Here is a 72,089-nt window from a genome sequence, read left to right on the forward strand (position 1 = left end):
ACTTATAATAATTTCGCTTCAAAAAGACTTAGTTAAAATTCGTGTTTGTGGACTTGTAAAAATTTCGTTTAAAAAGACTTAGTTAAAATTCGTGTTTGTGGACTTGTAAAAATTTCGCTTTAAAAAGACATATTAAATTCAGTGTTGTACGGACTTAGAAAAAAATCACTTTAAAGGGACTTAGTAAAATTTAATGTGTGCATTGACTTTAAAAGTTTACCTCTCAAGGAAATAGTTAAATTTCGCCTGTAAATTTATTTATAGAATAACTTTTGAACTTTATAAGTATTCTTGATTTGTGAATACTTTAGACAGTTTGAACAATTATTAACGACAATAGTGAACTTTATTGTGTACTAACTTTATAAACTATTGAAAATAAGGATGCAGTCATTAATTCGCGTGCAAGAAGATCGGTTAGAAAATTTAATAAGGACAGAAAGAAATTTTAAAAAATCAAGGTTGGAGTCAGTAGAAACATTATGGAACGAATTTAAGTCCGATCATCGCGAAATTGTAAAGAACGCTACTAAAGATATAAAAAAGGAAATTTCATATTTTGCTGAAGATTTTTACGAACAATTTGAAGAATTTTACACTACCTACAAGTCATTATTAAAAAATAAACTCGAACAAGTTAAGTCTACAAATGAGGCTGATAATGTTAGTGTTTCTATGTCAACTACGGGATCGTGTTCAATGCAGAGTGATGTTCATTTACCATTAATTAAACTACCCTCCTTTAATGGAAAATATAACGAATGGCAATCTTTTCATGATTTATTCGAAAGTTTAATTCACAACAATAAAAAGTTAAAGAATGTACAAAAACTTCATTATTTAAAAGGTTGTTTGAATGGCGAACCCGAAACCTTACTACGCAATTTAACAATTACTGATGCGAACTATGAGGAGGCGTGGATACTTTTGAAAAAGAGATACGATAATAAAAGATTTAATTGTAATGCTATTTTAAAGACACTATTTTCCATTAAACAAATGAGTCATGAATCGGCTAATGGAGTAAAATTTATTCTTGATACTACGTTAAGCTGCCTTAAACAGTTAAAGAATTTGGGCGTTGACATAACATCTTGGGATGCGATTTTAGTATATCTAGTAATTTCTAAATTAGATACCGAATCACATAAACAGTGGGAAATACAAATGAGTAATATTGACTCAAATGAAATACCAAAATGGAGTCAACTTGCTGAGTTTTTAGAAGCTAGATTTCGTGCGCTAGAAATGATTGAGCCAATAAAGTCTAAAATAACACAAAATGCACAGAAGTCAAGATCATTTCACGCATCAGTTCTTGATCAAAATAAAACAAAATATAAGGATCCCGTTTGTGCACTATGTGAAGAGAATCACAATCTTTTCGCATGTAAGAAGTTCGGTAGCAAGCAGCCAAAAGAGAGACAAGACTTTGTTCAACCGAAAGGACTATGTTTTAACTGCTTAGCACCGAATCATTCAGTAAAAAATTGTAGACTGTCAAAGAGCTGTCAAAAATGTGGCAGACGTCATCACACACTTTTGCACTATAACAAAGAAACAATACAAGGGTTTTTAAGTACTACTGAAAATTTATATCAAAATTCTGACAATATTGAATCTGAAAACCTTTCACAACAATCAACTTCTTTGGGAATCGAGACGAAAATTGTATCTAATTTTGCAAACGAGAATCATCAACCCAATGAAGTTCTATTAGCAACTGCACTTTTGAAAAGTAGAGCACGGAACGGCTGTGAACACTATATAAGAGCACTATTAGATCAAGGTTCACAGGCGTCCTTCATCACAGAAGCTACATCGCAACTGCTTGGACTAAAGCGCTCACCAGTGAATGGTTGGGTGTCAGGTCTGGGGCCTGGTGAAACGAGAGTGAAATACATGGTTTCTCTACATGTAGAATCACGCCAGAATCCAGAAAATTCAATTCAAGTAGATGCATATGTACTGCGATCATTTTCATGGTTACTTCCGTCGAGAGATGTAACATCACCTAATAGCTTAGGAGTCGAAGATCTTTTCCTAGCAGATCCGGGCTACGCAACATCTAGCAAAATTGATCTGTTATTGGGAGCTGAAGCTTACAGTGAAATCTTAAGTGAAGGCTTAATCAAGTATCCAAGAGGCAATTTGATCGCGCAAAATACGATTTTTGGATGGATACTATCAGGAAGAGTATCAAAAAACACAAGTACAAAAGAAAGAAGAGTTATTAATATGCACCTTCAAATCAGAGAAGACGATCTTTTGAAACAATTTTGGGAACTTGAAACAGAACCTAATAATATTTTAAAAAAAAGGCTTACTAAGGAAGAAATTAAATGTGAGGAGTTATATCAATCAACAACTACGAGAGATTACGATGGGCGGTACGTGGTCAGACTGCCGTTCAAAAAAGTAAAGCCGGATTGTGAAGAAGGGCAATTTAAAGAGTTGGCCTTAAAGAGATTCTATTCAACCGAAAGAAGACTATTGAGAAATAAAAAGCACTATGATGAATACCAGAAAGTTCTTGAAGAATATATTTCTTTGAATCACATGAAGGCAATAGACAGTCATCTAGAAATTGAAGATTCTACAGCAGTTTATCTTCCCCATCATGCAGTAATCAGGGAAGATAAAGACACCACTAAATTGAGAGTAGTTTTTGACGGATCTCAAAAGGGAGTAAATAATATCTCATTAAACGATAGTCTGATGATTGGTCCAAAATTGCAACAAGACTTAAGGCATTTGTTGATGAGGTGGCGATGTGGAGCAATTGCTATAGTAGCTGACATCGTTAAAATGTATCGTCAAGTTAGAGTACATGAAGAAGATACAAAATATCAGCGTATACTTTGGAGAGCTCATACTAATCAACCAGTGCAACACTTCAAATTACTTACACTAACTTTTGGTACAGCTTGTGTGCCTTATCTCGCAGTTAAAAGTTTACAACAAGTTGCTAAAGATGAAGGACATAATTATAAAATTGCCGCAGAAAAAGTTTCGACAGATTTTTACGTTGACGATCTCATGACTACATGTAGATCGGAAGAAGAAGCTAAATTAATGTACAAGGAAATGAACGAACTATTGCAGAGGGCTGGATTTCAACTTCAGAAATGGAGTAGTAATTGTGAGGTTTTCTTACAATATCTAAATAAAGAGAATACTAATTTGGATCAATCAATTCATATGAAGGCAAATGATACTTTAAAGGTTTTGGGAATAAGCTGGAATCGCACTACAGATCAATTTGAATATACGGTTAACTTAGGAGCCGTTAAGGATGTTATAACAAAGAGAAACGTAATTTCTGATATTGCCAGGCTATACGACCCCATGGGATGGATAGCGCCTGTTATAGTAAAAGCCAAAATTTATATTCAAAAATTGTGGCGAGCAAATTTAGAATGGGACGATTGAAGAACTGTTAGAGGAATGGTTATGTTTTAGATCAAATTTATCTAACCTAACAAACATAAAAATTCCGAGATGGATGCACCTGTCTGAGAACACTCACCGAGAATTGCATGCATTTGCTGATGCATCCAGATCAGCTTATGCGGCGGTTGTTTATTGTCGATCGATAAACGCTGAAGGTAAAGTTCACGTGAGCTTAGTAACCGCTAAAACTAAAGTGTCTCCAATAGAAAAGGAGGTAACTATTCCAAGATTGGAGCTCTGTGGTGCAGTTTTAGCTGCAAAACTAATATACGAGGTATCTCAAATTTTGAACATACCGAAAAAAGATGTATACGCATGGACCGACTCAGCTGTTGTGTTAGCATGGTTAAAAGGATTACCTAATCGCTGGACGACTTTTGTGAGCAACAGAGTCTCGGAAATCATTAACATAATTGAATATGATCGGTGGGGCCATGTAGCGACGGATATGAATCCAGCTGACTGCGCATTAAGAGGCCTACAATCGACAGAATTATCATGTCATCAGCTCTGGTGGAACGGGCCCCGGGTTAAATCTGATAAATCAGATTTTTCTACACATGAAGAAGAGCGGGTTATTAAAGCTTATACTACAGTAAAAGAATCTGAAACTAAATTTCTATGGACTAGATTTTCATCATTGTCTAAAATGCTTCGAATTTTATCACGTTGCAAGAGATTTTTAACCTTAACTAGATTACAAGCAGAAGAAAAAATTAAATTTCCAAAATTTATAACTACAGACGAATTAGAGAACATATTACTAATTTGCATAAGGCAAGCTCAAGAAATAGGATTTTGTGAGGATGTTAAGGAAATCAAAAATCGGGGATGCGTGCGTAAAAAAAGTGTTCTTCACACTCTTCATCCTTTCTTCGATAAAGATGGGCTTTTAAGAGTAGGAGGACGAATTAAGTTCGCAAACGCACGCTATGGCACTAGACATCCATTGATTATGCCAGTACCCAGTTACCCAGTATACCCAGTTAATTGTTAGGGATGCTCATGAGAAAACATTGCATGGTGGTCCTCAGGTCATGCTTAATATATTGCGTGAGAGATACTGGATCATACGAGGCAGAGATCAAGTAAAGAAGTGCTATAGAGAATGCGTTACGTGCTTGAGATATTCGAAAATAAATAAAACACCTTTAATGGGACAGTTACCTGAGGTAAGACTTAAACCAAGTAAAGCCTTTAAATCTACAGGTGTTGATTATGCAGGTCCAATTAATGTAAGAGTGTCACCTGGTAGAGGAACAAGGTCTTATAAAGGGTACATCGCACTATTCATCTGCATGGTAACTCGTGCGATACATCTAGAAGTAGTATCTGAATTGTCAGCTAAAGGTTTTATAGCTGCCTTTAGAAGATTTGTGTCCAGACGCGGCAGGTGCCAGGATTTATTCAGTGATAATGGCACCAATTTCGTCGGCGCTGATAAAATCCTAAGTGAGATGTTTAATGCAGCTAAATCTGAGTTGCCTAATGAAATAGCTACAATACTTAATAACGAAGGAACCAAATGGCACTTTAATCCTCCACACTCTCCCAATTTCGGTGGTATTTGGGAAGCTGGGGTGCGTTCTGTAAAGACGCATTTGAGAAAAGTCGTTGGTGACAGCACTTTGACTTATGAGGAATTATCCACGGTACTAGCGCAGATTGAAGCATGCTTAAATTCGCGTCCAATTTCTCAACTCAGTGATAATCCTGATGATCTTCTACCATTAACTCCAGGGCATTTTCTTGTGGGCGAGCCACTTATCACAATACCAGATAGAGACCACACAGATGATCACATTACTGGCATTGAAAGATGGCGGCTGATACAAAAGATGGTGAATGACTTTTGGAAAAGATGGTCTAGAGAATATTTAGTACTTCTTAACCAAAGATACAAATGGACCACAAATAGAACCGAACCAGAAATAAATGATATTGTCATTGTTAAGGAAGACAATGTTCCTCCAGCTAAGTGGATATTAGGGAAAATTATACAGAAGCATACTGGCAAGGATAACATTACAAGAGTTGTAACTATCAAATGTAAAAATAATTTTCTAAAAAGACCTGTTAGCAAACTTTGTTTTTTACCTAAATCTTGTTCGCATGAGAAAAAATAATTTAGAGGGTGGGCGGTTGCCCCTATATTTCTTAATGTTACAACATGTTATTGTTACCTAATATGAACTTAAGTTTTTTTTTTGTTACTTAGCCAAATCTGTTTGTTATTGTTTCTACTAGTGAAGAACTGTATTTTTTTTATTGTCTATTATATTGCTTACGTTTGTATTTTGGTATAAGTTTTAATATATTTCTTGTTAATTTTGTTATTTATTGTTTATTGGAAGGACAAGTCCTTGATGGGCGGAATGTCGAAATTCTAGGTGTTTTCATTTAAATTCGTTATGTTATTTGTAGTTTATATAATCATCAATAGATGGCGCTGTACGTACTTAAATCGCGCTATCTTTTTGTTTCTTACAAATGATAAGGTATTTAGTTTCTTTATGTAATGAATATTGTGTCTTGTGTTGAGTAATAAAGTATATGTGCAGTGCAAAGTGTTTTGAATTGGAGCCCTACGGATCAGGTAATAGTGTATAGTGTCGAACACCGGATGATAGGGCGGCAAGCGAAGGACACTATGATTGTGTTGTGCTAATAATCTATCGATATTATAATTTTTTTAAATTTTCTTCGTTCGTTTTTATTAGTTCGTACAAGTACGGTTTGTACATTGTTGAATCAAACGAAATTCCTTTTTCAGTCAGCCAGGCTTGCATGTCGCTTTTCTTGGAATTTGAATTTGGGGCCAAATTATAGTGTGTATTATGGTAGGATGCATTGTCTACTACCACGATGGATCTCGGTGGTAGGTTTGGTATTAATTGTGAAGTTAACCATTTGGAATAATTTTCATAATTCATGTCGTCGTGATAGTCGCCCGCTATGGCTCCGGATTTAAACATTAATAAACCATTTGGTATAAAACCGGCTTCAGACCCTGCATGTACTATAAGTACCCGTTGGTTGACCTTTGGATATCGGTTTTTTTTAAACCTTTTTTTGAACCGTCCGTCCATGCCTTGGAACTTGTGTGCGATGCGTGGACACATGATTCGTCAGTATAAACTATGGGCCTTCCTTCATGTCTGTACTTTTGTATTGCTTCTAAATATTTGATTCGCTGTAATCTTATGCAGGTTTTCTCAATGAGAACTTTTCTATTATTTTCTGTTGCTTTCCATTTAAAGCCTAGATCCTTTAAGATGCGTCGAAGACTCCGTTCAGATCCTTGATAATTTATATCCGATCGCAGTTTTGTCAAAAGTTTCGTAACTGTTGGGATTTCATTATTTGTTAAATGAAAATTATGAATGCATCTTTTGATAACTCCTTGGTCGAAATTGTCTATACCAGTTACAGGTTTCAATCTAGCATGCTTTTTCCAGGCAAAACAAAATTTCTTTATTGACATTTTAATTGTTTTTTTTTTTTGCGAAAAATCTAATTTGTGATTATCAGCAGTTAATAGTAATTAATATTATGTAAAATCAAACTCTTCTTCCGTTGATAAAGCGCTATAGGTAGAATAATTATCACTAGGTGAATTAAATTGATTTTCCCCTGCGTTTGATGATTGTTCGTGTGATAAATGTGGGCGTGTCGGTGGTGTTTGGTTTGCAAAATGTTGAGTTTGATAGCCTGTGTAGCTCTGGTAGTTGCTAGGCTGATAGAAGGAATATAGACTATAGAGTGGGTAGCCTTAAAATGCCGGTTGAAGTAAGTCTGTTAAAGTTTGGAGAACACGACTTTGAAAAATAAGTGTCTTGTTCTCATCCAATTTTTCCAGAGACGGTAGAATTCCCTTAAAAAAAGACAAGTACCTATTTTCCGGTTCCTTTATAATGTTAATAATTTCATCTTCAAACTCGTTTGCCTTTCTTTTTCGCGCCTTCTGCTGGTATCGTCTTGGAGATTTTTTAGATCTTGCTTGATTCTCTTTTCCAAGTGGTGCTTGCATTTCCGTTTCATTAATGCTATCTGTTGTCTCATTTTGTACATTTTTTTAAGAAATCATAACTGCTTGTACAGATGGTATTCTTTGGTAGATTTTGCTCCTGTTCCAGATCGCTTTTCGTCTTTAAGTTTCTTTACGTACTTTTTAAAGGTATCGCTGATCGCTCTCCATTTTTTTTAATACAGGGTGGGCCATGAATTAGTTTACATTTGAAAAAATCGTATAAAAAAACCATTTAACATATTTTAGAAATCGTTTATTTACGAGAAAGCTAATTTGTTGTAATTTATTTTTTAAAAATTATTTCGTCTAAATGACCATCGTTTCGGTTTTTGCACTCATCTAAGCGAGTCCTGAAGTTTTCAAATACTCTTCTGCAAAGAGACCGCGAGATCGCCGACATCTCTTCGATGATTTTTTCTTTAAGTTGACGCAGTGTATTCGGTTTATCAATGTAGACACGACTCTTTAAATAACCCCATAAAAAGAAGTCTGCTGGGGATAGATCTGGACTACTGGGTGGCCATGGGATGTCACCACGTCTGGATATCAGCTTTTCCGGAAACATGGCTTTGACCACCGGCAAGGACTCGTTCGATGTGTGACACGTGGCTCCATCTTGTTGAAACCACGTGTCACGATTATAGCCAGCAAATTCCAGTAGCATCGGTGCTAAGAACTCCCGTAACATTTTCACATACTCGGCAGAATTAACAGTAACTGAACGGCCTCGAGAATCTTCAAAAAAGTAAGGTCCGATGATTCCTTTTGCTGAAATTGCAGCCCATACAGTTACCTTAGGAGAGTGAAGTGGCCTCTCATGTTTAGCTTTAGGATTTTCGCTGCTCCAATAACTGCAATTGTGTTTGTTTACCATTTAGGTGGAAATGGGCTTCGTCAGAGAATAAAATGTTGTCAAAATTACTGAATCGAGTAACAATGTTTCGGCATATGACTTACGCAAATTTAAATCATTAGGCTTCAGTTCTTGCACTAGCTGGATGTTATATGGATGTAATTTCAAATCTAATTTCAAAATACGGCGTAATGATGTGCGGGATAATCCTAATTCAGCCGAACGTTTGCGTGTCGATAAACCTGGATCACGTCGAACAGAAGCGGAAACTTGCTGCACGTTCTCTTCGCTCCGAGAAGTCCGCGGGCCGCCGGTTTGTTTCACATTTAGTGTAGATCCCGTCTCTTCGAACTTCTTCACCCATTTCTTTATTAAAGGAGCACTTGGACACTGACTTAAGTCGTGTAAACCATATTCAACGCGAAATAAGCGTCTCACAGTAATGAGCGAAAAGTTGTTTAAATAAAACTGTTTCACACAGTAAGCGCGTTGCGGCCCCGTGAAGCGATCCATTGCGACTAAATTTCCAAGAAGCGAGCTAGTACCCCTGCCCGCGCCCGCGCCCCGCGCGGCAATAGTTTGCGCGGTAAGTTACATTTAAATGTTAACGAATTCTTGGCCCACTCTGTATAAATACATGCTTTATTTTCCGTGCATATATCATGGCTATGAGATTTTCCTTTAAGAGGACTACAGGAGCTAATTGCCCTTGAGAATCGCGCGCACACACTTACACAAACGACAAAAACGGCATGCCCCCTCGCGCACTAAGCTAAGCGAGGCGGCGAGGTTACGCCTGAATATTCCAATTGATGGCGCCGAACCGCCGCGTGCCGTATCGATCGAAAGCGAAGCAAAGTCAATTCTATCAATTCCATCAATCATAGATTTCTTAAAAATAGACAGGACAACAGAATTATTTTAATTTCTTTAGTGTCATTTAAAAAATTATGATAAAATTAAACTGAATTAATTAAACTTAAATTATTTTCATTTATATTTTATGTACAAAAAACAGGTAATTTAAACATTTTTTTCTTTAATTTTTTCTGTATCTCAAATAGTTGTTATACTAAATATTAAATCGTACCTATTTTTAAATTTTATAAGTTTGCTAATGGATTTATTAAATAAAATTGGAACTGTTCGTAATTTGTACACTGACAAAAAGCGTAGTGTTTGTTCGTTTTACTAATATCGGTTCACAAAGAACAAAAAATTATGTTAAAAAAAATCAGCATCAAAAAGTTACTATAAAAATAATATCGTCAAGTCGGTTTAATTGAATTATTGGTTAACTCGGTCAATCACAATGGGTTAAGTTATAAATCTCATAAAAATAGTTAGTTTTTAGAATTATTTGTATTGTTTTTGACTGATATTTGAAATAAAACTGATTCAATTAAATTCAAATATTTTTATTTATTTTCTGTATAGCAAAAAAATAAATAAATTTCGTTTCAATTCTTTTATTAAAATCTTTTTTTAAATTATTCGTTCGTCGTCGTTCGTTATTAAAATATCTTGGATACTTGCAATCAATATTTCACCCACTTTCACTGAAGCTACGCGCTGAAATTTTTCAATTGATACTATTTCCAATCTATAAAAAATATTGAATTACGTAAATTGTTAAATTAAGTACATTCAGTTTGGACTTGTAGTAAAAAATTTACACGTCTCCTGTGGGGCATTGGAACACTGCTTGAAGATCATAGACTGCTACTAAAATATTTTTGTTGTTCTTATCTTTGTCTTTTTCAATACGAGACAAATTCTTTTCATTGAGATGTAATTCATAATCTTGTTTCTTAGATTCCTTCTCTTCATCTGTGATATTTTTATAGGCTTCGCATATATCGCATAAATCCTTTTTAGGAGTAAAAAACGAAATGTTAAAATCTTGTGTGAAAATACGATAAAATGTAATATAAGTTCCATAGGGGACGTTTTGGGATTTACATTTTTCCACGTAATCTCTATGAAGATCTGTGACGGCTTTGCTACCATCAATATAATTTCTTCTTGAATTAGCCCGGATGTAATGTGACTATATCTTCGGTATAGACTCGATAAACAATTTGATGCCATTTTTAATGCTTTCGTCCACTTTACAGTGGTTTGAATGTGTACCTCGGTTATCTTTCATGGAAGAAATATTAGTGTTGCTATTTTTCTTTTTCAAAGCAGTATCTATGGGTCGATTATTAATCCCCAAAGTGTTTTTGAAGAACAATTTACACACTCTTATTTTTTTTGTATTTGGATTAGGATCGATTTGTAACAATAGAACCAGGGGAGCTGGAAAAAGAAAAAGAGAGGAGCTTATTCACAGGTCGTATGTGACAAAACGAAGCTGGCTCTCGTTCGCTGGAACGACAATAAGCCTGTCACCCTGATAAGTTCATTTGTTGGATGCACACCTGTGCATAAAATAAAGAGATATTGTAAGGTAGAAAAGCGAAAGTTAGATGTTGACTGTCCTCAAACAGTAAGGGAGTACAATAAACATATGGGGGGTGTAGACCTGGGTGATATGTTAGTATCTCTTTATAAAATACCATTCAAGTTTAGAAGATGGTATATAGGTATATTTTGCCAGTTGTTAGATATGAGTATAAATAATTCATGGAATATATATAAAAAAATACTAACGACAGAAAAAAAATGTCTTTGAAAATATTTCGGCAAGATCTATATCTAAATTTAACAAAAAAGAACCGGTCTGTACGTTCTCACTCTATCGTTGAAAATTCAACAATAAAGAATCCTAAGTTACACAGGCCCATTAGCCCCATACGTTTCGACAATATTTGTCACTTTCCTAATACAAAAGAAGACATGGGGAGGTGCAAATATTGCCTAAAAATACTACTGTGTACTGCATGAAATGTAATATAAGACTCTGTTTTGTTACCGGAAAAAATCTCGTAATTGTTTTCTCAATTTTATTACAAAATAATACAAAGTCTTTTTTGAAATGCTTTTGAAATGTTATAAAAGATATTTTGTTATGTCTTTGTTTTGTTTTTTATATAAATAAAAATATTTCGTAAACCGCACTACCTGTTTGAATGTGTACCCTAATTTGATTATGTTCATCACAGTAAACATTACAATTTAGTGGTATTTCTCGACAGATTTAGCAATGTTCACTCTGATGAACATTGGTTTCCTGGAAACCTGAAGGTCGCAACATTTTTTTTTTTTTCTGGATTCCTTCTACCCTAAACTTATAAATATACATAAATTTTACATATATATAACACATTGAACCTCTACCAAATTAAGGGCTAACCTCGGAACAGTATCAGATAAACGTGGTGAGAGATTTCATCAAAATATTATGGCCGTTAGCCATCTTCTTCCATTTGATAAATGTTTCAGGCATAAATGCACTCATTGCAAATTCCGACAAATCATGTACTCATCTGAGGCGCAAATTCTTGCGACAGTTGTCTGTTGAACTTATTAATAATTACTAGAAAAGACAACTTGAAGTCAGAGCAACTCCTAAGGAGGTAAAAAAACGTCTGATGGAAGTACATGAATTAGAAAATCGCGTCCCACCAACCACTGCAAAACGTGGACGTTGTAATAGCTGCCCGCGGAAATGCGATCGCAAAGTACCAACGAAATGCAATAAATGCACAAGATTTGTGTGCAATGATCACTCTAAAATATACTGTCAACAGTGTCACAAGAGTGATTCTGAGAGTTCCTAAAAAATACGAGTATTAGCTATGATCTCAGTACACCAAAGTACAAATGGTTTTTCATTAATAATTATTTTAGTTTAACTTGTTTTTGTTTAATTAGTTAGTAATTCATGTTATTTCTTATAGATATTACAAAATAAACAAAGTACTTTAATAATAAAATAGTTTCATTTACTTAAATATTTCAACATATATTAAAAACAACTCATACTATTTGGGGTCATCTGTGACCCCATGCGAGCAATTATGTAATGTTCTTTGTGCGAGTAATTAAGGTTTAAAATTTGTAAACAAACTGCACTCTATTTCAAGTGAATTATAATGATTTATATGTGCCAATGGATCAAGCAGTTAATATATTATCTGTACCAATGATCATTACAAAGGGTAGTGTTTTACCAATTTAAAGCACTGATTGATGTTTTTGAAAAATGATTATTACTGAGGAAAATATCTCTTTTGAAGTATTCTTGACTGTTAATTATAAGGAACATAATGGTATAAGGCATGTTATGCCTTATATAATTATGTTCTGAGGGCTGTTTTGACTGAAATAAATATTTAGGAGCATGGAACCATTTTTTTTGTTTTAAATGTATATTGCAAGGTAAATTACCTCAAAGTTGCTTTAAAAGTGGTGTAAGGTGTTCCTCGCAGTATTACCAATATAATTAATATAATTTTCATTAATACCTTAGTAGATTAAGATTAAAAGTGAGAATTAAAATAGTGCCATTAGTAGTTTCTATGAGATTACTTTTAAAACTCAATAATCTTGCATAGTTGTGTGTCAGTACTGTCTCACTCTTGTCAGTGACTGGTACTATCAGGAGCAATATATTCATTAGTTCAGCCATTAAATAAGGCAAATTTGTTAGAATTTGATTTAAAAACTTTTCAGTTACCTAATGTCACAAATGAATATTTGTATACAAAATAATATTTGTATATAGAACAATTGTATATAAAATACTGCGGATAACAATTGAATCAATGTTTTTTATTGCATATTATAATAATACCATCTTTGATCTTCTCTAGTCTAGTCTTTATGACGTGTCATTTCAAATATTTGGCTAACTTTATACAAATCCTGGCTCACATTTAGATTAGAAATCCACGAATTTCTGTTTCAAATGTTTACTGTTCGAAAGATTATATTTATTTAAGTATTTCCACAAAATATATGGCTTCGGAAACACAGTTTGATCATCAAACAATTTTGACATTTTTATGGGTGACAATCGGTAACCGCCATTTTGTTTCACACCAAACGAACAAACAAGTGTCAAACGTCAGTCATGTTATAGCCGCGCAGTTGAAAGCATCTTTTTGTACTCCTGTCGATATCTGTATGACTACCATGGCGTCAACGAAGCCCCAAGCCTCGTTTGTCTACCCCATCGTCCCCAGAAGAGTTGACTGTAGTTGGACTCTAGTGAACCTAGTTGTCCCGCCGAACCAACACCTGGTTCGTCCCGGGATATGCCACAGCAGCCGCCGTCTTCTGGTTCCAGTGGACGACGCATAAATTTGTATGAGGACGAGATTCGTTGGCAATGGAACCTTTATGTGATATTTTCTACACTTGGTAAGTTAGTCATGTTTTAATCTTTCGTTTGTCTAAATTCACAGTTTTTAAGCCATAAGTAATAATATAAATTTGCTTTATAACAGTGTAATTTTTTCAGGTGCTCATGAGCAATATATATATATATATATTTATGGCATAGGTGGCAAACGACCAGGAGGCTCACCTGATGGAAAGTGACTACCACCACCCACGGACATCTGCAACACCAGGGGGCTTGCAGGTGCGTTGCCGGCCTTTAAGAAAGGAGTACGCTCTGTTCTTGAAGGTTCCCATGTCGTATCGGTTCGGAAAAACCGCCGGCGAAAGCTGGTTCCACAAAGTAGTTGTGCGAGGCAGAAAATGTCTGAGAAATAGCGCTGTTTGGATTTTCAGACATCAAGGTGGTGCGGGTGAAACTTAGAATTTTGGCGAGATGTCCGAAGGTGAAATTCAGCAGCCGCGATTAATCCGAACAATTCCTCGGAACATTCCCCGTGAAAAATTCGGTAGAAGATGCAGTGTGATCCGACATCTCTACGCAAAGCCAAAGCATCGAGGAGATCGGAAAGGGCTTGATCGTCGATAACTCGGGCCGCTCTACGTTGGATGCGGTCAAATGGAAGGAGCTGGTACTGGGGAGCACCCGCCCAGAGGTGAGAGCAGTACTCCATGTGAGGCCGAATTTGCGCCTTGTAAAGTTATAGGCGATGGGCCGACGTGAAATACTGTCTCGCCTTGCTGAGCACACCCAGCTTTTTTGAAGCCAATTTGGCTTTGCCTTCCAATTGACCGCGGAACTGAACGAGGCTCGAAATATCAACACCAAGTATTCCGGATACTACCTGCAGCGGCTATCGGAATGTTCTCAAATCGTGGAGATACGACAAATTGTGTTTGCGTTGCCAATGCCTTAAAATTTTGTGCACAAATGATTCACCCCGATTTTATTGACGTCGACGGCACTGTTAATTTTCTTGAAATTTTAAATAATTTATTTGACATTTTAAATTCGCGGCACATGAATCAATTACATTTTGAGAAACGTCTTCATTTTAGGAACAAAGAAAAAATTTTTGCATTCCTAGACAAGAACTTGTCCAGTCTGCAAAAAAAACCGGGATTTTGGGACTTCTCGTTTGCATCAAAAGTTTAAAAGCAGTTTATGTTACGACAATCGAAAAAGAAAATAAACTACACTATTTGCCATCAATTAAATTTTCACAAGATCACATAGAACTAACTATTGGTCATATCAGAGTAGTTGTAACAACAATCCCACAGCGCGACAGTTTAAATCAATTTACAAAAAAATCATAACCCATATAGAATTAAAAGATTTTAATAGTGGAAATTGTGTAGCCTTAGAAAATATTGCTATTTTAAATTGTACATCAGCTGTTAGCAGAATTAATATGACCACTTTGACGCCATTTCAGGACAATGATTCTACTGAAAGCAATGGTAATGATTTATTTTGTGAATATGATATTAGTAATATGTCCGAGTTTGCTTCACAGGTAGTAGTAACGTACATAGCAGGATCCGTGGTTCATTATTTAATAAAAAAAATTAAATGTGACACATGTGTATCAGTATTACTGGGACCAGATAATACCGATGAAAATGTTGACTTTATAAAATTGAAAGACAACGGAGGTTTACTTATCCCTTTACAACCGATTTGATACGATAGTGAGACTTGATTTTCAAAAATTCTGGCGCGTACGCAATATCGCTTTTCGAGGTGCAACCGGCATCGATCGATCGTGAGGATATCTCTTTTAAGGAAAAAAGACACTCGGGCCCCTTGCGAACGAGTTTAAACTTGTCAGTCTATCATTACCACTGTGAATCCTTCACAGTGGTAATGATAGACTGCTCTTGATAGAATGATCGGCTGCATTTTTTGGCGCGCAAACTCGCTTGGGTAAGGGTGGTTCTCTGATTTCGTGCAAATCACATGTCCAAGGCGATAACTTAAAAACTAATAACTATAGCAAGCCTTATGTGAAGCCATGTTGTCTCTTATGGAGAATTCTAAGTGTTGCACTAAAAATACAACGTTAAACTCATAAGAATTTCAATTTATAACGTTTTTATTGGTTCAAAAATCACTACCTGCCGTGTCCCAAACACGTTTATTCAAGAACGTCGTCTGATATTTTGGTAACGCGTAATTCTACCTACTAATAATGCCTAAATGATGAAATAATACATAACTACGAGTAAATACCAAAATGTCATTACCTTCAGCATCATTACCTTCATTTACCATCAGCATTTAAAAAGATGGTAATGATCACAATCTGAGGGTAATGATAAAAAATGAGAAATTTCTGTTATTCATGGGTTATTATTATTTATTTGTTCTGATTAATTGTTATTACTTGTTTTTAATTTTTTACCTATATATAGTGAATGTGGCAAATTCTGATAAATGACTAGATTTGACTTTCTAAAAGAGAATGGTAAAATTCCTACTTAGAAATCAATATTTTTAATTTTCATTATGGTTAGATAAGAAATATGACATAAAAAGACTTAACCTTCTAATTTGTATATGTGTATTTATTTGTTCACTGTATCAAAAATGTTTTCAGGTTTGCAATGGCGAAAGAAAAGAAAAAGAAAAGCCGTGAAGAAAAGCTAGCTCAGCAAAGACTTCACAAGAAAGAGAAATATCAGGAAATTAAAAATGATCCAGAAAAATATGCAATTCAGAAAGAAAAGGAAAGATTAAGGTACCTCAAACGCAAAGAGCAGAAAAAACTAAAGAGTATCAAAGATTTAACGCCAAGACAACAAAGACAACAAAGAAAGAAATGGAAGGAGAACCGCCAACGCTACGTAGAAAAGAAAAAACAAGCTAGAGCTGTACAACAAATGCTTGTTGACAATTCTCCCCCAACTAGTGATGAAGAAGATACAAGAAGTGTGAGAAATGAACCCTTAAGAGATAGTGAAGTTGATCCTTTGGAAGGACCATCGTCATCTTTTATAGAAGAAAAGATTCCAAAAAATGGAGAGCAGAAAATGATTGACAAATAATAATAATAATCTTTATTTGAAAATATAAGCATTACAGTATTTACACCAAGTCGCTTATATTTACACTAATTACTAAACATTTTTTTTTTTTTGTTTTAAACATTCTTACTAATTTTAATTAAACATACTACAAAGACAAATGAAATAAAATTTAGTAATAAAAATAAATAAAATTTATAAACAAAATAAGCTTAAATCTATTTAGGAACTACAAAATTATTAATTAAAATTTAGGAATATGTAAATTTGTTTAAATATAGTATAAATAGGATCATAAAATATGTCTACATCTCGATAACGTATAAAGTTATTCAAAAGTTTAACAGCCCTAGCAGTGGGGCTGTTGCTAGCTTGGGCTGAATGCCACATAGGTGGGTAGCAAAACAATCCACGAGTATGTTGCCGTCTTCCAACACCACGCATATATTTGTCGGGAACATATAAATATATTGCTTCGCGTACAGCAGTGCTATCCACCCTATGTACTAAAATTAAATAATAAAATTTTATATGTGCGGAGTCTCGCCTAAGCTGAAGTGAATCTAGACCAACCATACCTGCCACAAACATTGAAGGGTATAGAAAAGGGTAGTATCCATATTTACGTTTAAACAAATATCTACAGAATTTTCTTTGTATTTTTTCTAACATTATGGCATACTTTGCCTCACGCGGACTCCAAACTATTGCATTATATTCTAATTTACTGCGGACATAGGCATTATATAATTTTTCTATTGCTTTGGTATTCTTAAATTGCGATGATATTCTAATAATGAAACCAAGGCATTTATTAGCATCTTTGCATGTTTTAAGTATATGATCATGAAAATTTAATTTCCTATCCATCATAACTCCTAAATCCCTGATTTTTGGTACATTCTCCATCGGTGTGTCAGATAGATTGTATATATTTTTAATAAGTTTATGAGATCGAGAAAAGGTGATAGTTTTACATTTTGAATTATTAAATGATAATTTGTTTCTTATAGTCCAGTCAACTACGGCATCAATATCACGCTGTAGCGCTACACAGTCTTTAGTTTCGGTTACAGATATGTACAATTTCAAATCATCAGCAAACATAAGGCATTTTGCATTAGAGATAACACTTGGCAAATCATTTATCATCATTAAAAATTGCATAGGACCCAAGGTACTACCTTGACTAACCCCTGATCGAGTATAATACTCTTCCGATTTATACCCGTCTAACTTAACAAACTGTTTTCGATTTTTTAAATAGTGAGCCATCAATTTTAAGAGAGAAGTTGAAAATCCGAATAAAGCAAATTTGTTTAAAAGTACATCATTATCTACGAGATCAAAGGCTTTCTTAAAATCAAAGTAGGCGGCATCTACTTGACAGCCAGACTTAACTTTAGTGTTTATATAATCTACAAATTCTGTATGATTAGTCAATGTGGAGCGTCCAGGACGAAACCCATGCTGGCAATCACTCAATTGTCCCTTTATTTGTTTATAAATTATGTTATTAAGAATTGATTCAAATATCTTTCCAAATACACATAGAACAGCGATAGGTCTATAATTTGTTATATCCGTGGACGAGCCCGATTTTGGAATAGGTGTTACTCTAGACACTTTCCACTTGGTAGGATATAAACATTGTTTAATTGAAAGATTATATACATGAAGTAACGGCACTTCCAAAGCTGACAAGCAATCTTTTACTAGAAAGGGAGGTATGTTGTCAGGACCATAAGCAGTTGAAGCTTTTAGTCGCGCTATTGCAAATCTGAGTTCGGCAAGTGTCACTTGTTCGATGGTTACTGTAGATTGGCAACCAAAGCGATTAGCCTCTTCCTCAGCTATCTTAACGTCTAACAGAGGAGAAGTATCATGAAACACAGAACTAAAATATTTAGCAAATGAATCAATGGCTTTCTGCCCTTCTACAGCTTTATTCTTATAAGAATATGTTTTTATCTGCTGTCTAGTTTTACGTTTTTCCTTTACAAATTGCCAAAAGCTTGATGGCTCTTTATTTATATTGTTTTCAACTCTAGATATATAATTCTTAAATTCTATATTTATAAGATACTTGACTTTAGTTCTATAGTATTTAAAAAGTTCTTTATTAAACTCTAAATCATAACACTTATACTTTTTTAGATTTAAATATTTTAATTTTATATAATATATTATTTCTTTGGTATACCATTTTGGATAAGAATATTTATTACTTTTGACTATTGTTCTTGTAGGAACGTGTGTACTAATAACACTATTAAGTTTATTATAGAGTATATCTACGGCTAAGTCTATATTTAAATGCTGTTTTTCAAGTAAGTCGGTCCAGTCAATATTAGCAATATCAAAGTACAAGCTATGCAGATCTGCTTGCCGAAAGTTCCACTCCGTGATTAAATATTCTCCTGGTGTAAGAGATGTTAGACTTTTTGCTGTTCTAGGAAGTGTGATCAGTATCTCTAAGGGCGGATGGTATGCATCCATGGGAACTAGATGTTCCGTATCGGATGATATTTTAATATTATTGTGATCTAGAGTAGTTAGTACTAAATCTAAGATACATCCATACTTATTGCTAATATTATTACATTGTTGTAACTTACTATATTCCATAAAATTATTAAATTGAGATCTAACACTATTATTGCACGAATTTAAATTGAAATCACCAACTATCATAAATGGATATTCAGTATACATATTTATAGCATTTTCTATACATGTTAAAACATCAAGATATTGTTTACTGCTGTAACTGGGTGGTAAGTATACTACACATATCATTAACTTAATATTTTTCCAGGTAATAATAGCAAACAATAATTCTTTATCATCAGTTAAGTTATCTACATTTGTAATTCTTTTCATATTATAACAATTTTTAGCTGCCAATAGAACCCCGCCCCACCCGACGTCGCCGGGCCGGTCTTTCCGTAGGACACAGTATTCAGGTGGAAATAGTTCAGCGTCATTTACAGAGCTATTGAGGAAGGTTTCTGTAAGGATGACAATATCGCTAGCTATTGTTTTCATATTATTATAAAACATATTAGTTTTCGTTCGGAGACCTCTTACATTTTGGTAATATAACAATATTTTTTTAGAACGTGTAAATTTGGTATAAATATTTTTAATATTGTGTTTATTTCCTTTCTTCGGATATTTAAAACTACGTCTGCTATAATAATGATTATGCGAGAAAAAACAGCGGACTTGTATCTTCCATATCTAAAGTTTTAGTTTTAGCAGGCCTCGGTAGTGAATATCCATAATACTTGTAATCAGCCAAAATTTTACATAATATATCATTGAAGACCTGTTTTAAACCCGAATTAGTCAACTTCCCAGTTTTTAACGAGAACATATCAAAAGTAACTGTGGCATTGGAATCATAAAAATATGCATAAGCGTTATTTTTAAGTTCTAGGTATAAAAGGTTATTAAATAATTCTATTTTGTAATTGTATATAGGGGCACCATACACATACATAGGTGTACATATTATTATGTTTGTATTCGAAACACATTGTATAGCTTCCCTCAAATATACAATCAATTCTGCATAATCAGTACTAAATGCCTCAAAATCTGTTTCTCCCAACATTATAATACAGTAGTCAATCATACTATAATTACGTAATTTGTAGTCTAAGTTCTGAAGAAGACGTTTTATGTTACAATTTGGTGAATTGTATTAAGAAAGACAGATACATACGAAAAATTCGATACAATTATGGGAAGCAAATTGGAGTAATGAAAAAAGAAATAGAAAAACATATGAAGGAGAAAGCTGCATTAAAAAAATATTTAGAAAGAACTATTAAAAGGAATGAAAAGTTACGTAAACAAATTCCATCTACGGAGCAAAAAGTTGAAAGTTTGATCTCAAATGTTGACGAGGATAAAAAAAAAGAAGTGAAAAAGAAGCTGTTATTCGGAGAAGTAATGACAAGACAACTGAAAAAAGGATTTGAATCGTTGAAAAAGAAAGACAAAAGGAAGTTTAGTGACATCATTGTTGTAGATAAAGAAAGCTTAAAAAAACACAAACTGCTGTCTGAGACAAACTCGTTTACTGTAAGAAGCAGAAAAGAAGTTGAAACTGAGGACAAGGTGGAAAATGAAAAATACCAAGAAATAATAGACTTTTATGAAGAAGACAGCAACAGTCGAATTGCAGCAGATAAAAAAGAATGGATCAAACGTCACGGTATTACAAAACAAAAACGTTATCTCAATGACAGTTTGTTAAATCTTCATAAAATATATAATGCTACTCACACAAACCAAGTATCGTATTCGACATTTTGTAAAAATCGACCATTTTGGATAGTGTACCCAAAGGAATCAGACCGAAACACATGTATGTGTATAGTACACGTCAATATGGATTTATTGATTAAGTGTCTGAACCAAAGCAAAATTATAAAAGAGACTAACGGATCTTCGTTACTACGAAGTCTTTGTTGCGATGTACGAAAAGAAAATTGTTTGAACAGACGCTGTAACATTTGTAAAAACAAAGTAATTGAGTATGCAGAATTCAAAAATGACAAACCTCTTAAATACTATCAATGGGGGGAAAAAACTGAAAAATACACAGTACACTGACAAGAAAAATCTACAATAAAGACTACAAAAATGGAATTGAACGACTTACCATTGGTTTTGATAAAAAAGCTTGAAGATTCGCTTCCCAAATATTTCCAACACTGTTTAAATATGTTCAGCAATACAAAAATATCAATGACCTGAAAAAATCATTAACATCTAATGAAATTTTGATTCACATGGATTTTTCCGAAAACTATATGACAAAATTTCACGAAGAAGTGCAAAGTCGCCACTTTGGCAGCAGTCCCGAACAAATTAGCCTACATACTTCCGTTGTTTATTATTTGGATCCCGAAACTGGAATACAAAAAACATTCAGCATGTGCACTATGAGTGAATGTACCAGACACGATGCAGAATCTGTAGGGGCACATATTATGCCTATAATAGAACATGCTAAAAGCATTCTATTTGTCGATACGCTGCATTTCCTGACTGACAGCCCTTCAAGCCAGTACCGCAATCGCAAGATTTTCTATCTCATCAGCCAATTGCAGCATTATTATCCGGACTTGAAATCTATAACATGGAATGCGGCCACGGTAAAGGAGCCCCAGACGGGTTCGGTGCTGTCATAAAAAGAACAGCAGATAGCACCGTGCGATTTGGAAGAGACATTGGCACATTAGAAGATTTCTGGAGGGTTATGAAAGAAAAGATAAGAAGCGTAGAAATGCGTTTAGTTACAAGAAAAGATATAAGAAAAAAACAATGCTTTGTGGAAGGTGCAACCTATGACAATATGGTCTATATGGTCTATATAATAAGGTCAAAGAAACATGTAACAGAGTAGAGAGAGCACCCAGATATTACTCGATAGATGAGCAAATGATACCCTTTACTGGTAGATGCAAACTACGCCAAGTAGTCAAAAATAAACCGAGGCCAGTAGGGTTAAAAAACTTTGTTTTAACGACCAGTGAGGGTTTAATGCTGGATTTTGTCATCTATCAAGGGGCTAAAACTATGTTCGGCGACACAACTCTTGGTTTGGGCCCGTCTGTCATTCTCCATCTTTCTCAGAGTATACAACCCGGCAGTTGTGTGTATCATGATAGATATTTTACAACGGTTCCTTTGGCAGAAGAAATGCTCAAGCGAAATCTTCACAGTACTGGTACAATAATGCTGAACCGGATTACTGATCGTTCCTCAATCGATTTTAAAAAGGATATAGAGGTGGCTCGTGGGGAAACGTAGCAGTACGTCTGTAAAAACATTGCAATCGTCAAATGGAAAGACAATAAGTCCGTTTTAATGGCATCTAACTGCATGGGAGTTGGAGAAACTACGTACGTGAAACGTTGGGACAAGAATACTAAGACCTATGTCAACATATCGGCACCAAAAGTTATAGAACTATACAATCAGAAGATGGGGGGGATGTCCTAGATCAACAAATAGAGTATTACAGGACGATCATCAAAACCAGAACATGGACTCTTAAAGTTCTCGTACATTTTATAGATCTCGCTTGTGCAAACGCTTGGAGGCTTTATAAAAACGACTGCACAGCTAATAGTTACCGCCGAAAGGACACGCTGGCCTTACTTGACTTTCGCCTGGATGTAGCAGAATGTTTGAAGTGTCTTCCAGAAACAGGACGCAGAGAAGATGAACCTGAACCACAGCAACGTCAACGTAGTCAGCCCTTAAAGATCTACAAACCTATTGTTGGATTATAAATTAATATTATTAAAGTGTTAATTATAATTATATCTAATAATGCAAAATTAATCTTATGTAAATACTATGTCATTTTATTTTAACATGGTAACACATCCCTATAGTACATCTTGTAAGTTTTGTTTTTCTTATCTGTTGGCACTGCAGTCTCAGAACGTAAAACGCTTATTCGGTAAATAAACAAAGTGATGATATTTAAACCGACATATTCTTGTTTTATTTCTCATAACCTCCTATAGGTTATGAGAAATAAAACGCAGTGTAAAGCGTGTAGAACATAGTAAGTTTATTAAAATAAGAACAATTAAAGTAAAATAGTGAAGTGTATACAAGAAGGTATATAAACACAATACGAATAACGATTCAAGATGGAGAATAACAAAATGAAAAGAAACATAAAGCCGTTTTACGGAGAAAAATATAGTACGTGGAAATTTAGAATCCGTGCATTATTAACGGAATTAAATATTATCCGTGTAATCGACGAAGACCCGAACATTACTGAAGAATGGCAAACAAACAATAGAATTGCAAAAGGTGTGATAATTGAGTATCTGTCGGATTCTTTTCTTGGATTTGTCGGAGAAAATCTATCAGCACGAGAAATAATAAAGAATCTGGACAGGCTCTATGAAAGTAAAAGTATTGCTACTCAGCTAGCTCTACGGAAAAGACTTTTAATGTTAAAATTACAAACTGATGTTCCACTCGTCAAACATTTTACACTTTTTGACGAATTAATTGCGGAGTTATTAGCTGCTGGAGCTAAGCTCGAGGAAAAGCATAAGGTAGCTCACTTATTATTAACTCTTCCTTCTTCGTACGATGGGGTTGTTACAGCTATAGAAACTCTGACAGAAGATAGTCTTACACTAGGATTTGTGAAAACAAGGCTCCTTGACCACGAGGTCAAATTAAGAAACGAGTCAAGTGATACAACCTTAAAAATATTAAATATAGATAGTAAGGCTCACATTTAGAATAGAAAACCACGAATTTCTGTTTCAAATGTTTACTGTTCGAAAGATTATATTTATTTAAGTATTTTCCACAAAATATTAAGTTACGGAATCACGTAGTTTGATCGAAATTAATAATTAAAAATACAATAATTTACCAACAATTTTGACGTTTTTATGGGTGACAATCGGTGACCGCCATTTAGTTTCATACCAATCGAACAAACAAGTGTCAAACATCAGTCATCTTATAGCCGCGCAGTTGAGAGCAGAGCATTTGTACTCCTGTCGATATTTGTATGACTACCATGTCTTCACCGAAGCCCCAAGCCTCGTTGTCTACGCCATCGTCCCCCGAAGAGTTGACTGTAATGCAGTTGGACTCCAGTCGTTCCGCCGAACCAACACCTGGTTCGTCCCGGGATATGCCAGAGCAGCCGTCGTCTTCTGGTTCCAGTGGGCGACGCATAAACTTGTATGCGGACGAGATTCGTTCGCAGTGGAACCTTTACATGATATTTTCAACACTTCGTAAGTTAGTCATTTTAACCTTTCGTTTATCTAAATTCACAGTTAAAATAAAGTGTTTCTAAATTCACAGTTAAAGTAAAGTTAAACTATTTGTGTTTTTATTTTTATTAATTGCATGTTTATTTTTTATGGTCTTTAAATCAAAATCAATCGTCATCAAAATATTCACTATAAGGTACTTGAACTTGGTTTATAACAGTGGAATTTTTTCATATTGTTTCAGGTACTCATGAGCAATGTATTGCTTTCGCTGAGCAGCGAGGCTTACTGCCAACTTCTAAAATGTGTACATACCACAAGCAACCAATGAAATTGAGTGAAACCACGAGTCATGGTCAAGTGGGCAAGTTTTCTTGCCGAAAAGGCAAATGCCGAACCAAATCCTACAGTAGGGCATTGGGAACATGGTTCGAAAACTCAAGGTTGCCACTACCTTTGATATTTCAACTCACATATTTATTTAGTAAGAACTATACTTATGAATTTACACGAAAGGAAACGAAACATTGGAGAGAAACTGTAGTGTCTCAAGCTACGATTGCTGACTGGTACAGCTACTGCCGGGAAGCAATCGTAGTATATTATTTGGAAAATGAAGAAAGTCTTCAGAAAATTGGAGGCCAAGGCAAAATTGTCCAGGTGGATGAGTCCAAATTTGGACGTAGAAAATATAACAGAGGACGGAATGTAGAAGGACATTGGGTTCTGGGCCTCATTGAAGACGGAAGTAATGATCTTCGCTTAGAAGCATGCCCCGGAAACGAGCGTAATGCCGATGTGTTAGTGGGGCTAATCAAGAAACATGTTCAGGAAGGCACCACAATACATACTGGTTTTTGGAAAGGATATGATTGACTTCCTGAACATGGCTACACACATAAAAAAGTAAACCATAGTGACCCCGTCAATAAATTTGTAGCACCAGACGGGGTCCATACACAGAGAATTGAGAGTTACTGGAGAGTAATGAAAAGATTATATGCCAATGAAAATTATAAAGGAAATTTTACGGAATGGCTAATAGAGGTGATGTGGAGGCGAAAAATTAAAATTAATCATTTAGATCCTTTCGAAGAATTAATAAAATGTATAAAATATATATATATATATATAAATAAAAATGTATACTTATAACACTCTTTTATTTTAATGGTATGTAGATCATCCAAATTAGTGACAGAACCGAATTAGTCAACCCCGACCCTGCATGATACTAGTATGCCCTACCCCTAGAGTGTATATAAAAGCGCGGAGGCGCTCTCCCTCCGGAGAGCAGCCCCCTATTATGAAGTGCCTGCAGACTGTTACGCAAGGGCGAAGGGGCTGCAATTCCCGCAGTGCTGGAGACGTTCGAAAGCCAGATTTCTAATTTTTTAGCAAAGTACTATAGTTCAAATGGCTCTATAATATATTTTTCATACATTTTTAGGTTAGAAAACCAAGATTAAAAAAAAATCATATCTCAAAAAATATGTGTTTCCGATGGGGGGGGGGAGTGTACAGGGGGGTTCTCCAGTTATTCTAATGCAATTAGTTTTACTAAAAATTTACTAATAATATGCATTTATAAATTACTGCAATTAAAATATTTATAAGTTCAATCACTATGCCAGTTTCCAGAAATCGGATTTCAGATAATAATACCGCTGATAAAAGAAAGAAAAGAAATCTAATTTGGAAAAAGAAATCTTTACAGGCTAAACATCCCCACTTTTCTGGACATACAGTTTTAGAGCCGCCAATCACCACTATCGATACTCCATTGCAATATTTTTTATATTTTTTTGATGAAGACCTACTAACCCACATAGTTGAAGAAATGCATAAATTCAGCATCCAAAAAGACCCATCTAAAACGTTCTGTATCACCACATACGAATTAAAAAAGTTTTTAGGTATATGTTTGCTTATGAGCATTGCTCCATTGCCTAATATACGGATACTGGGACGGTACTGGGAATCTGAGTTAGGTATACCTTTAGTAAGAGAGACTATGACCGTGAATCATTATGAGAAGATGAGACAGTTCCTGCACTTCCACGAAAATTCCTTACAAGTACCATCATGTCATCCAGGACATGATCGCCTCCATAAAATAAGGCCAATACTCGAAAGTCTAAAAAAGAAATGCCAGAGTATACCTAAGAGGGAGACTTTATCAGTAGACGAAAAGATATGCGCAACTAAAGCTGCAAATTTCTTACTTCAATATCTTCCCAACAAACCACACAAACGGGGATATAAGCTTCTCGTGCTATGTGACGATAGAGGCATGGCATACGACTTCGAGATATACTCTGGAATGGAAAATAATTCTGCCTTGAGATATGCTAATGAGCCTGACTTTTCATAATGTCCCAAGTAGCCAAAAAAAAGCAATATTCTTTTTGAATTAGACCAAATAGGTTAATAGCTTCTTGGCATGATGAGGCAGAATGAACACTTACAAGATTTAAGGAGGCCGGTACCTCGGCCAGCTCATTCCTTTCTGCAATCCTGGCTTGTATTCCTGCTGATGCTGGCTATATTGGAGGACCCAATATTATAAAATTGGCCACGACATTGTCCAATATCCAAATCATCAACTGCCAATTTTTCTGAAATCTGTTAACGACTGTCCTCTCTATCTTTCTACAAATTCTATGAAATCAATGAAACTTTATTTTATTTAACACACAGCGCCAGCTCTTTTATCGAATTACTTAGCTCATTTGTTCTGTGTGGGATACATCTGGAGTGCAGTCGAACATTATTGTGTAGTATTTGACGTCTTTGATGTCTTTTAGAATACTATTTTGAACTGTTTTTGGCAGTCAATTATTTCATTCTAAATTGTCTTTTATAAATATGATACTCGTCCCTTTTTTAAGTGTTCTAATTGAAACTTAAGATTATAAATTATTAAAGTTATTAATTTCGGGATATTTACCATGTTTTTTATTTTTGTTCGGTGGAGCTCGATATTTCGACATTGTCTACGAATGTCTTGTTCACGAGACTGAAGTGTGCGGGTAGATGCTGATAATGTTAGAGGTGTCCGTATCGAACTACCTCCTTTCTTGTACGTTTGCTACGTAAACACCGGTCACCACTACTATTGTCACTAGTTGAATTTATTTTATGTACACTCGACACTCTATCCCGTGTTTTGCAGATGAAAGTCACCGTATCAATTCGCGAATTTTTTATTTTATTTTTATTTTGCGGGGGTTTGCATAATTTTCCATACTCTCGACAGTTGAAACCCATCCTGTCTATTGAAATTACTAAATTTAGTTATTTCAATGGCTTCTCGTACCAGTCGGGGTATGTAGTGGCGTTCTGTCGAGAGTATCTGAGTATTATGAAACTCGATGCAATGGTTCGACCCGGCTGGCAGGAGTTGAATTATGTTTGGCGAGCAGGAAAATTAAGTTCAAGAAGCTACCTTGACTGGGCCGAGGATAGCATGTGATGAGATCGCTAGGAGTTTCGTGGGATCCACGAAAAGAAAGGCAGTTAGTGGACAGATATAATACAGCATCCATAGCAATTCGCAGGATCTTTCTCCATTTTACATTATCTGAGTGAATTACTTAATTTTTTTTTTGAAGGTAGACTGACAATTTTGCTCCTAAACATTTTAATTTTTTTTTTATTGTTTTATTAAGATTTATTACATGAATTAATCTTTTAATAAAACACAAACACCACTCCTTCCAAATCTCAATTTATTTTGCACAGAAGAGCACTTTTAATACTATAAAAAATTACAAACATGGATCAATCACTCCAGATGTCAACAAATTTTGATGAAATTGTCAAAATGTTTGATTCGCGTATGAAGGTTTACGAAGACCGGCTGAAGAAGCTTTCCCCATCTTGCTCAGCTCCTGCAATGGATTTAAAATCGTTGACAAGTGAGTTTCTCGACTTCAAAACCTTTGTATGGAAAACTCTTACACTAATGAAGTCACATGTTGAGATGCTGACCCTTGGTTTGGAACGTCATGAAGCTTACTTAAGAAGAAAGGTTGTCCTTATTCATGGAGTAGCTGAGGAGAAAAATGAGACGCTCAGCAGTGTTATTATGAACATATTATCCAGCCATTTAGAGTTGTCCGACGTTTCTACGAGTGAAATACAAGTTTGCCATCGGCTGGGGGTTCATAAAGGTAAACCTAGGCCTATTTTGGTTAGGTTCAATAACCTTAGTACACGCCAGCTAGTATGGAATTCAAAAACTCTGCTTAAAGGTACCGGTATCACTCTTTCTGAATTCCTTACGAGATCCAAACACCATGTTTTCATGGAAGCAAGAAAAGAATTTGGTGTTAACCGTTGCTGGACATCCGATGGCAAGATTATCATACTGCTTCCTGACAAAACACGTCGCAAAGTGGAAGTTTTGTCTGATCTTCATGCAGTTGCTTTCCAAGTATCCTTCAACTTCGAAATCGCAACCTTTGCCTGACCGGTCCGTAAACAAGAGCGCCGATAAGGAGAAAGAAAAGATCATTGTAAAATCCCCCAGAAAAGTTAGACGTAAGTTGTAACCTCAGTAATATTGTTCACTTTGTTATCTCATGCTTCCAAGTAACTTTTTCATTTGGCCGGGTTACAGCAACTAACTTTTTAAGTTTACAAAACTTTGCGGGGTAGGTACTACAACTTTTATGTAATTGTGCTTTAGTCGGTAAAGTAAATTTGTAATTATGTTTAATAATACTTGTTTGATAAATACCACTAGTCATTGTCATTGTATATGACATTGACATAGAACTCTGTGATGTGACTTTTGACACTTGACAGTGGCAGTGCATTTATAAAGTTTGTCACATAGTTCGCTATATGTTTGGTTGTGATTTTTAGTTTTTATTTGTTTTTTCTTGTTCTTATTTAGATAATTTTTTTTTTATGCAACTATTTGTTATTGTAATTTTGAGTGGTGTGCTAAATGCTAATATATTTTAGCTATGGATTATGCCGATCAACTGGATATTGCTTACTCTTCTTCTAGTGACGAATTTTTTAGTGCTGAAAGCGATGGTACGCCCGACCTTCTGTTAAATGATCAGTTACAAACTATATTTTCTCCTTTTCATAATAATCTCAATATTGTTAATATAAACGCTCAGAGTATCCCTGCACATTTTTCAGATCTTTCAGAGTGCTTCAGTAATAGTCAAGTAGATGCCATCCTAATTTCTGAAACTTTCTTAAAGCCTTCGCTTCCTTCTATTCAATTTACCCTACCTGGATACAAGTTGATTAGAAATGACAGTACTGGAAAAGGTGGTGGTGTAGCAATTTATTTGCGTTGCGACATTCCCTACAAAATTATATTATCCTCACCCACCCAATACTCCGAATCAGCAGAATTCCTTTTTCTTGAAATTGTCCTAGCCCACTCCAAAACACTTCTAGGTGTTCTTTATAGTCCATCTATCCATATTAATTACTTCTCCACTTTAGATAATATCCTTAATAACCTTTGTCCTTTATATGATCACCTTCTGCTGATGGGAGATTTTAACACCTGTTTGCTGAAAAACGATAGCCGTTCTCGTAAGCTCCTTTCAGTTCTGTCTTCCTTAAACTTGTACTCTCTTCCCTTGTCTGCAACACATCATTTCCCTAACACAACACCTTCTCTACTTGATCTTATCATTGTTTCCCTTCCTGACCATGTGGCTACGCATGGTCAACTCCCATCCTGCTTTTCCTATCATGACCTTATATTTATTTCCTATAAAGTCCATCCTTCCAAAACCAAGGCTCCTTACGCTATTCGTCGTTGCTTTAACCAGATTGACATTAGTAAGCTTAAAAGTGATGCAGTCAGTATTGAATGGGCGAAGGTCTTTAATGAAAATACGATGGATTTAAAAGTTGAAGTTTTTAATTCGAAATTAAACGATCTGTATAACGTTCATGCTCCCGTTAAACGTATTCGAATAAAACTTCGTCCTGCGCCTTGGATTACTGACAGTATTAGGGAAATGATGGCTAAGCGCGACAAAGCTAAAGCTCGCCTTAAGAAATTTCCAACGGTTGATAACTTAGACCGGTACAGATTGTTGCGCAACCGATGCAATAAATTATGTCGCGAAGCTAAGCGAAGGTACATCCACAACACTATCGACAATTCCGACAGCAAGCAGGTCTGGAGTTTCCTAAAATCTTTCGGCATTGGTAAAGTTCCTTTTTCTGGTGACAATTCAGTGGATCTGAATGCATTAAACTCACACTTCTCCACATCCCCTGTAACTTTGGATGATTTCACAAAAACAAAAACCATTTCGGATTTATCCAAATCTATATTACCGCTATGTTCTTAATTCTCTCTACAGCCAGTTACCGAAGATGATGTGAGGAGGCACATAATGTCCATTAAATCAGCAGCAATTGGTTGTGACCTGATTTGTTCCAGAATGATCCTTCTCATTCTTCCTGAGCTCCTTCCAGTGCTGACACATATATTTAATTTTTCCATTAACTCATCTACCTTTCCGTTAGTATGGAAAAATGCTCGTATTATTCCTTTACCTAAAATCTCCCACCCTACTTCCCCATTACATTATCGCCCTATTTCAATCCTTCCTTTCCTATCTAAAGTTCTGGAACATATCGTTCATGAGCAGTTAGCACAACATCTAGTCTCTAATCGTCTTCTGGATCCTTGGCAGTCTGGGTTTCGGCCTGGACACAGCACTGTAACAGCCCTTCTAAAAGTAACAGAAGACATTAGACACGCTATGGACAATCGCCAGCTTACTGTGGTCGTATTACTTGACTTCAGTAATGCATTTAATTCGGTAGACTTCGACGTTCTGTTAAGCGTGCTCAGGTCATTAAATGTTTCTTCCTCTTCGTGTAGCTAGTTCGAGTCTTATCTTCGAGGGCGCTCGCAGTGCATTCAATTGGGTGAGCTTCACTCAAATTGGTGCAATCTGAAATCGGGTGTTCCTCAAGGCGGTGTCCTCTCTCCTCTATTATTTTCTATCTTCATTATCACTATATCTGCGGTTATTTCTTCTAAGTTTCATCTTTACTCCGTATCCCATCCCATACTTCCAATTTTTACTCCAACGCTTTCACTGTTAATGCAGCGAGATTGTGGAATTCGCTGCCGTTTACAATTCGCACTAGTAAGTCCTTTTACATTTTCAAAAAGAAATTGAAAGAGTATTTCTTATCCCAATGTTGATTCATGGTAAAATGGCATAAACATATTTATTTATTTATATATTTGTATATTTATTTATATTTTAATATATATATATATATATATATATATATATATATATATATATATATATATATATATATATATATATATATATATATTAAAATATATTAATATATATATTTGTAATTTTAGTTTTAATTTAGTATATTTTTTTTTTGTGGTTTTGTAACTTTTCTCCTGTTGTATGATTTTGCTTGTCTACCTTTTAACTTTCCTGTCTATGTTTCTTCTTTCTTGGGTATACTGGAAGAAATCTCTTCTAGGGATAAGTATACCTTTTAAACTTATTTTTTCTGTGTACACATTTTCACCTTCTATGTATCTGACAAGTTTAATATGGTTAAATAAAAAAAAAAAAATAAAAAAAATTACTCTCTCAATGTCTCGATCAATACCCTGGCATGATTTAATTTGTAGTACCCGTGTTTTTCACTTGATCATACACTCTTTGTGCATTTGAGTTGCCTCGTGTTCGTTTAATCTCTCTGAAACTTTTTTACAATTAATAAACCCTGTAGGACGCAACGCAGATGTGGCGGTTGAAGACGGTTACTGGTAAATCTTACAGAACGCACAAAAATAGCATTTTTTGTCTTAGTAAATATGTATAAGCCAAGATGTTTTGAACCGTTTCGCAATTAGCTAACGTCCTGTACCACATAGATGTTAAATGTATGCCATTACGTTCAGTAGATCTAAATTCAATGTGTTTAGGGTCACTACAAAGGAGTCGCAAAGATGTTCCCCAAGATGGTTCCCAGTGAACAGTGACAGTCCTTTACTTACAGTCCAACACTTGACCATGGGATAATGTTGACGTCCCTACTAAGTACCTTATCATGTACTTTTATCGATAAAAATTAAGAAAACATTTTTTTGCCATTTGTTTGTATTATTAATACAATATTTTAACAGCCCTATATTACGCGGCGCGTTCATTACCCATACCCATAACAGCTTGCTAGCAGCGCAGCGCCACAGATTACTTAATAGTTACTACGGCAGCGCTGCGAAGCCCGCCCGCGCGCCTACACGACACGAAGATAACCCAATCGTACCGAGCGACATCGAGTGCCGCGAAAGCGGGGAGTGAGTACGAGCGAGCAGCTTGCATTTGTTTGACAAGTAATGGTTTTCAAAGTGCACGAGTTTCGACATAAATAAGGTTTTGTTACTGAATATAATTAGGACCTAAGTAGGTACCTATATGTATTATTTCTATTTATATTCTGATTTACTATAATAAAACTTTGAATGAAAAATAAATAAATAAATAAAACAAGACAATCACAATTGTTTAAGATGTCAAAAGAAAAGACATAATTCCAGTGGTCTTGGTTGATCTTTCGCGGCTATTGGTTGTCTGAAGGCGGTTTTTACTTTTTTTTTGTAGTCATGCCGAAGAAATAAACGTATTTTTTAACAGACTTCAAAAAAAGGAGGAAGTTCTCAATTCGGCGGGAATCTTTTTTTAATTTTTTTAGGCATGTTCCCCGATTACTCGAAGACGCCTGAACCGATTCGTAAAATTATTTTTTTATTCGACAGGGTTTGGTTTCTAGTTGGTCCTATTGTCAAGATGTCATGATCTGATGATGGAATCCTGGAGAAATCGAGGGCATCTACCGAAAATTGTATGCTTGCATATTGCTTTTGTTACGTAATCATGTTTTACTCTGGTGTTTGCTTCCGGGTATCAACATCTGATGCTGCTGTGCTGATGATGAAGCTATAGAACTCTTTAATAATTAGGAGTTGGGAGACAGTACTGCATTTGGTTGATAGAAACTATTTAGTAGTGGGTGGGGCTAACGTTATCCTTGTAAGATATGCTTGAAAATACATCTGATGCTGCTGTGCTGATGATGAAGCTACAGAACTCCTTAACGGTTAGGAGTTAGAGGACAGTAGGTATTGCAATTGGTCGATGGTAACTAGGTAGTAGTTAGGGCTAACGTGATACTGGTAAGGGTAGGCTTAGTCCTAAAATGTTTATGAGGTAATCATTTTATGTAAACACTAAAAATGGTAAAATGAAAACTTTTTAACAAAAACTTTAACCGACTCCAAAACTAAAATGTTAAAAATAATTTCTTTGGAGTCGGTACCACTTTGTGGTAATGGTACCAATATAATGTCTACTGCTCAAATCGTCTGCCAATTCTTTTAGTAACATTAAAACAAATGTACAAGTTACATTGCAAAAAGGCCACGAAAAAATTATTGAAGACAATAGAAATGCATTGCTACCTATAATCAGTACAATAGTTTTTTGTGGAACACATGATTTGCCATTGAGAGGAAAAGAAAAGGCTGACGGCGTTTTTCAAGATTTGCTTCAATTAAATAAAGTCTGGTGATGAAATTTTGCGGCAACATTTAGAAAAGAATCAAAAGAATGCTCAATATACGTCCCCGAAGATGCAAAATGAAATTTTAAACATATGCGGTATTTTAATAAGAGAAAAACTGGTCGATAACATTAGAGCCGCAAGTGCTTTCAGTATTTTGGCTGATGAATCAGCAGATATATCTGGTAAGGAACAACTAGCAATAGGTCTTCGATATTACGATCAAAAGGAAAAAAAACGTTAAAGAAGTATTTATGGGCTTCGTAGAGTTGGAAAAAATGGATGCCCAAACGATAGCTGCTGAAATAAATAGATTTATTAATACGTTAAATATTGACGCTAATAAATGCGTGGGACAAGGCTATGACGGATGTGCTACTATGGCGGGAAAAGATGGTGGAGTCCAGAAAATATTGAGAGAAACTTATAAAAAGGGTTTATATTTTCACTGCGCCTGCCACAGATTAAACCTCGTGGTAAACGATTTAAATCATGTGTCTGAGATCCGCAACTGCATTGGAACCGTAAAAGATACGATAAATTTTTCAGGGAATCGGTTCTGCGTCAAAGATATGCACCAAAAATACCATTGCTGTGTGAAACAAGATGGTCCCATAAATACCAAAGTATTTCGATGTTTAAGAAATAATTTGTCCAAATTGCAGAAGGTTTAGAAAAACTTTCTCGGGAAGGTAATTCTGCCACAATGAAAGTAGCTTTTCAGTTACTATCTGCTGTCAGCCAAACTACATTTATATTTGCTCTATGTATTATAGACAAATATAATTCTATGCTGCAACCCGTCGCAAACATATTGCAATCTAAAACGCTAGACTTATTAAGATGTGCAGAACATATAGAAACAATAACTACTGCAGTTGCAGAACACCAGCGTTCCGCGGAACAAGGGAGCGAAGATTTAATCAAATCAGCTGAAAAAATTGCTACGGCTTTAAAAATTGACCTACGTTTACCAAGAACAGCAAGCCGCCAACAACATAGGTCAAATCAACCAGCTGCTTCACTTAGCGAGTATTTTCGTCGCTCGTTATACGTGCCTTATTTGGATTCTTTGTCATCTTCATTAGAGGCGAGATTTAGCAGACAGCATTCACCAGCGTTTACACTTTCATTGTTACACACTACTCAGATAATCAAAATTACAGTTTAAATTTAGAGGAAGTATCTGATTTTTATGAATTAGAAGGGATCACGTCTGAAGCCGAACTTTGGCGCACGTTTTGGATAAATAAGCAGCAGCAGGATTTTGAAAATATTGGAATAGCGGAGTTAATACAAGAAGCAGATTCTTTTTACCCGAAGGTCAAGATAGCCTTAGAAATTCTGCTGGCAATGCCGTATTCCACTGCTACGATTGAAAGGTCGTTTAGTACACTTAGACGTGTAAAAACGTGGCTAAGATCGACTATGACAGAAGATAGATTGAATGGGCTTTGTATGCTCAGTGTGCACAGAGAATTTGTTAAAAGTATGAGTGATTCTTTCACGGAAGGCATCCTAAATCGTTTTGCTGAAGACCGACGAAAATTACTTTTAAAATAGCCATTGTATAAGAAGAATTTATATAAAAAGATTTTATCTATTTTAATTTAAGTTTTTTTATTTTTAAAAACCACCTCACCTAGCTTATAAAAATAAGATTTGCCCCCCCCCCCCCCCTCTGGCCCGGAACCTGAGTACGCCCATGCACTTGACGCAAACAAAAGGTTATAGAGCCGCAGAACTTTATCGCCCCACAAAGGCAGCACAGAAGTACGAAACGTCACAAGATTTCACGGTAGATGACTTCACAAAACATGGCTTTCGCCGACGGTATGGGGGCCCTTGCAACGTTATTTGAAGTTTTACCATGAATATAGACGGTTTCCCCTGTCCACGAACAAAATTCAAGAAACTTTCTTCAACGGCGATGTCTTCAAAATACTATACAACTTCGATGCCACATGAGCAGAGGAAGATCGGCTGCTCATCATCTGGGATACCCTGACACCTGTATTCGGTGGGGTAGTCCCTTCGAGTTTCAGAAATTTCGTCAGACTCTCAAAGATAGCAAATTCGTTGAAAAGCGTGTCCATATGGACCAGTGCGATCAGTGCGGTCGTGCGGTGTTTGCACAATTCCTGTTTTTGTGGCAGATCGCCGCCAGATAATGTGCTCAATAGGTATGTTTTACCTGTATACTTAAGATACAAACTCTTGCCCTGGTTTTCACGATAAGTCGCCAGCATTCCTATTACGGACTGCCGAGCTAAGACGATGCGTCGAGAACAGCAATTTAACGTCGTTAAAGGTATACCAAATTGAAGCGAAGCCTTAACTCTCATGGCTCGCCCCGTGTGAGCGCAAGATGAATTGTAAATCGTATAATTGCATAACAATAAAAATCTGATTGACATTATACAGAAATATTCAATTACTCATATTGCGAACGACGGTTATACCAAGCCGAAAAATAAGCCGCGAGTTTTAGGTTGTTAATCGCAATTTGCTTTGTTATCCCTGTCATGTGTTCCTGATCTCGTACGGCGGGCTTAGTTTAAATTGACTTGCGCTTTGTCGATGACTACACGTTAAACGGCGAACGTTTACGAAGAAACATTACATGACATCAAGAACTCAACATGACGTCTCAAGAAGATCAAGACAGAGCACTTACTTTCCCGGTCGACACCTTCACGATCCGCGGGCTTTTTATATCCCGTGTGGTCCCTCTTGCCTTTAACGAATTTATACATTTCATGACTGCATATAAACAGTTTGGTAGGTCGATGCGAGACCGGGACGCAACTTTTCTCAATAGGGAAATATGGCTCGTCAACTATAACTTCGATGCAACTCGGCCGGAAGAAGATCGCCTGCTGATAAATTGGGACTGGCTTTGGCCCCTATTTTGGAGGGAGCGACCAGGTGAACGAGATTTTGTGAGGGTGCCTAAGATACTGAAGTTCGTCGAGGTAGAGCTTGGTTTTGAGAAGTGCAAGGCGGTTGCCGACGAAATTCGTTCTTGTGACAAAAATCCACATGAAGTGGTATCTCCTGGAAGCGAGTGGACGAACCATCTCCACCGCCATCAGTACTGCACCGCGCACGTCTCTGCGTGGCTGACCAAATATTTAGTGTCGGCGATTCTTCTTAAATAATCTAAAGAGATGTTCCATGCGATGATTGCAAAAGTGCATCGAGATAATTCAGCCATCTTGGAATATTATTTCACGGGTGAACGTACGGACACACAATTGTTGCTTAACTCGACTCGCAGCATCAGTGGTTACGGATCGGGTGCAGCTGCATCTCAACAGAGTTAAGAGTGTTGAATAGTCTTCATAAGTCTAAAAGTACTGCAGATTGAAAAAAATGGTTGTGTTTAGTACGTCTACTTTTATTTGTTTTGTTCCTCTTAGTTGTGTAAAATGATGCAGAGTTGTGCAGGTAAAGTATTGAGACTGTTCCCTGTTACGTTACTCCAATTTCAAATTTAGTTTCGCTCATGACAACATTGTGTTAGATACAATCAAGTCAAGCTTGGACGGCACTAGCGGTAACGGCTAGGTAACGTGCTACTTACTACACATCACTCCACTATCACTTACAGTGGTGTTGCAAGGCGTGATAAACGTAAAACAATATCCGCACCGGCAGAAGCAAGCTGTTCCACACAATTGTTGACAGAGTTAAACGTGAAGACTTTAGAAGCCACGTTCTACAATGGAAAACGGCTGAGCATCAAGTACCTTTTCCATTACGAAATTATGGGAGAAAAATGTCTGCAAATATGCCTCAACAGCTTGGTACCACTGTTCGGAGGTATCACACCTCCAGGTATACGCCAATTCACCTATATCTCTAAGCTCTCCAATTTCATCGGGTTCATAAACGTGGATGACTGTTCACACTGTGACTACGCTTCTTGCCCGTGTCGGTACAAGATCGAACCAGATCAAGAGCAATTTCTGACAATGGTGTCAAGATAATTACTACTGCGCGGGACACGTCCGCCAGTGGCTGCAGTACTACCTGGAACGTGCGATTCTGTTGAAAGAATCTCAGAAGCACTACGAGTACCGCGTGAGCGAAGTCGGGGCACGGGGCAGTTACAGGCTTTTATTATTCAGTCGGCGAGATCGCAATTGCAGAATATTGGCTAAAGTGGGCTTGGACGAGTACTATATGGCGGCGATAAAACGGAATCAAACCTGATGAGTTAGCGTAGAAATCTACTGGGAAATGAGCCTGTGTTTAAAATACCTTACTTTAATTTAAGAATAGACATTTCATAGCTTACAGATTTTGTTAGATTTTAATAATGTAAAACAATATTATTCTAAATATGAGTTCTTTTTATTTGACTGTAATATTAGAGTTATAGTATCTAAGATACCTTACCTAGAAACTATGTAACGTGCACCGTACCTACCTATCGCTGCATAGCATGTTACTTCGAAGTTTGTAATATAAAAGACTAAACAAAAGAAGATAATAGAGTAATTAAGAAACAATGGAACGTTTGCATACTTTGCACTGAGCCCCACCACAATCAACAGCTGCCTTTAAAAAGCCAAACATTTGGAAATTCATTCATTCATCAACCGGATACAAAGTAGTGAAGTTATACTTTAAAGTTGATTTTATTAAATATTTAATATAATTATTGTTTAAAAGTTTTTATTTTTAAATATTTTGACTCACGCATGCTTGGCATTCGTTGCTAATCTGAAATACACTTTGAAATAATCATGTATAAGGAACGAGATTCTATTTTTAACACGGTCTCTGCTAACGGGGTCAGTGCTAACCGTCAGTGAAGTTTCCCTTTAGGCCTATTAAAAATCATAAATCTGTTTAAAATTTACTAATTTGTTTTTTTTTGCTTATATGCTTTTATCTTTTCTTAAATGTTACTTGGTTATAACAAAAGTCAATTTAACTACTTTTAAAGTTACTCAGATTCAGGAGGAAATACAGAATACACTATTAATGAGGATAGTGTAGGCCGTAGTACCTAATGTGAAGAATTTTTAATGAATAGTAGTAACGCAGCGTGCAAATACAAAGCTACTGTACCGACTTTCAATGTTACTAGAATGGGTTTGATTAGGGGAATTCCCTATCTACAGTAATCACATTTAAAGGGAAAATGATTCCCACTAAAGTATTTTCCTAACATACTTCCCTTCCTGTTGAAACATATAAACTTCCCACAATCCAGTGCCTAAACTGCTGTCTTTATGGTCATATTAAAATTCAGTGTCGAACACAGTCTATGTATTTTAACTGCCCAAAATACCACAATAAGTGAGTCCTGTAATGTAAGTAAAGGTAACGCCACACAGATTGCTCAGGTAATCACTTTCACACAGATAAGGACTGTCCTGAGTTTTCACGTCAGTAATCCATCAAAGTTGTTGTCTTAGGATAACGTATCGTATATCGAATCATCTTCTTGGTTCCCTCCTCATTCAATAAAATGGTTAGATAATTTCTGGCAGAGCAACTCAACACTATGGATAATGAAGCCATTCCTGAAGATGATAATAGAGAAAATATGGGAGTGTACAACGTAGGCCTGATACTTCAAAAAATAATGGTGTTTTTCGTGTACATGAAACAATAAAAGAGGAACTTAGTTAATTATTCGTTTAGTACTTTCGAGAAGCGGTTCTTAAACGACGGGTGCTCCATGGTATATAGGACGCTCCAACGTTTTGGAGAGCGATTTAGAAGAGCTAATATTCGACTATTACTCGACGTGCCTCATGGAATTACGGATATTTACGGACATTAATCTTATTAGAAAACGGAAGAAAAGGAGAAAAGTGCAGAGGACAGTACAAGTGCAACAATATCCATGACTGTGCGTACTTCGGAAGCGCGTGCAGGTGCCTCCAAAGACTACGAGAATATCTAAAAAGAAATATTCTGAACCATAATCTATAATTTTTAGTGACAAAAAAACTGGGTTTAATAATGTATATGCATATAAGTTCTTGGGGAGGCAAAAGGCGAACCAAAACATTGCTTCAAATCTTTTCCTAAAACAATAGTCTTATTTCTTAATGTTGTTCAGGAAAACGATTACGAAACCAATTTGTAAGGATTTTTTCAAAAACGTTATGCGACATTTCACTTCAAGAATTGCTGCTACACGTGAAAGAAATTCTGCCACAGAAAAGGAAAGTGAGAAATTAATGAAAGAAATGAAGTTAAAGAAATTTTTATCAGTTATGTGTTATTAAAAATAGTCACGTCACGTCACGTCCCAAGAAAATCCATCTGTTTTCATATGATAATTTATGCGTGTGTCACTTGCAATTATGTTTTGATTTGTCAAATATATATTTAAATAGGTATAAAATTACAAACAGTCAAATTTGAATGGGGCCTATGCACTGACAACCTTGGTTTTGGAGGAGAGGACGCAGCGGTGAATAAGTGCTGGATTTTATAAACAATCTCCAAAATCCAGAACACAATGACCGCCGGGACCTGCTGGCCTCGGCTATGGAACTATAAGATCGATTACAATAGAACCAAGATAGCAGTTGATTTGTCCGATCAAATGACAGCTTATCAAACACCTCTAAGAAATACGTCAAATAGTACACCAACCAAGCCATGGCAATACTTTTAGATACAAACGCAGTGAACGCTTTAATTCTTTATCAGAGCGTTACTAAAAAAAGATAGATTCGAAATTTCTCAGAGTTTCGTAACATCAAAAAATGGATGGCTTATGGCAATCTTTTAAAGAATATTGGTCATGGCAGGAATAAATAGCTTTGTATGGTATCAAAGTTGTAATGACAGTGATAGCAAAATGAGGAGAGGAACTTTTTTATTGCATATAGCTAGAGATTTGGTTCTGAATCATATGAAAAACAGAGTGTACAATGAAAGATTACCAAGGGCGCTCCGAATGACTATCACTAGAGTTCTAGGCAAGGATATCCCCCCTCCACCACCAGTTGTTCGGTCTGTTCCACCAAGTGGTAAAAAGTTATGTTCAATTTGTCCAACAAAAATAAAAAGGCAAACTAAATACCGTTGCTGTGATTGTTCGAAGCCAATTTGCCTTTAGTGATCCAAGCTGCTGTGTGATAATAATTGTCAAACAAAGCTGTGATTTTAAAAGTCTCTAGTTTTAAATTTAACCAACCGATGTATCTCATATTTCGTAGCCTGATTAATATAATTGTTAACTTTTAAAATGTTTAATGTTAAGTAAAAAAATAGCTTGATTTTGTAATTTTTTATGTAATAATGTGTAAGAAGATATTCATAGACTGATTTGTGTTAAGTAAATAAACGTAGTTTAATTTTGAAAGTACTAAGTGGTTTTTTTAATTCAAGTAAATTTTATATATAAAGAAGGCTAATAATCTAATAAATATGAAAAAGTTAACTGCACACTTAGTAGCCACATATATATTTGCTCTTGAAATGGTGTCTAGTGGACTACCACATCAGTTGAATAGTAAAAATTAAGCCACGTCAGCCGCAGAGGGTTAAGACGAAAGTCTTCAATCAGTGCGTCCTACCCGTCATGACATACGGAGCCGCAACGTGGACACTCACGACAAGGCCGGTCCACCAGTTTAAAGTCGCTCAGCGTGCTATGGAAAGGGCTATGCTCGGCGTTTCTCTGAGGGATCGCATCAGAAATGAGGTGATTCGTCAAAGAACCAAAGTCATCGACATAGCCCACCGGATTAGTAAGCTGAAGTGGAAGTGGGCTAGTCATATTTGTCGCAGAACCGACAACGCGTTCTAGAGTGGAGACCGTGTCTCGGCAAACGTAGTGTAGGTCGTCCTCAGGCACGGTGGAGTGACGATTTACGCAAGGCGGCAGGCAGGAGCTGGATGCGATTAGCCGGAGAAAGACCACAGTGGCGTGCACTTGGAGAGGTCTACGTCCAGCAGTGGACGGGTACGGGCTGATGTAAGTAATCATTACTTGAGGAATTATAATAACATCTGGCTTGAAAACTGGTTTTCGTTATCTACGACGCGTAACATCTGGACTATTTGCTTTGTTTATGGGGAACTTAAAAATAAAGGTAATTAAATTAAAAATAAAAGTAATTAATTGACTTTGAAGACTTTGGAGTTAAAAAAACAAAAAAAATTGCTGATCATGCACTAGTTCTGATGATCAAAGGTATTAATTCTAAGAGAAAGCAACCAATATTTACTTTATGTGAAAGTACCACCAGAAAGTTTGATTTGAAAAAAATATTAATAGCCACCATAAAAGAAATGGAACAAGCTGTCATAATTGTAATAGCAACTATTTGTGACCAAGCCACTACTAATGTTAGCACAGTAAAATGCTGCAAAGAGAGACAAGAGATGCATTTAAGAAACAATAAAGAGCATTTGAAGTTGATGACTTAAAAATCTTTTCATTATTTGATGCACCTCATCTATTAAAAGGACTACGTAATAATTATATGACAAAAAAATATTAAATTTGTTCAAGAAAAAAAAAAGAAAATCTGGCAAAATGGGAACACTTGAGAATGTCATTGAAAGAAGACAAAGGAGAAGATGAATTAAGAATAATTAGTAAATTGACAGAATAGGAGATACCTCGCGCAAATACTTTTAAGAACAAAGCAGTGTTACCGACTTACCATATTACAAGACTGGGTCGAGTGAAAGGCGTCCCGGTTGACTGGTCTATAGAGGAGATTACGGAGTCTATCGAGCTGCCTCATGGTCGTGGGGAAATAATGAAATTGAGACGATTAAACCGTAAAACTGTCAACGAAGTTGTTGTGACCTGGATTCCAATTCAGGCAATTGTTATAACTTTTAAGGGTCAAATTCTCCCCAGTAAAATTTATTCCTTCCATACCTCCCTTCCTGTTGAAACCTATAATCTCCCTACTATAATTGGGGTGAACTGTTGTCGTTATGGCGACAACAAGACGCAGTGTAGATCCACAGCCAGATGTCTTAAATATTCCCAATCTCATACAGGTGAGTTGTGTGAGGTTAATAAAGAATCTCTACATGCCTTCACTATTCTGGTAAACACTTTGCCACGGATAATGCACTGAGTATTAGTGACAGCACTCAATAAAATTTTTTATCTCGCTTTCCTAATGTCCGCAGATCCTCCGCCGGATTGCAAAAGAGATATTTTCATCTCTTGTGTACAATCCACCAAGCCCTGGTCCACATAAATCCACCCCACACCCTAATAGATTATATAGGCGGACCTATATATATTTTAGGTATGATAAACTGCCCACCAAGCTATAGTTGGCAATTGCTCCTCCTCTCCAATTGGCTGTGCTTTGAATGTTGGTAACTCTCAATTGGAAACATGTTCCCGTAAAAGAACGGCTGACAATCTTGATATTGAGTCATTGTCCTAACGTTCCATTACGGATCCGGATACGGTGAAAATTAGGAGATCGAAACGATCAAAAGCTCAAAACAAAAAGATAAGTAAATTCGAATTATTATACTTGGGGCCATATATAGTCGCAGCCGTTCCTTTTGAAAATGTGTATACATTAATGAATTCAAAATCAAAAGAAATTCGTGGTAATTTTAATGCAATACATTTATCTAGATATTACACTTAGTACAAAACTGCGCCTTCTTTTGTTTTTAAATGTAACTGAGAAAGTTAGACAAAACTATGTTATAAGATTTGCTTAGGACTCTTTTGAGGAATACTTAGGTAAAGCAAATTATAATTAAAAAAGTAGTGACATTAGAAATTATAATTGTTTTAAGAGAAGATTGATGATTCTTATATACTGCCATTTATAAATGGTCTTGGATTAGAATCAAATATTTACAAACACCTATTTCTCGTAATCAACTTTCGTAAATATGGCATCGAAGACTGGTCAATTTATTGCGCATGTGTCCCGCATTGTTGAATCCCCTAATTCTGGCGTGAGCTTAAAACCCATCAGATGTTTCCCGATTAGGTTTAATTTGTGGTGTATCAATAGACTGGTCGATGAAGGATTTTGTAAATGAAACTAATTACAAAGAAAGCTACTATATGCCGTTACAGTACTACATAGTAGACGAAGAAGAGGAAGCTGTTATTTCCGTACAATGTAATTGTGTCGCATCTAAAGGAGGCTGCAAACATAATTCCTCACGTGGATCCACCGGAGGAGTGAACAGCCATCGTGCACAGCTGTAGAGTGTGACTGGAAGAAATCAAAACTGTCCAGGGCTGGAACTAGCCTGGAGAACATGACAGCAAAGGATTTGTCAAATGGTGCATCTTAATATCAAATAGTAAAGTTTTTGATAAGTTTTTGGACATAGGCAGAAAAAGAAATATTAAGGTCGAATTGTGGCGTCACGTCCCGATATTTCTTATTTGATTTTTTTATATTCTTACATTTATTAAGAGAGCTTTCCGACTCGAGAAGCGGACATCCGCGAAATGAACGAAAAGGATCCGCGTCTTTCAAGGGAACAAATCGACACGATATCGAAATGGATCTAACGTTTGCGAGCACTTCGGCAGCAAAAATCTCGAAAAAGAGTCCAGAGTTTAATATTGTACGATTCTGTTGTTAAGATGTTATATAAAAAACGAAGTATATATTTATGTTTAACAATAAATTAACATTTTTCATGTAAGCGGATTCTTATTTATCTCAAACCTCTTCTGTTAAAAAATAATGATGTTGGCATAAAATGCAACATCCTATACATATTGCGCCGGAACGTATATCTGCGCTCACATTGCTGCGCCGGAATGATATCTACGCTCACATAATTGATAGTTATAACGATTTTCAAACTTGATTTGAAATTATTACAGCTTATAAATCGTATATTTTAAATGGTTTTAACAATTCTTATATAGTTAATAAAGGAAATAAGACAAAAAAAAAGTGATTACTGTAATAATTATTTTTTATTCGATAATTTTCTTGGATGCAAAAGAAACGGCTCTATAGAATAAATTATTCATTATTCGGTGACATAAAATACAAAAAAATAAAGTCCAAGCATGTCTCTCTATATAGAAATATAAAAGGACTATATAAGTGTGATTTTTAGTTTGAAAATCGTGGATAGAAAAATTACGCGAGCGCGGTATTTCACGCGGCAGTTAGCGCATTACATATCCGGCGCGGCCCGGCATTTGAGAGGTTAATAAAATTGTTTCCTTACAGTCTGCTGTTGAAGAAGTCTTTTCCCCTGAATCACAAGCGAGTTCGTCTCAAGCGAGCTCTTCATCTAAACGCTCAAAGGTATCATCTTTTAAGAAAACAAAGGATACGGTAGACAAAATTTTAAACAAAATTTCCAACAAGCTGGACACGATCGATTCCGGAAAACAAAATCCCCTCGATTCTTCCGATGTCTTTGGGCAATATGTGGCGGCAGAAATGCGGGCGTTGCCAGCAGAAATGAGATTATTTTGCAAAAAAGTCATTAATGACGCAATTTTCCAAGGATCAACCAATCAATTCAATGCCAAGCAGTAAGGACACACATATTTTACTTGATTCGACGCGCTCTCTTAGTTATTCTAGCCCTTCTTCAAAAAATCGAGTCAGAAGTTTATTCGTGGCGTGATAAATCTAATGTTAAGTATTATATTAAGTACTGATTAAATTGTTTTTAAGTATGTATACTTTTTGCTTCAATGTCTGTTCGTCTTTTGTACAGAATGAAGGGAAGTTGTATGGGAAGGGCGAAAGCACCAGTTTCTACAATATTAATGTACGTTGCATTTTCTAATTGCCATAGAGCACACCCAGCTTAGCTATCACACACCATAGCCTCTTATTTCTATTTAATGGTTCATTAGTGAAACATGGTAAGAACTAGCTTCGTTGACATGCAAGCCGTCAACCGCGTTTGGTAGGCCATAGACTGCCGACGGCACTATCAATATGTATGTGCTCAATAGGTATGTTTTACCTGTATACTTAAGATACAAACTCTTGCCCTGGTTTTCACGATAAGTCGCCAGCATTCCTATTACGGACTGCCGAGCTAAGACGATGCGTCGAGTACAGCAATTTAACGTCGTTAAAGGTATACCAAATTCGAAGCCTTAACTCTCATGGCTCGCCCCGTGTGAGCGCAAGATGAATTGTAAATCGTATAATTGCATAACAATAAAAATCTGATTGACATTATACAGAAATATTCAATTACTCATATTGCGAACGACGGTTATACCAAGCCGAAAATTAAGCCGCGAGTTTTAGGTTGTTAATCGCAATTTGCTTTGTTATCCCTGTCATGTGTTCCTGATCTCGTACGGCGGGCTTAGTTTAAATTGACTTGCGCTTTGTCGATGACTACACGTTAAACGGCGAACGTTTACGAAGAAACATTACATGAAATCAAGAACTCAACATGACGTCTCAAGAAGATCAAGACAGAGCACTTACTTTCCCGGTCGACACCTTCACGATCCGCGGGCTTTTTATATCCCGTGTGGTCCCTCTTGCCTTTAACGAATTTATACATTTCATGACTGCATATAAACAGTTTGGTAGGTCGATGCGAGACCGGGACGCAACTTTTCTCAATAGGGAAATATGACTCGTCAACTATAACTTCGATGCAACTCGGCCGGAAGAAGATCGCCTGCTGATAAATTGGGACTGGCTCTGGCCCCTATTTTGGAGGGAGCGACCAGGTGAACGAGATTTTGTGAGGGTGCCTAAGATACTGAAGTTCGTCGAGGTAGAGCTTGGTTTTGAGAAGTGCAAGGCGGTTGCCGACGAAATTCGTTCTTGTGACAAAAATCCACATGAAGTGGTATCTCCTGGAAGCGAGTGGACGAACCATCTCCACCGCCATCAGTACTGCACCGCGCACGTCTCTGCGTGGCTGACCAAATATTTAGTGTCAGCGATTCTTCTTAAATAATCTAAAGAGATGTTCCATGCGATGATTGCAAAAGTGCATCGAGATAATCCAGCCATCTTGGAATATTATTTCACGGGTGAACGTACGGACACACAATTGTTGCTTAACTCGACTCGCAGCATCAGTGGTTACGGATCGGGTGCAGCTGCATCTCAACAGAGTTAAGAGTGTTGAATAGTCTTCATAAGTCTAAAAGTACTGCAGATTGAAATGGTTGTGTTTAGTATGTCTACTTTTATTTGTTTTGTTCCTCTTAGTTGTGTAAGATGATGCAGAGTTGTGCAGGTAAAGTATTGAGACTGTTCCCTCTTACGTAACTCCAATTTCAAATTTAGTTTCGCTCATGACAACTTTGTGTTAGATACAATCAAGTCAAGCTTGGACGGCACTAGCGGTAACGGCTAGGTAACGTGCTACTTACTACACATCACTCCACTATCACTTACAGTGGTGTTGCAAGGCGTGATAAACGTAAAACAATATCCGCACCGGCAGAAGCAAGCTGTTCCACACAATTGTTGACAGAGTTAAACGTGAAGACTTTAGATGCCACGTTCTACAATGGAAAACGGCCGAGCATCAATTACCTTTTCCATTACGAAATTATGGGAGAAAAATGTCTGCAAATATGCCTCAACAGCTTGGTACCACTGTTCGGAGGTATCACACCTCCAGGTATACGCCAATTCACCTATATCTCTAAGCTCTCCAATTTCATCGGGTTCATAAACGTGGATGACTGTTCACACTGTGACTACGTTTCTTGCCCGTGTCGGTACAAGATCGAACCAGATCAAGAGCAATTTCTGACAATGGTGTCAAGACAATTACTACTGCGCGGGACACGTCCGCCAGTGGCTGCAGTACTACCTGGAACGTGCGATTCTGTTGAAAGAATCTCAGAAGCACTACGAGTACCGCGTGAGCGAAGTCGGGGCACGGGGCAGTTACAGGCTTTTATTATTCAGTCGGCGAGATCGCAATTGCAGAATATTGGCTAAAGTGGGCTTGGACGAGTACTATATGGCGGCGATAAAACGGAATCAAACCTGATGAGTTAGCGTAGAAATCTACTGGGAAATGAGCCTGTGTTTAAAATACCTTACTTGAATTTAAGAATAGACATTTCATAGCTTACAGATTTTGTTAGATTTTAATTATGTAAAACAATATTATTCTAAATATGAGTTCTTTTTATTTGACTGTAATATTAGAGTTATAGTATCTAAGATACCTTACCTAGAAACTATGTAACGTGCACCGTACCTACCTATCGCTGCATAGCATGTTACTTCGAAGTTTGTAATATAAAAGACTAAACAAAAGAAGATAATAGAGTAATTAAGAAACAATGGAACGTTTGCATACTTTACACTGAGCCCCACCACAATCAACAGCTGCCTATAAAAAGCCAAACATTTGGAAATTCATTCATTCATCAACCGGACGCAAAGTAGTTGATTTTATTAAATATTTAATATAATTATTGCTTAAAAGTTTTTATTTTTAAATATTTTGACTCACGCATGCTTGGCATTCGTTGCTAATCTGAAATACACTTTGAAATAATCATGTATAAGGAACGAGATTTTATTTTTAACACGGTCTCTGCTAACGGGGTCAGTGCTAACCGTCAGTGAAGTTTCCCTTTAGGCCTATTAAAAATCATAAATCTGTTTAAAATTTACTAATTTGTTTTTTTGCTTATATGCTTTTATCTTTTCTTAAATGTTACTTGGTTATAACAAAAGTCAATTTAACTACTTTTAAAGTTACTCAGATTCAGGAGGAAATACAGAATACACTATTAATGAGGATAGTGTAGGTCGTAGTACCTAATGTGAAGAATTTTTAATGAGTAGTAGTAACGCAGCGTGCAAATACAAAGCAACTGTACCGACTTTCAATGTTACTAGAATGGGTTTGATTAGGGGAATTCCCTATCTACAGTAATCACATTTAAAGGGAAAATGATTCCCACTAAAGTATTTTCCTAACATACTTCCCTTCCTGTTGAAACATATAAACTTCCCACAATCCAGTGCCTAAACTGCTGTCTTTATGGTCATATTAAAACTCAGTGTCGAACACAGTCTATGTATTTTAACTGCCCTAAATACCACAATAAGTGAGTCCTGTAATGTAAGTAAAGGTAACGCCACACAGATTGCTCAGGTAATCACTTTCACACAGATAAGGACTGTCCTGAGTTTTCACATCAGTAATCCATCAAAGTTGTTGTCTCAGGATAACGTATCGTATATCGAATCATCTTCTTGGTTCCCTCCTCATTCAATAAAATGGTTAGAGAATTTCTGGCAGAGCAACTCAACACTATGGATAATGAAGCCATTCCTGAAGATGATAATAGAGAAAATATGGGAGTGTACAACGTAGGCCTGATACTTCAAAAAATAATGGTGTTTTTCGTATACATGAAACAATAAAAGAGGAACTTAGTTAATTATTCGTTTAGTACTTTCGAGAAGCGGTTCTTAAACGACGGGTGCTCCATGGTATATAGGACGCTCCAACGTTTTGGAGAGCGATTTAGAAGAGCTAATATTCGACCATTACTCGACGTGCCTCATGGAATTACGGATATTTACGGACATTAATCTTATTAGAAAAGGGAAGAAAAGGAGAAAAGTGCAGAGGACAGTACAAGTGCAACAATATCCATGACTGTGCGTACTTCGGAAGCGCGTGCAGGTGCCTCCAAAGACTACGAGAATATCTAAAAGAAGTATTCTGAACCATAATCTATAATTTTTAGTGACAAAAAAACTGGGTTTAATAATGTATATGCATATAAGTTCTTGGGGAGGCAAAAGGCGAACCAAAACATTGCTTCAAAGCTTTTCCTAAAACAATAGTCTTATTTCTTAATGTTGTTCAGGAAAACGGTAAAACGATTACGAAACCAATTTGTAAGGATTTTTTCAAAAACGTCATGCGACATTTCACTTCAAGAATTGCTGCTACACGTGAAAGAAATTCTGCCACAGAAAAGGAAAGTGAGAAATTAATGAAAGAAATGAAGTTAAAGAAATTTTTATCAGTTATGTGTTATTAAAAATAGTCACGTCACGTCACGTCCCAAGAAAATCCACCTGTTTTCATATGATAATTAATGCGTGTGTCACTTGCAATTATGTTTTGATTTGTCAAATATATATTTAAATAGGTATAAAATTACAAACAGTCAAATTTGAATGGGGCCTATGCACTGACAACCTTGGTTTTGGAGGAGAGGACGCAGCGGTGAATAAGTGCTGGATTTTATAAACAATCTCCAAAATCCAGAACACAATGACTGTCGGGACCTGCTGGCCTCGGCTATGGAACTATAAGATTGATTACAATAGAACCAAGATAGCAGTTGATTTGTCCGATCAAATGACAGCTTATCAAACACCTCTAAGAAATACGTCAAATAGTACACCAACCAAGCCATGGCAATACTTTTAGATACAAACGCAGTGAACGCTTTAATTCTTTATCAGAGCGTTACTAAAAATAGATCGATTCGAAATTTCTCAGAGTTTCGTAACATCAAAAAATGGCTGGCTTATGGCAATCTTTTATAGAATATTGGTCATGGCAGGAATAAATAGCTTTGTATGGTATCAAAGTTGTAATGACAGTGATAGCAAAATGAGGAGAGGAACTTTTTTATTGCATATAGCTAGAGATTTGGTTCTGAATCATATGAAAAACAGAGTGTACAATGAAAGATTACCAAGGGCGCTCCGAATGACTATCACTAGAGTTCTAGGCAAGGATATCCCCCCTCCACCACCAGTTGTTCGGTCTGTTCCACCAAGTGGTAAAAAGTTATTTTCAATTTGTCCAACAAAAATAAAAAGGCAAACTAAATACCGTTGCTGTGATTGTTCGAAGCCAATTTGCCTTTAGTGATCCAAGCTGCTGTGTGATAATTGTCAAACAAAGCTGTGATTTTAAAAGTCTCTAGTTTTAAATTTAACCAACCGATGTATCTCATATTTCGTAGCCTGATTAATATAATTGTTAACTTTTAAAATGTTTAATGTTAAGTAAAAAAATAGCTTGATTTTGTAATTTTTTATGTAATAATGTGTAAGAAGATATTCATAGACTGATTTGTGTTAAGTAAATAAACGTTGTTTAATTTTGAAAGTACTAAGTGGTTTTTTTAATTCAAGTAAATTTTATATATAAAGAAGGCTAATAATCTAATAAATATGAAAAAGTTAACTGCACACTTAGTTGCCACATATATATTTGCTCTTGAAATGGTGTCTAGTGGACTAACACATCAGTTGAATAGTAAAAATTAAGCCACGTCAGCCGCAGAGGGTTAAGACGAAAGTCTTCAATCAGTGCGTCCTACCCGTCATGACATACGGAGCCGAAACGTGGACACTCACGACAAGGCCGGTCCACCAGTTTAAAGTCGCTCAGCGTGCTATGGAAAGGGCTATGCTCGGCGTTTCTCTGAGGGATCGCATCAGAAATGAGGTGATCCGTCAAAGAACCAAAGTCATCGACATAGCCCATCGGATTAGTAAGCTGAAGTGGCAGTGGGCTAGTCATATTTGTCGCAGAACCGACAACCGTTGGCGAAAACGCGTTCTAGAGTGGAGACCGTGTCTCGGCAAACGTAGTGTAGGTCGTCCTCAGGCACGGTGGAGTGACGATTTACGCAAGGCGGCAGGCAGGAGCTGGATGCGATTAGCCGGAGAAAGACCACAGTGGCGTGCACTTGGAGAGGTCTACGTCCAGCAGTGGACGGGTACGGGCTGATGTAAGTAATCATTACTTGAGGAATTGTAATAACATCTGGCTTGAAAACTGGTTTTCGTTATCTACGACGCGTAACATCTGGACTATTTGCTTTGTTTATGGGGAACTTAAAAATAAAGGTAATTAAATTAAAAATAAAAGTAATTAATTGACTTTGAAGACTTTGGAGTTAAAAAAACAAAAAACATTGCTGATCATGCACTAGTTCTGATGATCAAAGGTATTAATTCTAAGAGAAAGCAACCAATATTTACTTTATGTGAAAGTACCACCAGAAAGTTTGATTTGAAAAAAATATTAATAGCCACCATAAAAGAAGTGGAACAAGCTGTCATAATTGTAATAGCAACTATTTGTGACCAAGCCACTACTAATGTTAGCACAGTAAAATGCTGCAAAGAGAGACAAGAGATGCATTTAAGAAACAATAAAGAGCATTTGAAGTTGATGACTTAAAAATCTTTCCATTATTTGATGCACCTCATCTATTAAAAGGACTACGTAATAATTATATGACAAAAAAATATTAAATTTGTTCAAGAAAAAAAAAAAAGAAAATCTGGCAAAATGGGAACACTTGAGAATGTCATTGAAAGAAGACAGAGGAGAAGATGAATTAAGAATAATTAGTAAATTGACAGAATAGGAGATACCTCGCGCAAATACTTTTAAGAACAAAGCAGTGTTACCGACTTACCATATTACAAGACTGGGTCGAGTGAAAGGCGTCCCGGTTGACTGGTCTATAGAGGAGATTACGGAGTCTATCGAGCTGCCTCATGGTTGTGGGGAAATAATGAAATTGAGACGATTAAACCGTAAAACTGTGAACGAAGTTGTTGTGACCTGGATTCCAATTCAGGCAATTGTTATAACTTTTAAGGGTCAAATTCTCCCCAGTAAAATTTATTCCTTCCATACCTCCCTTCCTGTTGAAACCTATAATCTCCCTACTATAATTGGGGTGAACTGTTGTCGTTATGGCGACAACAAGACGCAGTGTAGATCCACAGCCAGATGTCTTAAATATTCCCAATCTCATACAGGTGAGTTGTGTGAGGTTAATAAAGAATCTCTACATGCCTTCACTATTCTGGTAAACACTTTGCCACGGATAATGCACTGAGTATTAGTGACAGCACTCAATAAATTTTTTTATCTCGCTTTCCTAATGTCCGCAGATCCTCCGCCGGATTGCAAAAGAGATATTTTCATCTCTTGTGTACAATCCACCAAGCCCTGGTCCACATAAATCCACCCCACACCCTAATAGATTATATAGGCGGACCTATATATATTTTAGGTATGATAAACTGCCCACCAAGCTATAGTTGGCAATTGCTCCTCCTCTCCAATTGGCTGTGCTTTGAATGTTGGTAACTCTCAATTGGAAACATGTTCCCGTAAAAGAACGGCTGACAATCTTGATATTGAGTCATTGTCCAAACGTTCCATTACGGATCCGGATACGGTGAAAATTAGGAGATCGAAACGATCAAAAGCTCAAAACAAAAAGATAAGTAAATTCGAATTATTATACTTGGGGCCATATATAGTCGCAGCCGTTCCTTTTGAAAATGTGTATACATTAATGAATTCAAAATCAAAAGAAATTCGTGGTAATTTTAATGCAATACATTTATCTAGATATTACACTTAGTACAAAACTGCGCCTTCTTTTGTTTTTAAATGTAACTGAGAAAGTTAGACAAAACTATGTTATAAGATTTGCTTAGGACTCTTTTGAGGAATACTTAGGTAAAGCAAATTATAATTAAAAAAGTAGTGACATTAGAAATTATAATTGTTTTAAGAGAAGATTGATGATTCTTATATACTGCCATTTATAAATGGTCTTGGATTAGAATCAAATATTTACAAACACCTATTTCTCGTAATCAACTTTCGTAAATATGGCATCGAAGACTGGTCAATTTATTGCGCATGTGTCCCGCATTGCTGAATCCCCTAATTCTGGCGTGAGCTTAAAACCCATCAGATGTTTCCCGATTAGGTTTAATTCGTGGTGTATCAATAGACTGGTCGATGAAGGATTTTGTAAATGAAACTAATTACAAAGAAAGCTACTATATGCCGTTACAGTACTAGTAGACGAAGAAGAGGAAGCTGTTATTTCCGTACAATGTAATTGTGTCGCATCTAAAGGAGGCTGCAAACATGCTATTGAATTCCTCACGTGGATCCACCGGAGGAGTGAACAGCCATCGTGCACAGCTGTTGAGTGTGACTGGAAGAAATCAAAACTGTCCAGGGCTGGAACTAGCCTGGAGAACATGACAGCAAAGGATTTGTCAAATGGTGCATCTTAATATCAAATAGTAAAGTTCTTGATAAGTTTTTGGACATAGGCAGAAAAAGAAATATTAAGGTCGAATTGTGGCGTCACGTCCCGATATTTCTTATTTGATTTTTTTATATTCTTACATTTATTAAGAGAGCTTTCCAGCTCGAGAAGCGGACATCCGCGAAATGAACGAAAAGGATCCGCGTCTTTCAAGGGAACAAATCGACACGATATCGAAACGGATCTAACGTTTGCGAGCACTTCGGCAGCAAAAATCTCGAAAAAGAGTCCAGAGTTTAATATTGTACGATTCTGTTGTTAAGATGTTATATAAAAAACGAAGTATATATTTATGTTTAACAATAAATTAACATTTTTCATGTAAACGGATTCTTATTTATCTCAAACCTCTTCTGTTAAAAAATAATGATGTTGGCATAAAATGCAACATCCTATACATATTGCGCCGGAACGTATATCTGCGCTCACATTGCTGCGCCGGAGCGTATATATACGCTCACATAATTGAAGTTATAACGATTTTCAAACTTGATTTGAAATTATTACAGCTTATAAATCGTATATTTTAAATGGTTTTAACAATTCTTATATAGTTAATAAAGGAAATAAGACAAAAAAAAAGTGATTACTGTAATAATTATTTTTTATTCGATAATTTTCTTGGATGCAAAAGAAACGGCTCTATAGAATAAATTATTCATTATTCGGTGACATAAAATACAAAAAAATAAAGTCCAAGCATGTCTCTCTATATAGAAATATAAAAGGACTATATAAGTGTGATTTTTAGTTTGAAAATCGTGGATAGAAAAATTACGCGAGCGCGGTATTTCACGCGGCAGTTAGCGCATTACATATCCGGCGCGGCCCGGCATTTGAGAGGTTAATAAAATTGTTTCCTTACAGTCTGCTGTTGAAGAAGTCTTTTCCCCTGAATCACAAGCGAGTTCGTCTCAAGCGAGCTCTTCATCTAAACGCTCAAAGGTATCATCTTTTAAGAAAACAAAGGATACGGCAGACAAAATTTTAAACAAAATTTCCAACAAGCTGGACACGATCGATTCCGGAAAACAAAATCCCCTCGATTCTTCCGATGTCTTTGGGCAATATGAGGCGGCAGAAATGCGGGCGTTGCCAGCAGAAATGAGATTATTTTGCAAAAAAGTCATTAATGACGCAATTTTCCAAGGATCAACCAATCAATTAAACTACACTTCACGTGTTGTAATCGATAGCGTTCCTACAGTAGAGTATGTCAGGGTTGGACACAGTTCTAACAATGAAGATACTATTGTCCTGTCGAATGAAGTAAATGATACCCAATCGCAATCAGTATTGCTCTCAATGAACAATATAATAAATGATTCTTACATGAACGCTTAAAAATCTGTCCTATTTTTGATAATTAAATTGTATTGATTAATAAATGGTTTATTTATTTATATTATAAACTAGACTCCCGCCAGCGGCTTTGCCCGCGTGAAATTCGGTTATATCACGCTCACGCTATCACTTTTGTTTTTAATTATAATACAAGCAGCAGCTGACAAAAGCAAAACTTTTTCTTCGTTATCCATTTTAATTTTAAACAAAAATTCACAACAATTCACAATTCACATCCACTTGTCTCGAACTATCGAACAAAATGAAAAATTAAATGGAGTGGCGCCACTTCAAGCGTACTCGTGAATGGCATGACAATTTGGACGTCGGCCACTGGCGTGGAATCGTTCCAAATGGAATGCCCGTGAATGGCTAGCTTTATACTCAGTCATATAGTGGACACGACAGTTTAAGCTACATGACTCATCCCTCTTCCTCATCGACGCCATCTACATGTTCAATGCCTCCTACCTCACCGATGCCTCCTACCTCACTGATGCCTTCTACCTCACCGATGCCTGCTACCTCACCGATGCCTCCTACCTCACTGATGCCTCCTACCTCACTGATGCCTCCTACCTCACTGATGCCTCCTACCTCAATGCCTCCTGCCTCGCCGATATCTCCTATCTCGCTGATGCCGATGTATGCTTCGAACCAGCTATATTTTCGATATAATTATTCGTCAATCATGAGTGAATGGTCAGAGGATAGATGTCTTATGCTCATAGACGCCTACAAGGAAAATACTGTACTATGGAACCCTAAAGACAAAGATTATTACAAAAAACATTTGAAAGAAGATGCCTGGGCTAAAATCGGAGGTATAATGAATGAAAGTGGGGGAGTATGCAAACAAAAAATGATTAATTTATTGGCATCGTACAGAAGGGAGCGTATGAAAATTAAGAAATCTATGGGGACGGGGAAAGGTATTTACTCTCTCATCAACTAAATTATTTATTTATTGTTTTTTTGTTATTAACTTTTACATAATAACATTTATTATTACAGGAAAAGATGAGATTTACGAAAGTAAATGGTATGCATTTAAGGTGCTAGGATTCTTGAACGATCGTTTCACACCTCGAAAAGGACTTGTGGCTGGAGACGCAAATGAACAGGTAGGTAGATGTTTGCTATCTCAGTTTTACGCATACATGTCTTGTCATGGTATTTTACCTTCATTTGAAAAATAATAAGCAAGTTCTTCACGATTTGCTTTAAAACTTGCCGCTGAACGGCGAGCAATGGCGGGTAACGGATGAAACGATGTTCCTTCCGCTTCGCTACGCCAAGTTCCTGGTATTACTTCACCAGTATTTGTGTTTTCATTATCAAAAGAGCCTTGGGGTGTATATGCCGAAAATGAGGTGGAACGCCTTAGAAAGTTGTGCAGAGGCACTAGGGTCATTACAATCGTTTCAAAAGTTGAAACGATTGGCTGCAGTAATATTGGTTTTCTTAGTACTCTAAAAACGCTAGCCAAAATCCCAAATGCATTTTGGACCACTCTTCGGCCTCTCGATAGCCGATAGTTAAAAATTCTTTCTTTTGATCCCTTCGAATAGGTGCCCGCGTATGGTTTCATTAGATTTTCTCCCAAAGGAAATGCTGCATCACCAAGGAAGTAGGATGGAAGTAGCCTGTTGCGATTTTGTAGGGATACGGGTTCCGGTAAATTTAAAGATTTCTCATTCATCATCCTTTTCAAACTACATCCTTGTAATACACCTCCATCCGAAATTCTTCCTTGAGTCCAAATATGTACGTACATAAAGTTGTATTGTGCGACTACTAATTCCAACAATACGATGCTGAACTGAGATTTATAATTGTAGTATTCTGCTCCAGAATTGAATGGACACTGAATAAGAATATGTTTGCCATCGATAGCCCCAATTACATGTGGAAAGTGCCATAGTTTCTCAAACTCTTTGCTGCATTCAAGCCATTCGTCATCTTGTCGTCGATTTGTCGGCATCTACAACAAACGATATTTGTATTATTATTGATCATATTAATGAACACGCGTTTTTGCAGGTGGAGGATAAGAACGAAACTAATGCCAACCCCTCCATCACATGAGCCTCCCAATAAAAAGCTAAAATCAGATCCTAAGCTCCAAATGCTAAAAGAGGCTTTCGGGATATTGAAAAATACGGCAAATAAACCACAGCAGGATACGGAACTAAAGTCTTTCTTCGATTTCATACAAGAAAAAATTAAAAACTACTCAAGAGACACAAAAAACACAATTCAACACGAAATTTTTCAGATAACTTTGCGTGCTGATCAAGGTTATTACAATTCTATGAAAAATTATGGTTACTATTCTACTACACAAAACCAAGAATCTTCACGCAATTCAAATTCTCCAATCGCTATAAATAAAGAAACTCCTTATGTGGACTTAAACACAACAGGCCCTTCTACATCTTCTCAAGACCCGCCATACTCTCCACACAGCAACCACAGCAACAGTAGCCAGTATTCGTCAGACATGAATTTCAATGACTATGTTTAATTAATTTATTAATTCCAATAAATAATTACCTTGATTTGTTCTTTCAATCCTCCTATTAACGCCTGACACACTTCTGGTATAATTGAGCTTATGGCTTGTTTAGAAATACGAAACAAGTATTGCAAACTTGTAAAAGAATCACCAGTAGCTAAGTATCTCAGCGTCACAGCTAACCTGTCTTGAACCGATACAGCTTCTCGTAATGGAGTGTTTCTTCGTCCTATTTTGGGACCGATTAAATTCATGAGTCATCAATGAAATTTTTGTAATGACCACTAATTTCTTGATTTTTTAATATGAACAGTAGATCACTTCTTTCTCGATACATTTTATGAATCTACCATCTTCGTGGCCGTTTATTATCATCGAGTAAGGCATCTATAAGTAAGTATGCTGCACAGGCGAGAGATACTTCGTCCGTCATCGTGAAGTTACAAACCAAAACTGAGGGCAGAGCACCTCCCCGTTCGTTTCGTTACTCCCCGTACACACTAGAACCTCGTTACTGTATCTGTTTGGTTACAGTTACAGCTCGCAAAATGAGTACGCTCGTTGAAGGCGTTCCGGCGACGACGTGAGCCGACGGCCGTATACGTTGTAAAACGCGTACACACTAGAACCTCGTTACTGTATCACATAAGTTACGGTTACAGCTCGCTAATTGGTGTTCCACGAGCTACCCTTTCTGATCAAGTGAAAAAAGGCAAGAAAACGAACTCTTCGAATTCATTTTAAAGTCGTGTAAAGCCTTCTTTGGAGTTACAATACCTACTTTAAGAAAAATTGCTTTCGATTTTGCCACTGCCAAAAACTTAAAACATAATTTTAATAAAGAATCAGGAATGGCTGGAATGGATTGGTACTACAATTTCATGGCTAGACACCCAAATATATAATATATAAACAGGCTAGGTCATATTATGGAGAACACATACGACAAAATGGAAGATATGAAATAGTAGTTTGTAGAGATAAGGACAGCAGCCTACTAAGAGTACTGTCAATATCCTCTAATTCTTGCTGGCTATTACGAGGTTGAATAAAATCTAGACACATCAGTACAAAAACATATTTTACCTACATTTTAGTTGACAGTTCTCTTAGTGGAAGAGAGGCCATAAAAGAATATTATTGTAATTGCTTGGTAGGAAGAATAACTGTGGGCTGCTGTTGTCACATAATGTCCATAATATGGTACCTAGGCTGGGCAAGGCCTCAAGCATTTATTACCACCTGTAGAGTTTTTAGACGATATTTTAATCGTTTATAATGAAGTATATGATATTGGAAACACAGGAATCTCAAGCTCAATTGCAGACCGTGCCAAATAGATCTCTATTGCCATCTACTTCAAGTCTCGAAACACCTACAACTTCATCTTCAGATTCCCAGCAGATAACTTCAGAGGTAACAGGCGACAATTTATGGGAGCATCTAGATAAAAGGATGTTGGAATTTTCAAGCAAGGAAAACCCCACAACATCAGCAATTATTAAGGTGAAGCAGTACGTAGAGCTACCGTATTTGGATAGAAAAGCCAATCCACTCGAATTTTGGGAACTTCGCAAAATCACCAACAGCGGCCTATATAAAATAGCTTTAAAGTATAGATAGCGCACGAGTTGAATGCAGTCGGGGCGTGAGGTAAAGAGCGGGAGCACCTCCCCCGGTGTCCGCACGCCCCTCCTCGCTCGCCCGCAGTATAGTGTTGATCTGACATACTTGACAACTATCGTATGCTTGCCGTGTTACCGCATTATTATTGTTGAAGTAGTGTCATTTTTTTATTTCAATAATGACCGAACCGAGTTCATCAAGTTCTATTAAAAAAAACGAGTGTTTATTCATCGCCAAGAACGAGAAATGGCGAAAAATGTTTTAGACATGTGTATTGAAGATAGGCAAAACAATAATTTGTCAATTAATTTAAATAATGCTTTCGACCGAGCAAGCCGTTATACTGGACTTTCGAAAAGAACATTGGCTGCAATTCAAAATGAAGCCAAACGAGGGCCTCTTTGTTCTCCTTCTAAAAAGAAAAGGCCGTGTAATAAAAAGAACAATTTAAATGTCGACGATTTCGATCATAGTGTTATACATAGAACCATAGAAGAATACTACTTAACAAAAAAAATTGTTCCGACCTGCATTAAACTCCTTGCAGCGATTCGTGAGAAAATCGAGTTTCCATGGGGAGTAAGCAGGGATATAAATGGCTGAAATGTCATAATAAACGTAAAATACTGGTGGAAAGGCCAGCTGTTGCATATGCACGGTCAATTTATTTGCGGAAAATTCGGCAATACAGGCAAGACAATCAACATATTTTTTTTTCTGGACGAAACATGGATAGACAATAACGTCACTTTTAAAAAATGTTGGAGAAACGAAATGATCGACGCAGTTTTGACGGATACAAGCTCTACAAACCGGCTCATACTTGTTCACGCAGGATCAAGAGAGGGTTTCTTAAATGGGGCGAAATTACTTTTTAAAGCTGGTACTACCTCAGGTGATTATCATGGGCAGATGAACAGCGTTAATTTTGAAAAGAGGGCCGCTGATAAGTTAATTCCCAATCTACCACAAAACAGCGTTTTTGTGATGGACAACGCACCGTACCACAGCGTGCAAAAAAAATAAAGTTCCTACAAAGTCCAGCACCAAAACAATCATGTTAGATTGGCTAACAAAAAATAACGTGGAGGCTTCACATACGATGAGAAAAGATGAGTTATTTCATTTGGTTCAATTACACAAACCTACAGAAAAATCGTTTAAAATCGATGAATACATTAGAAGTCATGGTCACGTCGTAGTAAGACTACCACCGTACATCTGTGATCTCAATCCGATTGAGTTGGCTTGGGCAAAAGTGAAAAGAATAGTAAGGCATCACAATGTTACTTCCGATTTATCCCTAAAAAGGTTATAAGAAGTTACGAAGCTAGCGCTTACCCAAGTCACAGAGGAAGATTGGCGTGGATTCGATGATCACGTCATAATTTTAGAAGAAAATTATTGGCAAAGAGATGGATTGATTGAAGATACCATTGATCGATTTATAATTGAAGTCAGCGACGGTGAGGATAGTGACACCGATTCAACCATGTTGTGAATCTGATGATAGGAATAATAAATACATTTTTGTGTTTTTTTTTTATTTCGATGGGTCTAATAAAAGGCATCCCAGTGGACTGGTCGGAGGATGTTATGGAGTCAATTGAGCTTCCTCATGGATGAGGGGAAGTAATAAAATTGAGACGTCTAAGGGTTCTTACAGACGAACGGCAAGTTGTTGTCGCCACCTGTCGACGGCAGCCGTCGCCACCTGTCGACGACAGTCGTCAACGCGTCGACGGCAGCAGTCAATACTTCGACGGCTGCCGCCGACAGGTGGCGACGCTTGCAGTTGTAGCGTGTTACGTCCGCCATTTTGTCAGTCGACGACAAATAAACAAAGAGTGCGCAAGCGTCGAGCGTCTACAAAATGAGCTCTGGAGACGAAATTGATGTCGAATTGTTAATTATGGCAGTAAAAAAAAGGCTTTGTCTTTGGAATTATAAGCTACAAGACAAGACAATACAAAATAGAGCATGGGTAGCAGTGTGTGAGGAAATTGTAAATGATTTTAAGGATAAATCCATAATTGAAAAAAACGCAATCGGTAAGGGACTTTTTATTAAGTATTTTATTGAATTTTAAGCAGATTATTTCTTACATACAATAATGGAGATACTATCTATTTGTTTTATATGCAATCCAACTGCCACGAAACACAGGCAGTGTCACTACTGCTAAAATAATCTGAAAATTTTTCTCTTATTATCGGACCCGATAACGAGTCCCCTTCATTAGGGATTGTGGCTATATTTTCCAAACCGTTTATAGTTCAAATGTAAAACCATCTCTGTCACGTACAAAATTATGCAATATGCAACATGCTTTAACAACATCTTTACAGAATTCTAAAGATAACTTAATGGGGGTGTGAAAGATTCGCCACTTGTTGGTCAAAATGTCAAATGAACATTCTACATATCTCTTTGCACGTTAAGCGATAATTAAAAATTCTCATCTTTTCTGTCAATCTCTTGGCCGTGGCCGTAACAAATTTTCTGATAAACTGAATGCTTCATCTCCAACTCACAACCTTACCTCTTCCAAAAAACCAAAAAAGAAAAAAATTGTGAAAAAATTTGAATTGAATTATAAAGAAAGCATATTTTCGCCATAGAGCCACTTTTGAAGAAAATGTTGATAAATTTATAAATTTACCCCAAACAGCAACACCTTTATCCTATTTCCGTTTATTTTTTTCATCTGACATTGCAGAAATAAATAAAAAAATAATAATTTTACTTGGTGGTAGGGCTTTGTGCAAGCCCGTCTGGGTAGGTACCACCCACTCATCAGTTATTCTACCGCCAAATAACAGTACTCAGTATTGTTATGTTCCGGTTTGAAGGGTGAGTGAGCCAGTGTAACTACAGGCACAAGGGACATAGCATCTTAGTTCCCAAGGTTGGTGGCACATTGACGATGTAAGGAATAGTTAATATTTCTTACAGCGTCATTGTCTATGGGTGATGGTGACCACTTACCATCAGGTGGCCTATATGCCCGTCCGCCAACCTATACAATAAAAAAAAAAAAAAATAACAGGAAAATCGATCCTTCTGACTGAAGAAGAATTTGGAGATTTTCTGGCGATACATATCATTATGGGCGTCGTAAAAATGCCACCTTATCTTGATTATTGGTCTACGAACTACAAATATCCCCAAGTGGCCAACATGATGTCCCTGAAAAGGTACCAACAAATACGCCGTTATCTTCATTTTTCCGATAATAATTTGGACGACGCGTCGTACCTATCACCGTCGCGACGGTGATAGTTACTATAAGATACGACCAGTATTGGAAAAAGTAAGACAAAACTGTTTGAAATATCAAGGACTGGATAGAAAATTTTCAATAGATGAAATGATGATAGCATATAACGGTAGTAAGGCAGGAAAAAGGAAGCAATACATGAAATACAAGCCAAATAAGTGGGGTTTCAAGAACTATGTGCTCGCAGGAGTTACAGGTATGATTTACGACTTCCTAATGTACGGAGGAGAGGATACTTTTCAGTATCATTGTTTTACGGAAGAAGAATTGACACTTGGGTTTGGCGCTAAAGTTGTTATTGCCCTCAGTCAAAGCATTGAGCAAAAGCCAGTAATCATCTATTGTGATAATTTTTTTACATCGCTAGAACTTTTTTATATCCTGCGGAAAAACTATGGCATCTTTGCACTTGGAACCATTAGAAATAATCGAATAAGAGGAGCAAATGAGGTGTTATTGACTGAAAAGGCCCTAAAAAAAGAAAGAAAGAGGTTCATTCTCCCAAGTAGTGTGTAATTATGTATATAATTCCTATTTCATTAAGAGTATTTTGGTAGTGATACCGGTCACACTCGCTAACCTTTCGAAGGTTCATGAACTTTCGATTTCGTTCTTTTTGCATTTTGAAACTATCGGCTTCACACCGAATCCAAACTTCTAATTCGATATATATATATATTCTTTATTGCACTAAAAAGACATTACAGAAAATAATAAAATAGAAAAAACATGAGCAAAGGCGGACTTATCTCTAAAATAGATCTCTTCCAGTCAACCTATGGAGGTGAGTGATAAGAGTCAATCAGCGGGCAATGTAGTGCAGACTAAAATAAGATAGATTTGATATATTTATATATAATGGATAGCAAATAAAAATATACTTCTATTTATTACACACATAATTACTTATAAAAAAATATTTATATAAATACACATTCATACACATATATATAATATATATATATACATATATAGATATATATAGATATATATATAATATACATAGATATACACGTATTAATATCAAAGTTTATGATGAAGGGTAAACTTGTGTCAGGAAATGCTGTCTTAATCGTTTTTTAAACATATCGATAGTAGTACTGTCCTGTATGTATTTAGGAAGTTTGTTCCATAGTAGCGGAGCTCGTACTGTGAACGACTGAAGTCGAAATTTGCTGTTACTCCGAGGCACATCGAGCATCATAGTGATACAAGAACGCCTGGAGCGGGTTGAAGGAGGAAGCAGGTTGAGGCGGGAGCTGAGGTATTCAGGAATATTAGGGTTTGTGAGAATATTGAAAAGGACCGAAAGGATGTGCATATCACGGCGAAATCGGATAGGCAGCCATTTAAGTTGAGCGCGGAAAAGAGACACATGGTCGTACTTACGTAGCCCGAAAATAAAGCGAATAGCAAGATTTTGTAAGCGCTCTAACTTATTAAGCTGTTCCTCTGTCACATCCAGAAAGCAAACATCAGCGTAGTCGAGAATAGGGAGAAGAAGAGATTGAGCGAGCATAATTTTGGTGTTGAAAGGGAGAAAATATTGGAGACGTCTGAGAGAGTGAAACGTGAAATGCATACGTTTACTAACATCGTTGAGGTGAGACGTCCAAGACATGTTGCAGTCAATGATCAGGCCCAAGTTTTTTACATTATCATGATAGGCTATTGGAACCCCAGCATACTTGATACAGGGCACAGATGGCCAGTCAATTTTACTTCTTAGCCTACTGCTACCAATGATCATTGCTTGTGATTTGGCAGGGTTAACCAGTAAGCCAAAAGATTTGGCCCATAACTGAACAGCCAAGAGGTCTTCGTTTAGGCAGTCAACAGTCTCAGACAACTCACACAACTGACAATGACGATACAGCTGTAAGTCATCTGCATACAGATGAAAGGGAGAAGAGATGACACGTGAAATGTTATTAATGAAAACAGAAAAGAGAAGTGGAGAGAGTATGCCGCCTTGAGGAACACCGGCAGATAAGTTAGACCAATCAGACGATGAATTTTCTGTTTTCACGCACTGCCGGCGCCCGAAAAGATAAGAGTGAAACCAATCAATGGTAGAGGAAGAAATATTAACCGCTCGGAGGGTACCAAGAAGAATGTCAAGATCTACAGAGTTAAAAGCACTACTAAAGTCTAACAGAACAATTACAGTAAGCTTGGTGTTATCCATAGTATACCGAATGTCCTCGGTTATATTCAGCAGTGCTCCAACGGTGCTGTGTGATGGACGGAAACCGGATTGGAAAGGACACATGAGGTTGTTGATGGTAAAGTAGGAGTACAGTTGTTTGTGAACTATAGATTCTAGGACTTTTGATAGGATAGGCAGTATAGATATGGGACGGTATTGAGAACAAGAGGAAGGATTGGAGGTCTTCGGTAGCGGGATAACGTAGGCGTTCTTCCAGAGTGTTGGGAAGATATTGCACGAAAGTGAGAAATTAATAATGTGAGTGATCACAGGTGCAATATCCTCCAGCACAGGAAGTATCATATCCAGGCTAAGATTATCGCTACCGATGGCTTTTGTGGAGATAGATCGGACATTCCTCTTAACAGTTTCCTCCGAGACTGGTACAAAAGTGAAAGGGGGCAGGTCTGGTGGAACAAGATTAGATAGATACGAAAGTGTAGCAGACTTAGTGTCAGGATCTATAGGTGGCGTGCTGAAGTACTGATTTAGTTCATTGAGGTCCACGGTAGTTTGAAAGCTATCCGTGGTTTTGCCCACACCTAATGACCGTAAGAATCCCCAAACTTGCGCTTGGGAAGTATTCTGAAGTCTACTGTGAATATAGCGGCGTTTAGCATCCCTACACATTCTGTTGCAGATGTTACGAAGTTTTTTGTATTCGTCAAGATTTTCCTTTGATGGTAGTTTTTTATGTCGAGCTTTTGCTCTGTCACGTTTGGCCATAGTTCTTCTGATCACTGGCGTTAACCAGGGAGCAGGTGCATGTTTCATCCGTACTGGTCGAGCGGGTGCATGTTTATCAAATATTCTAATCAGCTCAGTAGTTAGTGATTCAACCATGGCATTAATATCATTAGCTGATAATAGTGACGACCAGTCAATACATTTCACATCCTCTCTCAAACGATCCAGGTCCATATGCTTAAAATCGCGCAGAAGATAAATTTTGCCTCTAACCTTAGTAGGACGCACTTTGTAAGTGAGGAAAATCAAATCGTGGTACGAGAATGGAGCAGTCATTTGACCGTGGGAGGAAACAAAATTAGGGTTAGAGACGACAATTACATCAATTAGAGTTGGTCTACTGTTGGGAAAATAGTGTGTCGCAGAGGACATGGGGAGAATGTTTAAATTAAGTGATGACGTTAGCGTTTTTAACTTTTGTGCTCTAGAATTATTCTTTAATAAACAAGTGTTTAAGTCGCCCATACATATGACATGGTCATACACAGGGACGAGATTTTCCAGAACACCTTCTAATATGTCAAAATAGTTAATTTTATCATTTGGACAGTATAATACCCCCAGCAGGATCTTTTTATGGTGTAAAACTATCTCCAGGAAAAGATACTCCAGGAATCCTTTTGTTTCTGAGGAGGAAAGAGAAACTACTCGGACTGGAATGTCACTGCGAAGGTAAATCCCAACGCCACCCCCACCCTGATCAGTGCGGTCATTACGGAAAAACTGGTAGCCTGGAAGAGCACAAATAGTAGATGTAATCGACGGTTTTAACCAGGTTTCAGACACCAGAATTCCGTCAACCACGCCGTTGCTGAAGGAAGTGAGAAGATCGGAATAGTGAGCAACTAAGCTCTGCGCGTTAATATGCACTAAGGATAGGAGATTAGGATTATTAAATATTTTTGGCAGCTTCACTTCAAGTGGTTCTGAGTCCGATGACGAGGTGTTGCTACTACTAGTCGAGATACTCAAGAATTCATTTGACGAGCAAGAAAAATATTCTTCATCTAAAATCATTAAACTTAAAATATATACTTATATCAATTATAATATAAATAAAAATAATATAAAGTTAATAAATATAAAATAATAATAATAATAAATACAAACAAAAAAATAAATAAATAACAACTAATTCGAAACACAAACCTCAGGCATAAGTTGACTGAAAAAAAAATGATTTACACTTCAAAATGAACACAACTAAAACAAACAAAAAATAAAGAAAGTGTTAAAATTTAAGATATAACAAGTTAGTAGATATAAATGAAAACTATAGAAAAAACAAAAAATAAAAAGAATAAAAATTGACAGATAATCTTACGGCTCAAAAGACTCGAATCCAGACTTAAAAACAATGACGTTTGACATTCAACATTGAGTTGTTAGTTGTCACTCTTTAACAATATTAAGATAAGGTAGTAAAAAAATAAAATTATAAAATTCATTTATAAAGTAAAATAGTTAAAAACATAAAATAAACAAAACGGAAATTAACTATACCCTGCAATGCAAACGTCAGTATCATCGTCATATAAACCGACTAAATTTAAATGTAACCTACAAATTACCGGAGTTCACTTGTTGCCCTTTGGATACTGGGCGACTAATTGTTTGAGCTCGGACAATGCAGAAATCTTCTTACGAGAGTTGTCGGGAAGAAGGATGATTATTTCGCCTTCTGCTGACCGGCACTTCTTCATCCCAAAGTGTTTGCGAGCTTCTATGAAGATACTTTGACGGGCCTTTGTCAGGAATTCTGAGAGAGTTATTTTAGAACCCCTGAGTGCCGTCTTGGCATTCCATACTCTGGAGCGAAAGCGTACGGAGGCAAATCGAACTAAGATAGGCCGGGAAGCATCCCTCTTCACCCCCAAGCGATGGCAGGAGTCAATTAGTTCAGGTGTAGCATCAGACAACTTCAAATGGCCGGTTAATACCCCTAGTGTTTTCTTGAGGACGTCTTCACCTTGTTCCTCTTTGACACCATGGAAGAGAAGAACCTTCCTGCGACTGTGAGTCTCCATGCGATCCAAACCCATGGCGATAAGCTCTATTTGGGCCTTAAGTAGGCCCAAAGATTTCCATACAAGGGACTTAAATGCGTAGAACTCGGCGGATAGCGACTTAATTGTAGGATTAGTAGAAGCAGAGGCGCTGGCTGGTATTAAGTTCTTTTCAAACTCACCCATCCTCTGGCTAAACATTGAAGAAAGTTCCTCCATACTTTTGACCAGCTGTTCAACAGGAGTGTCCATTTTTTGTGTTGAAAACTTGTGTGTGAGTGTAGTGATAGCCTACTTATACGAAGGTAATGTAAATTTTAAAACATATGTACTTTTGCAATAAGTAAAAATTAAATAAAAATAGAGCTTCGAAATGTATGTCTGTCTTTTTCCACGTCTACCCGCCAAATTGATATATACTGAATATATAGGTGAGTTGTCTTAATAATTGAGTTTCTTGATTTGTGGTTATTTAGTATTCAGTACTTTAATAGCATTTATTTTTTCAGGATATATGTTAAAAATGAGGTTTTGAAGTTTGACAGAACTTTATATCATTTTTACCGACTCATAAAAAATTGTAAGTCTTTAATTCTTGGTTTGATTAAATGCATTGGTTTGCAATTCGAAAAGTCGTAGTCATGTGTAAATTGTGGTTTACAGTGACCCTTTGAAATTTTTAAAAAGGTGTCCGGAGTTGAGATCGTCAATTTGAGTAAGGCACGGTGGAGTGACGATTTACGCAAGGCGGCAGGCAGGCTGGATATGAGTAGCCGGAGAAAGACCACAGTGGCGTGCACTTGGAGAGGCCTATGTCCAGCAGTGGACGGATACGGGCTGATCATGATGATGATGATGATATTTTTTAAATGAGTATATATATTTACAAAAACATCAAAAATACTTAACTTATTTTTGTTAATATTCCTAACAATATTAGTAGCAGTTGAAAATGCTTTGAAGGTATGATCATCATTAATATATTGTTACATTAAAAATTATTTTCATAATTTTAACTTTTTTTATAATTATATAAAACGTCAAAAAAGTGTCAATTCGCTTAATTCCGTGCCATTGACCCATTTCCCACTTAGTTTATGTCGGTGTTGCTAGTTTAACGCTTCGACTTGGCATTTTCTAAAATTTTAATTAATAAAATAAATTACATTTATTTTAAAGGTGCATTAAAACAATTATTAAAATAAGATTTTAATCATCTAATTCGTTTGTTGAATTTTATTAGAGGTCATTTCACATCGTTTCAGATTAATTTAATAGCTGTCTTCCAGTTTAAAGGTTAGTTCTTTGATGTAGGAATCGGAGTCTAGTTATGATAAATTTACCTTTCCTCATATTTGGCTTTTCTTAATTTTAATAATTATTTCAAAATTATTTCCCTGATTTAATTATGGATATAATTCCTTTTTCATTAAGGGTATTTTGGTAGTGATACTGGTCACACTCGCTAACCTTTCAAAGGTTCGTGAACTTTCGATTTCGTTCTTTTTGAATTTTGAAACTATCGGCTTCACACCGAATTCAAACTTCTAATTCGATATACTGAATATATCGAATTTATATTAACAATGAAGTTTTGAAGTTTGACAGAACTTTATATCATGTTTACCGACTCGTAAGAAATTTGACCCTTTGAAATGGTTCTCCGGAGTTGAGATCGTCAATTTGTGTAAGCAGGACTTTGAACCTCCAGAAGGAGGTTTTTTTTTTTTAATCGGATTTACCCACCACGTGGACTTCTTGAATGGAAATATTAAGAGTGAACGGCTCCAGGTTCCTGGTTGAGTGTTCCCAGATAGCGGCTGGTGCAACTCCAAGGACGGCAGGCCTGTTCCCTAAGCCGTTGTCGGTATCCACGTGTAGCTGGAAACTTTGGTGATGTACCCCCTTTCAATTATATTATAAATTTCGTTTACACCGGTCTGGCGAACGGTGTATTCTTTCAAACCACATCAACTAATTTAACCGTCAGTGGCGCCTAATTTTCAACCTTATATTGAATTGCATTGAATTACATTGAATTTTCAAGCTTGCCTTTTATCCCAAGTGACCCACGCTGAGTCTAGCTGGCATAATTTTTATATAATAGTCATTATAAGAAGTAACATAAGTAACTAGCAAATTAAGTAAGTGGTTGTTTATAATACTATGTTACTGTGCATTAAAAATTTTATAACCTAATATTGTTTCTTTATACCCACACCACCAGAAAGGTAACAATATTTTTTTCTTTTTTCAGGCTATGAGTGAATCAATCTTTTATTTGGAGCAGCTATGCTATTAATGATGATTTGGTGCAGACATTATCCAAGAAAGAAGTGATCATGTATTGAACTGTTATCTACATCTCTATATAATTTCCTTTTGATTTCAGTTCAATTCAAACAATAAATATACTGAAAAGTGGACTTGTCTCTTTATTCAATATCTAAGATATTATAAAATGCCTGTGTTTAATATACCTTACTTGAATTTAAGAACAGACATTTCATAGCAAATAGTTTTGTCAGACTTTAATAATATATTACAATATTATTCTAAATTTTTATTTGACTGTAATATTAGAATTATAGTATCTAAGATACCTTACCTAGAAACTATGCAACGTGCACCGTACCTACCTATCGCTGCATAGCATGTTACTTCGAAGTTTGTAATATAAAAGACTTAACAAAAGGGGACAATAGAGTAATTAAGAAACAATGGAACATTTGCATACTTTACACTGAGCCACACCACCATCAACAGCTGCCTATAAAAAGCCAAACATTTGGAAAATCAGGGATTCCTCCACCGGACACAAAGTAGTGTAGTTTTAGTTTAAGTAAATTTTGTTAAATATTTAATAAATTTATTTTTTAATTATATTTCATTTATAAATATTTTGACTGGCGCCCAACATGGGGCACAGTTGCGTGGAAACTTCGCCAAATTAATTATTATAAACGCGATCATAAAAATCTGTTTATTGAGCTGGACCAAGTTCCACGGAGTATTTTAATACTGTTTACTGAGGACCAAGAGAAGAAATACGTTAAAATTCAAGAAAAAGGATGCTGAAGACAACAATCAGAATTCATTTACTGTGTGTACTCAGTAGCATGTCCTTGCCAAAATTCCTTTTTACCTAAAACCCTACTTTTGTCTTTAAAAATAAGAGTGAGGTGAATCACCCTCTTTCTGATATCGAGCGTATTGAAAGTTCGACAAATAATTTGTCTAACGTCTTCTTCGCCGATCCCGAGAATGACAGCCGCAAGTACAGCGACACGAGGCTCTACAACGAGTGTCGACACTGCGACATCACCCGCCATCCCGAGGAAAATCCACTTTAATCTTAATGCGAACACTGGGGACTTAAATAACTAACGTGTATCTTTAATTTTAGATAATTGCTTATTTTTGTTAACTTATTTTTTCTCTTTTTGTAGTGGAAATATGTACAACCTAGCGCTGTACACGTGCCAGTAAGTTCTTTGACACTTGACGACACACAATTCGTATGACTCAGTTACGATTATGTTATGTATTATGTTATTAAATTTTTATATGTACTTTCAGTGTAATAAAGACGCTCCGTAGTATCGGTTGGCTTGACAAACATATTGTTTTCTTTGCTTGACGACAACCCCGATTGCTCTCCGATCTACCTGACATCTGATGAATTAAGTGAACGTGTGCGAACTAGCCGGTTCAATTTTATTTGTCCCTAGTAGCTGAAACATCTTAGTTAAAAAAATAATAAATACAACTATGGATCCAAAAGAACTTTTAAACTTTGTGCCAAATTATAATGGTGATATTAACACTATATAATTATTTAAACTGCGCTAAGCGATGGTTAAAGATATGTAGGAGGAGAGAGTCCGGAAAGAGTGATGCTATTATTAAGTAAATTAGAAGGAAAAGCCGCGTTAAGCGTTAGCATTGTGGAGCACTTGTTTAAGTGGTGCGATAAAGAATTAATCTTAAAAAAAGAAAGTGGCGATAATCGTGAGTTCAATACATTATTAATTGAATTATCGAATGTAAAGCGGAAAGGTAGTTAGTGAGTTATAAAGATTTTACCTTCGAATTAAATCAAAAATTATCTTTCATAAAAAGTAAATTATTAGATAATTATAGCGATCCGGTTATAGTAGAAGGGATAATGGAACCATATAACCACCCACAAAATGGGCGGAGTCAACACGCTTGACTTGACCTAATTAACGCTTTGAAGCGCCGTCGCAGTCTTACGCTTTGA

General features: G+C 36.4%; 5 protein-coding genes and 1 pseudogene across 5 annotated transcripts; 5 read left to right on the plus strand and 1 right to left on the minus strand.

Moving 5' to 3' along the window:
• The first annotated feature begins 1,167 nt into the window (after positions 1 to 1,167).
• LOC124541360 lies at positions 1,168 to 3,432 on the plus strand. Its single transcript, XM_047119214.1, has one exon. The coding sequence runs from the start codon at positions 1,168 to 1,170 to the stop codon at positions 3,430 to 3,432; it is 2,265 nt and encodes a 754-aa protein (XP_046975170.1).
• A 73-nt stretch (positions 3,433 to 3,505) lies between these two features.
• On the plus strand, positions 3,506 to 5,579 carry LOC124541361. The gene is made up of 2 exons (XM_047119215.1): positions 3,506 to 4,027; positions 4,488 to 5,579. Exons 1-2 carry the CDS (start codon positions 3,506 to 3,508, stop codon positions 5,577 to 5,579), a joined length of 1,614 nt encoding a protein of 537 aa, XP_046975171.1.
• A 508-nt stretch (positions 5,580 to 6,087) lies between these two features.
• On the minus strand, positions 6,088 to 8,171 carry LOC124541362 (annotated as a pseudogene).
• A 356-nt stretch (positions 8,172 to 8,527) lies between these two features.
• On the plus strand, positions 8,528 to 16,676 carry LOC124541363 (protein PXR1-like). Its single transcript, XM_047119217.1, has 2 exons — positions 8,528 to 8,649; positions 16,229 to 16,676. The coding sequence occupies exons 1-2, from the start codon at positions 8,528 to 8,530 to the stop codon at positions 16,674 to 16,676; spliced, it is 570 nt and encodes a 189-aa protein (XP_046975173.1).
• An 11,515-nt stretch (positions 16,677 to 28,191) lies between these two features.
• On the plus strand, positions 28,192 to 28,913 carry LOC124541364. Its single transcript, XM_047119218.1, has one exon. The coding sequence runs from the start codon at positions 28,218 to 28,220 to the stop codon at positions 28,911 to 28,913; it is 696 nt and encodes a 231-aa protein (XP_046975174.1). The 5' UTR covers positions 28,192 to 28,217.
• A 26,131-nt stretch (positions 28,914 to 55,044) lies between these two features.
• On the plus strand, positions 55,045 to 57,966 carry LOC124541365. Its single transcript, XM_047119219.1, has 3 exons — positions 55,045 to 56,371; positions 56,454 to 56,563; positions 57,364 to 57,966. Exons 1-3 carry the CDS (start codon positions 55,858 to 55,860, stop codon positions 57,964 to 57,966), a joined length of 1,227 nt encoding a protein of 408 aa, XP_046975175.1. The 5' UTR covers positions 55,045 to 55,857.
• Positions 57,967 to 72,089: the final 14,123 nt, after the last annotated feature.

This window comes from Vanessa cardui, chromosome 28, assembly GCF_905220365.1.
Source record: "Vanessa cardui chromosome 28, ilVanCard2.1, whole genome shotgun sequence".
Lineage (NCBI taxonomy): Eukaryota > Metazoa > Arthropoda > Insecta > Lepidoptera > Nymphalidae > Vanessa > Vanessa cardui.

Coding starts and splice junctions, on each gene's coding strand:
- LOC124541360 (XM_047119214.1), top strand. CDS start 1,168: ATGAGTAATATTGACTCAAATGAAATACCAAAATGGAGTCAACTTGCT.
- LOC124541361 (XM_047119215.1), top strand. CDS start 3,506: ATGCACCTGTCTGAGAACACTCACCGAGAATTGCATGCATTTGCTGAT. Junction 4,028..4,487: donor CTACACATGAAGAAGAGCGG/GTTATTAAAGCT, acceptor GGTGGTCCTCAG/GTCATGCTTAATATATTGCG.
- LOC124541363 (XM_047119217.1), top strand. CDS start 8,528: ATGATGTGCGGGATAATCCTAATTCAGCCGAACGTTTGCGTGTCGATA. Junction 8,650..16,228: donor GAGAAGTCCGCGGGCCGCCG/GTTTGTTTCACA, acceptor AAATGTTTTCAG/GTTTGCAATGGCGAAAGAAA.
- LOC124541364 (XM_047119218.1), top strand. CDS start 28,218: ATGGATCAATCACTCCAGATGTCAACAAATTTTGATGAAATTGTCAAA.
- LOC124541365 (XM_047119219.1), top strand. CDS start 55,858: ATGACTCATCCCTCTTCCTCATCGACGCCATCTACATGTTCAATGCCT. Junction 56,372..56,453: donor ATCTATGGGGACGGGGAAAG/GTATTTACTCTC, acceptor TTATTATTACAG/GAAAAGATGAGATTTACGAA. Junction 56,564..57,363: donor CTGGAGACGCAAATGAACAG/GTAGGTAGATGT, acceptor AAAGTGCCATAG/TTTCTCAAACTCTTTGCTGC.